Source organism: Cucumis melo, chromosome 3, assembly GCF_025177605.1.
Source record: "Cucumis melo cultivar AY chromosome 3, USDA_Cmelo_AY_1.0, whole genome shotgun sequence".
In the NCBI taxonomy this organism is placed as follows: domain Eukaryota; kingdom Viridiplantae; phylum Streptophyta; class Magnoliopsida; order Cucurbitales; family Cucurbitaceae; genus Cucumis; species Cucumis melo.
Window position 1 is genome coordinate 11008592 of NC_066859.1, and position 72089 is coordinate 11080680.

Below are 72089 nucleotides of genomic sequence, written 5' to 3' on the forward strand. Positions count from 1 at the left end.
CCAGTCTGCTGCTTTAGGTTCGTATTATAGGCTGCTGAGGATGCACAAGTAAGTTCAAGCAATACTTCTGTCTTATTATGTCCTTTCATTTGTGTCTTACTAACTTAATTATGAAATTTGTTGCAGAATCAAATGCTAAAGCTCCAATCCCAGCTTGTCCTAGAGGGTTCTCGGCCACTCTCTAGGGACGAGATATGTAAGATCGTTTTGGATAGATGACCAAGTTACTCAAAAGTCTTTGTTGGAGACACAAGCTCAAGTTCTGCAAGACGGTCAATGCTAGCAGTTATTTGACCACGTTTTCGCAAGCCAGGGAGTACAAATTACAACAAGTCCTAATTGAGGAGCAACAAGTCGAGCTTGATGAATCTAAACGATCAATTGAAGTACAGAGAATCAATTGAAGTACAGAGAAAGACATCAGAGATATGAGCTTCACAAATGGAATAAATATTGCAGAAGCTTATAGAAGAAATGAGTCGGACACAAAGGGGATCATAATCCCTTGCAATACGTATATATCTTTCCATTATTAAGTTTTTAAAATTGCATTATTCAGTGATATGCATATTTAATAGACTTACTCTTGTATCATTGTAGGTTTGGAGTTGGTGTAGAACGACGTACATGGCTTGTTAAGGGACATATGTAGTTTTTCTATTTCTATATATTTTTTTCGAACATTTGTAAACATATGAATTTTTTTTAATTTGGTATTTTATAAAAAAGGAACAATACTATTGAATAAAAAAACAATTCAGAAAAAAATTAATATATATATATATAAAAGATTTCCCGACGTAGCATAGACGTCGGGAATTGGAAACTGTTCTCGACGCACTCAAAATAGCGTTGTGAACACAGCTTCTGACATTGAGTTCGGACGACGTTGAGAAACGTCGTTTTTTGACGTCTTGACAACATCGGCAACTGTGACGTTAGGAGACATCTACTCTGACATTGTGCTGATAGCGCGTCCGGAATAAGTCTCCCGATGCATTTCTCCCAACACGCTTCCTAACGTCGCGTTTTGCATTGGGAACGAATTTTCCGATGTATTTCAAGCCTTGATGCAATTTCACCATGAATTAGCTATACTTGGCATCATTTCCCTCCAAATATTCTATACTACCTCTTAAACACAAAATACTTGTAAAATATACAATTAAGCACATTATTTAGGTGACGATCTTGAATTAAAAGGGGAAAATAGCACATTTTAGGTGTTTTTTTTTTTATAAATAATACTTTGTTTCATAGTTCAAGTTTCTCTTTTTTTTATAAATAATATTTTTAACATGGTTTCTTTCAATTAAATATACGATGAAATGGTATAAAGTACTAATAAATATAAATATTTATGTAGTCGTTAATCTATTTAAAATCATTTCTAAAAATAGAAAAAAGAATTGATTTTCCCCATCATGCCAGCACTTGTTGTAATTCTTATGCTGGTGTAAAGTCGATCATTACCATATCTTTCTATATTAATTTCCCAAGAAAGTTTCATTAATTTATGCATGGTCAATTTTTATATACATTTTTTTTCCAGTGTGTCCACTATCTTTCTTAAATTTTTCCCTTTCCAAATGCTCATTCATTGATTAGATATATACATAATCCTTCGTATTTTCGGTGATTGGCCCAAACAGGATATGTTCATCGTATTAATTAATCCCACAACATCACTTTCATTACCTATTTTACTTTTTATAATTCCGATGCTCCTTGTTTCCTTTTTGTTTATGTTTTGTTCACACTTGGTCTTCACATCGTGGTTCAAGTTGTATTGGTATAGGTTTCTCTGCGATTAATTTATTAGTTAACCAATTTAATTTAATTGTTCTACGGTGGGAACTTTAGAGAACAATCTCTTATACCTCATGTAATTATTTGTTTAAATTGTGGCTGAGCATGCTTTGTTTAGGTTACATTCCAGTTAAGATTTGTTCAAGATTCTAAGACAACTAAACCCATAGAGATTTTCTCTTTTATTTTTAAATTTATCCTAATAACTTTATCAAATGAAGAATTTTGTTTAGTTTAACTTTTCAAGTGTTTAACCATTGTTTTTCAAAAGAATCATTATAAACATTCAAAGTGTCGCTAAAAAAAGTATATCTCAACACTAACATCTGTATTTGTCAACTACAACCTTGGTGGTTTTAAAACTCTCTAATTCCTATTGTCTCTATAAAGCAAACATTTGAAGTTTTTGGAACCTAACTTTTTTTACAAAAAAAAAATTCAAAGTTTATTCAAACAATTTTTAGCAAAAGAGTTTAAATATCAAGACTTTTTCTCCAATCAATCTAAAAATAATTTGGTGTATATGACTGAACAAAAAGAAATGTAGTCATAATTTATAATTAAATGCATGTTTTCTAAGCCTTTGAATATATATAAGAGACTTTTCAAAAATATAACAAAGTATTTATACTGTACAGAACAATTTCGAAAACGGAAAAAGCTCATACATCCACAATAAAAATATCAAAAATGACATGTCAATCACGCCGTCAACAATGCAATTAATATATTTTGTACACGATCATTTAAATTTAATTATTGTTTGATACACGATCATTTAGACTTGGTCGTTTGGATTTGGATGACCAAATCTAAACGATTAATTTTTTTTTCAATTCTTTTGGTACATGATCGTTTAGATTTGGTTATACAATTTTAGATTTGACTACCCTAAATCTAAACGATTTTTTTTTATTTTTTTTACACGATCGTTTAAATTTGGCTAAACGAATTTTTTTCAAGATTCTTTTACGATCGTTTAGATTTGTTTACACGATCTTTTCAAGATTATTTTGGTACACGATCGTTTTTGTTAGGGGTTCGTTTACGATTTTTTTAACCTTTTTGTTACGCGATCGTTTATTTTTTTTTTTTTTTACACAATCATTTAGATTTGGCTACTTCAATCTTAACAATTTTTTTCAAGATTCTTTATAATCTTTTAGATTTTGTTACCCTAATCTCATCTACGTAAAAAAAGAGGAGGAAAAGAAGAAAGACGAAAGAAAGAATTCGCGTGAAAAAAAAAAGAGAAAAAAAGAAAGACAATAGAAAGAAATTAGATTTGATTACCCAAATCTAAAGAACGTAAAAAAAAAAATGATAAAAAGAAATCGCAATGAAAAAAAGAAACAATAGAAAAAAATCACAGCAAAGAGGAAAAGAAAGATAGAAGAGCAAACCTGGAATATTTAAAAAATAACTAATTTTATGAATTTTGTCACGCGAGCCATAAATATTTCATTAGTTTGTTATATTTACGAAAATTAATCGTATATATTATTTTTGTTATTATAGTTTGTATATTTGATATTTGAGAAAATGTTAAAATTAGGAATTTTTTTCATTTGAAAAACAAACGCAATAATTTATCTTCCACTTTAAATTAGTAACCCAAGTAAAAGAAAACTTTTTGATTTAACAAAATTCAACATATTTAATTTGAAGTCTTAAGTTTAATCTCAAATAATGATTTTATTTTATTTGGAAGCGAATATATTTTCAATTGTTGTAGAAGAATCTATATGTAATTTTAATTTCCAACTCACATATATATATTATTAAAATGTTTACACATAATAGCAAGAAAAAAAGTTAACGCAAAACATGTTTTACTTTTTGAAAATTCCCAAACTACCCTTTTTAGATTTGAGGTTCGTGTGTATCCTCGTGAGCAACCAGTCAAAGTGATGCGAATTTTTGAGTGGTTACTTAATAGCAGGAGTGCAGTCGGAGGGGGATTTATTAAATTAAGCTTTATTTTTAACTAAATTTTGGTTATGCTCTATTGAGTCTGCCCCATATTATAAACCCTCAGTTTTATAGTTCAATTCTAAACTTTTGCAACTATTTTCCCATCATAATTATTATTCCAATCTCAATAATTTTCTTTCTTCAAATTTCTTCTTAAATTATCCCAAATATCAAATTTTCTTAAATTGTCATAAAATACATTTTATTAAAAAAAATCAATAATTTCTTTTTTTAAATATCAAATTTCTTTCTAAATTTCAACTAAAAGGAGTTAACTTTTTTTTAAAAAAAAAAAACCAACTAAAATTTCAATGATTTCCTAAAAGGAAGATCATTTTTTAAAAAGAGGAAAAAACCTAACTAAGATAAAACCTTAACTTATTTCCTAGTCATCAACCATATTCCATGAAAAAAGTATTATTCTTTCTTTCTTTTTTTCTTTTCTTTTTATGATGCAATTTTTAAATTCACATATTTATATTACAAAAAATCATGTGAAAAAATTGTCGGTCTTTCTTTATTGATATAAATATAATGAATGTTATTGGAGCATTAGTGAAACGTCGAGATTTTTTTTTAACATTTTTAATGTGTTTATTATATAGTGTCTGGTGTCCCCCTACATAAAATTTCTGGATCTGCCACTGAGTGCCGTAGGTGCAAGGGGCACATCTCTCTCTTTTACCTCCAATTAATTAATTTTATATATTAATTATATATTTATATCCAAATGGTATCCCGTCTTTGGGTGTAGTCGTTAATGGTTTTCCTAAACTAACTATGGTTGTGTATGTCATTGAAGTTTCAAATCCCAAGTCCGTTCAAGTTTACTTCTCTTTTACCCTTATTCTCTTAACCTTCCTTTCCTTTAATTTTCATATTAGTTTTTTTAGGTTAATTTACATAAATGTAACAAATCCAAAAAAAATATTTACGATCCTGTGTAACAAAAAATTAAAGTCCAAGAAACCGGTAAAATATTTTCATAATTTTTCAGATTTGTCTTTCAGTATTGAAGACGATTTGTCACTTTTCTTTTTCCTTCTTCTTTTCGCTTTATTCATCTTCTCTTCCAAATTTCTTCATCTCCTCCTCCAAATTTTTTTTCTTCTACTATTAAATGATTTATTATTCTGTTTAAATCTCCTATTTCACCTTCACGATTTTCAGCAAGATTCTATGACGCTACTTCATCTTCCTCATATTCGAGAATATCAAAGTCGTTTAAATATCATTTTGAGTACATGATCTAACGATTGTTTACCAATCTCAATATGATTATTTACATGCTCAACACAATCGTTCAAATTTGAAACATTTTTTTTATTGTTTAAAATAAACTACATGATTTTGTTGGTATAATCTAAACGATCGCTTACTATAATTAACACGATCGTTTACCATAGTCAACACGATCATTTATGTTTGAAGTCTTTTTCCCATCGTTTAAAATGAATTTCATGATTGTGTTGGTATTATCTAACGATCGCTTACCATAGTTAACACGATCGTTTATGATGGTCAACACAATCATTTGATTTATAATTTTTAACGATCATTTACATTAAAGTATACAATTGCTTACCATAATCAATACGATTGTTTTCCATGATCAACATGATCGTTTGTCGTGGTCAACATGATAATTTAACGTAGTCAACATGATCGTTTAAATTTGAAGCCTTTTTCCCCGTCGTTAAAAAGAACTATATGGATCGTGTATCAAACTCAAACGATAGTAGATCGTTCATTTAAACTGTAGTACATGAAGCACGTGTATGGTCGATTAATCGCATGCTGATTGGGGCATTTTTTATATTTCTCACTATCGGCTCGTGAGCTTTTTCCGTTTTCATAATTGTTCAATAGAATATAAATATTTTCTTGATTTGTTGTATTTTCTAAAAAACTTTTTTTTTTAATTTTTTTAAGTAGTTTTCGAAAATGTTTAAATTATACCTACGGCTGCCATGTCCCCGAGACAACACGGAGCAGCCGACATCCTCAAAATGGTTAGTTTTAAAACAAAATTAAAAAAGAAAGTTGCTACCAATACTTTTTACGGTGTGATTGGACACAAAAATAAAGTAAACAATTTCTTAACAAATCATAAAAAATATGGTGCGCAAAAACTAGAGTTGAGTTTATGAGACATTTGTGTATGAGGAAGGTGTTAGCACCTACAACACACCCATTTAGGAAAGGTTGGCCAAATTTCAAATCTTGAATTTAAATTTTTCTTTAATTTCTTTTAAAACTAATATCTTATTTTATCCCTCATTACTCCCATGATTGAAGCAATGATCTCATAAAATATATGAAGAGCATTCCATCAATTAGACTATATTGAAGAAACTTTTTTTCACCTCAAGAAAGTGAGAAATTAATACAATTTCTCAAAATCAGTCATACAAATAGCCTTCTAATAAAGAGATATTTTTTTAAAACATTAACTAAAATCAAATTTTCTTGGGATCAAACTTTGGATTCCCAAAGATATGATCGCTCACCTAAAAAATTTTAGAAAATTGAACTCCGAAATTTCCTAGATTCCGTTGTAGAAATTTCTTTAGGAAAAATGGTAAAAGTTATTAGAAAAGATTGATTATGAAATCTCATGAAATCAAAGAGTAAATTCTGAACGCTTGGAAAGCATAAAAAATTATTTCTTTAAGGAAAATTTTCTAAATGATTTTAAAAAAAGAACTTTTTGTGAAAGATTTTAAAACTTGGAGAATTTTACATTAGAAGGATTTTAAAATAATCAAAATTTTAATTAGAAAGAGTTAAAACTTTTAAGTAGGAAACAAAATTAAGCTTAATAGGAAAATTAGATAAGTAAAAACAAGAGTAAAGAAGCATCATTATAAATTAAGCAAATATAAAATAACATATTAAGATTTTAATAAAAGCATATTGGAGATCGATCGGGGACTTTCAAATAATTGATTTCTTCACCTCAAGAATTTTATAAAATCAAACTCCCAAATTTCCTAGAATCCATCGTCGAATTTTTATTAAAAAAAAGAAGCAAATGAAACAATAACTTAAAAGCAATAAATAAATGAAGGCATAATAAGTCAAAAAAAAAACCATAAATATAAAAGCAATAAATAAAAAATAATAAAGTAAAAAAATAGTAAAAATGAATATTTAAACAATAAATAAATTAGGATATAGTGTGGTAAAAATACGTAAATATAAAAAAAGTAAATAAATAGACATAATAAAGTAAAAACAATACATAAATACAAAATCAATTGTTGAGGAAGAAATTTCGACGAACTAAATTGCTCCACATTATCACAACAAAATTATGATGAATATATTTTGATTGAATTTGGGTAGTCAAGTTTTCTTATATCCAACCCAATTCAAGTCCTTGATGGAAAAATTAGACCGAAGAAATAATGGACCCAAGTTCGTCAAACAAGTAGACCCAAGCTCGAGCTCGACAAGAAAATGGGTCCAAGTCCAAGCCACTTGAAAAATGGACCCAAGCTCAAGCCCAACAAACAAATGGGCCCAAGTCCAAGCCCAACAAGTAAACGAGGCCAAGCCCACCTAAAGCCCATGAAATTTCTAGACATTTGTCATTCATTTTGGAGATCTTTGGGTTAAAGGAAGAATTGAAACTCTAAAGAATTGAAGTTTCAAACTTCTAAAAGCACTCAAGACGTGCAAGTTCTTATTAACCTCGAGATCATCATCTTCTGAAGTATTGAAGACTTGGAAGATTAAACTTTCCTTGAATTCCAGAAGATTGAAGCTCAAATAGATTTGCAACCACAAAACTTCCTGAAGATCGAAGATAAAATATTTCTAAGTCTTAATTTGTATTTGAGAGAAAGCATTGAAGGATTAAATATTAGAGATTGTACAACACTATCTAAATTAATATATAAAGTTCAATTCCACAAATTACATTCCCCAAAAATCTCGTGAGAACATTTGGCACGCCCAGTGGGATCGTCTCTACCTTTCATCTCTTTCTCCTTTTAAAAAACATCTAAAGAAATCATGACATCTCAAGGCAACACTTCTAAAGCTCTAAGTGACATCAGCAAGCAAACAAATACTCGCAGCCGCTTAAGGGATACTCAATCATCTGAGGATATGCTATCCTTTGAGGTTGGAAAGAATATTTAGGAACAAGTGTCCAAGCCACCAAAAGATGGAATTGTAATAAAAAAATCTTGTGATTGACGAACAAACTCGTCCTCTGGATGCTCAAACAAAGAAGTGCCTCATCCAAATAAAATGTCAGTTATGGCGACTTATGTGGATACAAGTGAAGACAGAATGATAGAACTAGAAAAGAAGATCAACCTGCTCATGAAGGCTATTGAAGAAAGGAACTATGAGATTGCATCTCTCAAGAATCACATCGAGAGTCATGGCATCGAGAGTCATGGCATTGTTGAATCAAGTCACCACACACTACCAAGAATGTTGACAAAGGGAAGGTAACTATGTAAGAAAGTCAACCACAATATTCGACCTAAATTACATCGTTGTCTATTTAGCAGTTGCAAGAGATGATTGCAAACTCCATCAAAACTCAATACAATGGACCTGCTCAAACTTTCTCTTTATATTCCAAGCGAAATGTGAAGAAGATTGACAATTTGAGGATGCCATATGGATACCAGTCACCCAAATTCCAACAGTTTGATGGAAAGGGCAACCCAAAACATGTTGCTCATTTTATCGAAACATGTGAAACTACTGGTACACGAGGAAATTTGTTAATCAAACAGTTTGTCCAAACCCTCCAAGGAAACACATTCAACTGTTACATCGACCTGAAGCCTGAATCCATGGATAGTTGGAAGCAACTTGAGAGGGAATTTCTCAACCGTTTCTACAGCACCCGACGTATTGTTAGCATGATAGAGCTAATTGCCACCAAGCAGCGAAAGGTGAACCAATCATAGACTATATTAATCGCTGGAGAGCATTAAGCCTCGACTGCAAAGATAAATTAACTGAACTGTTAGCAGTTGAAATGTACACTCAAGGAATGCATTGGAGACTCTTGTACATCTTGCAAGGAATAAAAACTCCACACCTTTGAAGAGTTAGCAACCAAAGCTCACGATATGAAGCTAAGTATTGCTAATAGAAGGAACAATGATCTACTAGTTCCAAAAATTAGAAAAGAAAAGAAAGAAGTGAAGATCACCTAGAATATATCGAAAGGAGCTACCAAAAAGGATATGGTCGTCAGCACGACACCTTTAAAGTTTATCTCCGAGGAAAATAAAGTGGAAAAACGCCAAGATAAAGGCGAAAAAAGACGTCTGACGTTAAAAGAGAGACAAGAAAAAATTTACCCTTTTCCAGACTCTAACATACCTGACATGTTAGAGTAACTACTAGAAAAACAACTCATTCAACTTTCTGAATGTAAACGACCTACAAAAATGGGGAGAATAAATGATCCCAATTACTGCAAATATCATCGAGTCGTCAGTCATCCCGTTGATAGATGTTTTGTATTGAAGGAGTTGATTCTAAAGTTAGCTCTAGACAAAAAGATTGAGCTAGAGCTCGATGATATGGCACAAACAAATCATGTCGCTGTAACCATTCATCCAAGTAATCGATTGCCTGCTACAGGGAGTTTAATCCAATTTGGATCGTTGGAGCCTGTTGTTATATATTATTTACCGAAGGTCTTACAAAATACTGACATCCAAACTGTTTGCTTCAAGGAAGAAGAAAAGTAGGTAGACAATATTGATGAGGGATGGACGATGGTAACGTGTCGAAAGAAGCACAAACAAAAGTTTTCTAAAACAGAATTTCGTTTGTACCGAGAGTACAAGAGAAAGGGTAAGTCTCAAAGAAAAAAGACAAGAAAGAATGCGAGGAAGCTTCTACTAATCATTGAAGAAAGTGAGGAGCTTCATCGACCACGACAACCAATAACTCTGAAGGAGCTTCATCGTCTCATGCCATACTGTTAGTACGACTGAGGACAATGCTTTCGCCTCAAATTCAATGGAGGCTGCACCCAAGCCAGAGGAATTGCTTTCTTTAGACATAAATGATTTATTGTCACTATCGCGAGAAGTCAAGGATACAATCGAGATACTGAAAAATGATGATGTCTCGACTATTGCTGCATCACCAACAAAGGTGTGTGATTCTTGCTATATATCGATATCATTAAGTGATGAGGATTTGCTACTTAGGTCAAAGCTTCATAACATACCTTTATTTGTATCAGGATATGTTTGGGAGTTAAAGCTCAATCCAATTCTCATTGATAATGATTTCGTCGTCAACATTCTGCTAAAGTCAACTGCAAATCAATTGTGGGTATCTCAATTGAAGAGTTATCAAACAGCAAACTGGTGATTCAAGGCTTTAATCAAGGAGCATAATGGACAATAGGCACTATCCGTTTGGAGATCTCCATATGGGATTTACAGGCAAGCACAATATTTCATGTGATCGATTTGAGGACTGCTTACAAGATGTTATTAGGACGTCCATGGATACATGAAAATGGAGTAGTAACCTCCACGCTCCATCAATGTTTTAAATTTTATAAACAAGGAATTAGGAAGGTTAACGTAGATACTAAGCCATTTTCAGAGGCTGAGTCTCACTTTGCAAATGCAAAATTTTACACAAAAAGTTATATCAACTGAAGTTCTCACGGCTAAAGGCACTTATAATCACGAGCAAGGAATGATCGCTACAAAGGAATCAAATAAAAGGGATGCACTCAATGGTCAAGAAAATGATTAACCAACGACCCAAGCTAAGTCAGAAGCGCCAGAGAGTGAAAATATATCAATCCCACAAGAAAAAGTCTTAAAGCACCATGTTTTACGCTATATTCCTCTGTCTTGACATAAGAAGGGAGAATCACCATTTTCAGAATGTTCGAAAGACCTGACGGTCGGAAGCATTGAGATATTAAAGGAAAATTTCACCAACCACTTACCAAGATAGACAAAGGAGAAGCAAAGAGACTTGAGAAAAAGGGCGTAGTATTCCTTTTAGAAAGACAAATAGTAAAAGGATTCGACCCAAAGACATATAAGTTGATGGTAAAGGCGGGTTATGACTTTACAACTCGTACTAAGCTTAAAAGCATAAAAATATTCGATGAAAGGCTTAGGCTTTCCCCTACACAAAAAGAGCTTAAAAAACAAGGATATTTTATACCTAATTCAAGAGTTGGAGTTGGATATAAGTCTTCCGAACCAATTCGAATAGCTAGAAAAGTAAAAGTTTCTAATACATGTCATATTACAGTTGAAGAAAGCAAAGATTCTGAATAAGGCGACAAAGGCAGAAGTCAAAAAAGTTCAATTTTTTATCGTATTTCTTCTACTGCATGTCTTTTAGTCTTCCAGAGGTTGAGTACACCGACAACGCATGACAAAAATCAAGGTTCAACTTCTGGTTCCACTCGACTTTCTACCTTTCAAAGGCTAAACATAACTGCAAAGTAAGTGCAATCTACAAGCCCAACTTCTGTCACAAGAGAATTTGCCTTCAAAAGGTTAAGCGTGTCGGTAACAAAAGGCCAAAAGAAACCTCCCATATCCGTCTCAAGCAAACTTGGCTTACTGATAGGGGACAAGAAAATTTGCAGTGTAGTTCCATCAAGAATGAAAAAGGAGATGTTCATCTCAGTAAATACAGAGGGTTCATTGAAAGTATAGCGACATGACGTTGCTTTTACTTGACCTAAAAATAATGAACTAAAAGATGAAGTTGATGTAGTAGGTTGTGGCCATGTTACAATAGAAGAGGCATCCGACCATGAGAAATTTGAAAAAGATGTTGAAGTCGCTCTATTATCACTTGACGATGGGGATCAATCAACGATTGATAAGTTAAAAGAAGTCAATCTTGATATGATAGAAGAGCCTCGTCCAACCTTCGTAAGTGCCCAACTTTCTGATGATGTTGGAAATGGGTCTATAAGCTTACTCAAAACATATAAAGATGTTTTCGCATGGTCATACAAGAAAATGCCCAGATTCGATCCAAAGGTGTGGTTGTTCATTGTTTAGCAATCAAACTAGAGCATCGACCGATCACGCAAGTCCAACAAGGATTTCGATCCAAACTCATTTCTCAAATCGAGGAGGAGGTAAATAAGTTCATTGAAGCTAGATTTATTCGCGAAGTGAGGTACCCAACATGGATAGCTAATATTGTTCTAGTAAGGAAGAAGAATGGCCAACTACTTGTTTGTATCGATTTTCACGATGTAAATAATGTATGGCCAAGATGACTTTCCCTTGCCTATCATGAAAATCATGGTAAAAGCAACTGCAGGGCATAAAACTTTTTCATGGATGGATCATCAGGATATAATCAGATTTGAATGGCTTTAGATGATGAAGAGAAAACATCATTCCGAACTCCAAAAGGTATATACTATTATAAAGTAATGCCTTTCGGATTGAAAAATGTAGGTGCCACATACCAGCATGCATAGGATCTTTGATGATATGCTACATGAACATGTTGAATGTTATGTTAAGTAGAACATTGACGGGAGGTGAATTGAATTATTCTCCAATTGAGAAACTGTGTTTTGCCCTCTTTTTTTTTTGCAATTTATAAACTGAGACATTATATGCAAGCCTTCACTATACATTTGGTGGCAAAAGTTAATCCTGTCAAATATATCTTATCAAGGCCAGTCATTCGAGATGCCTCGCTAAATGAGCAATTATACTCCAACAATATGATATTGTATATATCCTCCAAAAAGCAATAAAGGGCAAGGCATTGGCAAATTTCCTGGTTGATCATCCAATTCCTTCAAATTGGAAATTATGTGATGACTTACCTGATAAAGAAGTATTGTTTGTTGAAAACGTGGAACTTTGGACCATGTTCTTTGATGGTGTGACACGAAAAATTGAAGCTGGTGTCGACATTGTTTTCATATCCCTCAAGAAGCATATGTTGCCATATAACTTCACACTTGGTGAGTTATGTTCAAATAATGTTGCTGAGTACCAAGCCCTAATCATTGGCTTGCAATTGGCTTCTGAATTTGAGATAAAGTACAAAAAAAATATTAGGCGATTCCAAGTTAATTATAAATCAGCTCTCCTATCAGTACGAGGTGAAACATCAAGATGTAAAGCCCTACTTTGTTTATGCTAGAAGATTGATGGATAGATTTGACGATATAATATCAAAATTAGAAAATAAGAAAGCTAATGCGCTTGCAAACTTGGCCACTACTTTAACAATCTCAGAAGATGTACTGATAAACATTTTCCTTTGATAAAAGTAGATCGTGCCCTCGATTGAAAGTCAATATGAATAAATTGATGTGATATCTATGTATGCAATTGATGAAGAAGACTAGCGTCAACCCAATATAGACAATCTGGAGCATGGAAAACTTTCCAGCAATCTTCGACATTAAGCTGAGATATGAAGAAGAGTTGCGATTTATTTATTACAATGACACACTTTATGGACGTTCATATAAAGGTCTTCTTTTGCGGTGCCTAGGAAAAGATAAATCAGTAAAGGCCTTAGAAGAAGCACATTCAGGTATCTATGGTGCTCACCAGTCTCCAACATCAGTTGAAAAGAATGGGTTACTATTGGCCCACTATGATCCACGACTTAATGCATTTTATGAAGTATTGTGAAGCTTGTCAACTCCATGCAAGTTTTATACATTAGCCACCAAAGCTTCTTTATCTAAAATAGCTTCATAGCCTTTTAAAGCTTGGGGACTTGACTTGGTTGGACCTATCATGTCTGTCATTAGTTGGTCATTCTTACATCCCTGTAGGAACTGATTACTTTCCAATTGGGTTAAAGTCGTGCCATTAAGAGAAGCAAAGAAGGAAAATATCGTAAATTCTGTTCAAACACACGTCACTTATCGATATGGTATTCCTCATCGCATCGTGACTGATAATTTGCTAACACTCTGATGGACAAGCTGTGTAAGAAGTTTAACTTTAAAAAATACAAGTCTTCTATGTATAACGCCACAGCAAATGGATTGACAAAAGCATTCAATAAAACTCTGTGCAATCTTTTGAAAAAAGTGGTCTCCAAGACGAAAAGAGATTGGTAAGAAAAAATTGGGGAAGCGTTGTGGGCCTATCGAATACCATTTATACTCCTACAGGTGTTGCACCTTATTCTTTGGTTTACAGAGTATAAGCAGTACTCCTATTAGAAAGAGAAATTTCATCCTTAAGAATGACAACTCAATAAGGGTTAAATACTGAAGACAATGCTAAATTACGCCTTCAAGAGTTAGAAGCACTTGACGAAAAAAGACTAGAAGCTCAACAAGCACTAGAATGTTATAAAGCACAAATGTCTAAGATTTTGACAAACACGTAAAGCCCCGATCATTTCAAGTTGTTGACTTGGTACTTGTGTAAGAAGACCTATCATCATGACGAAACATAAGGAGAATAAGTTCACACCTAAATGGGACGAACCCTACATCATCAAAGAAGTTTTCACGAATGGAGCATATAAAATCATCGATCAAGATAGATTACAAATTGGCCTAATCAATGAAAATTTTCTCAAAAAGTTTTATGCTTAATTTAGTTATGTAAAAAAAAATCGTTGAACTATGTTATGACTTGATCCCTATGTTATAAAAAAGGTACGTAGTAAGGTTAAAGTTCAGTCACACATAAAAAAAAATATGTTTCATTGTCAATCTCATATGATAGCAATTTAAAATAAAATTCAAGAGCAGCCACAGTAGAATAAAAAGATTGCATTATCATTCAACAAAACTCTTACATTTACAAGGATTGCAACAAAAAAAATAGGGACAAAGAGGACAAAATCAAAGCTTCCACTTGAAGTTCTTGAATTCTTCACGTGCAACCTCCATGCTCTTGTGAACCGTACATAAGGCCTCGATGGCCTCTTCAGTAATAGCATAGGTGCTTTCAAGGGTGTTAACTTTGTCCTGAAGCTAGGCAACTTCTAGTTCTTGCTTGTCTATGACCTCATTTTTCTCACAAGATAAGATTGACAGTTGTTCGAACTCAACATTTATGCTTTGAAATATGCTTTCCAGTTCTTTCTTTTCAAAAGATAACTGTGCAACTCTCTCTTGAATAACTTTGGCATCTCCTCGTAGTTAGTCCGTCAAAGTTAAGGTTTTCTTGATGGCAGATGTCTTCTCATCTAATTGACGAGTTTTATCTGTTGACAACAGCTCTGCAGAATACGAAGATTTTACATTGTTGAAACAGTCTACCTTCTTAAGGTAGCTATTCAGATACTCTTCAAGAGGAGTCAGGTCGTCTGCATGGATCTTTGCAATCCCTAAGAGAATCGTTGCTATTTCTAGCCTAAGTCTTAGGATATATTCAAAAGGAGTACACATGATCTTGTCTTGAATATCCTCTCACATACATAAGGTTGTTTTCAAAAAGAAGTTTGAAATCACCTTTTCACCAACCCACTGAGAAGGCTCAAGGTGTCCTACTATCTGTCTCTTAGAAGTGTCTAAAGACGGCTCAAAAATCTTAAAAGGAGCACGTGCCAATCTACCCTTCTATAAAGGTGTTTTAGGGCAGACATCTCTTTTGGCTTGAGGACTCTCAATGTCTTTCTGCCCACTTTTATCTTGCCTCAACAAAACTCCTCGAGAAGAGCATATGGACATAAGGACCGTTCAGTTGGTTTAGTGACTGAAGTCTTTGAGTTACCAACTTCCTCAATGGTCGAATCAACTGCATGAGGCTTTATCAAAGATTCATCACTGCCTAGCTCTATAAGTCCTTCAAAATGATAATTCAAAGGTGACTGCAGAAATAAACAATGAATAAATCACTCACAAAGAAGATGAACAAAAAAATTAAGAAAGGAAGATGTGTAAACCAGCGGTGGAACATCAGGGATTCCCATAGCAGTTCCTTCCGCTAAGAACATCACCTGATACTTTTGTTTTCTTCAAAGGTCTCTTCCAATAACTATCGCTTTTGCTATTATCGCTCTCATCTTTATGCTTCTTCACCTTCCCCTCGAGGGTAGAAGCCATCACCTCAACTAAGCGAATTTGTTTACCACCTAGGTTGCTTCTACGGTTCTTGGGTAGTTTGGATTGTAATAAAGGAGGAATGACTTTGCTCACCAAATGGTGTCTATTAACCTCAAAACAGGTCTCGTGCTTCGTGGCCCACCAATTTTTAAATTGTTGCGTCACATGTTTGCAAGGCTCTAATGAAAGGACGAGCAAGTATAACTCAGACAAAAAGTTGCACCTCGTACATATCCTCCACTGATGTAATATATTATCGAATGTGATCGCAGGTGTCATGCCTCTTATATCATTAGAGATATCCTAGTAAAAGCCAAACTATCGTTTAAATCGATACGGACTGTATGATGTTATGATCGAAAAACTTTCACAGTGGGATGACAAGTAACAGAAGCACATGCTTACAAAATAAGAAGTCTATAGAAACGATGAGTCATGGGTATTAGCCATGTGTTCATGTTTATTCTAGTTTTGAAGGCTAGCGTGCCACTGAATTCATGTACCATAATGGATCAGTTCTCATGCCTCATATTCTCCAAAATAAATAAACTCGCCTTCGTCGAAAAAGTTAGCCATATTGGGACCTCAAACTTCTATTGAAAATGGATAATACATGCCAAAATAATGGACTAACCAACCATGGACATAATAGAAAGTGAGCAAAAAGCAAACATCAACCAGCTAAAGCAATCAAATCAAAAGGAAAGGCAGAAGAAAAACAAATAAAGAACGAAAAAAAAGTGAATAATAATGTCAATGTCTATCTGTATAGTGCTTATTTTTGTTTATATTTGTATATATTTATTTATATTTTTTTATGTCTAGTGCTCTATCTTTGTCTATATTTGTTCATCTTTGTCAATGTCTATCTGTATAGTGGTTTATTTTTTCTATCTTTGTCTATATTTATCTATATTTGTCTATCTTTCTCTAGTGCTCTATCTTTGTTTATGTCTACCTGTATATTACTTTATCTTTGTCTATCTGTTAACACTAACTCTTAGTTTATAACATACTGTTTAATATATCTTTTTAGATTCAAAGTTTCTAAACTGTAGTATATAGTGATTGAAAGATTTTTGTACTTCTCTATAATTAAGTCATTTGGATGGTGTTTGACATGTGGAAAAGATTTACCATTCAGATTACCTAATTATGGAAGATGAATACAGAAATCTTATAATAACTATATACTACAGTTTAGAAACTTTGAATCTAATCAAATCAAGAATAGACCAAACAATTTAAATCGCCCTTTTGGACACTTCCTCAACATTAAAATGGTCAAAATATCAACCCAATTCCTGAATTATTTAATAAGGAAGCAACGTCATACAAAAAAGTCAAATGTTCTAGCTTTCAACCTCAATGGACATGTAGCAAAATTTGAATAGAAAGAATTATGTTGGGTCACTAGATTAAAAGAGCACAAATTCCCAAAGTTAAATCTAGGAGAGCGAGACTAGTTTGAAAAATGTCGTTTTCCCTCACAATGACTTTATAACTAGAAAAGATATATAGAGAACTTTCAAAGAACTACACAATGAAGAAGACTCATTAAAAGAAAAATTAGTCAATCTCTTTATCTTAGAAGCATTTTTAATTCCCAAACAACGCTACCACATTAATCTCCAATATTTGAACATATTGGATCATGAGCAAACCTTCGAAGACTATCCATGGGGAAGATTGTCCTACATCCTAACATATCAATTCTTCAAGAAAGCATCATATAGCAACAAGGATGCTATACACCTTCAAGGATTTCCCCTAGCATTAGTCTACTGGGTTTTTGAGACAATCTCTAAACTTTCCAATTTAGATGTGGGGTTTGGAAGGAAGCTTGAAATTCATGGCCCAACAATCTTGACATGGGAGTGTTTCGATTCAAATGACTAGAGGACTCTAAACATGAGCATTTTTTAATCTAAGGATGTAAGTAAATTAACAGCATTTTCTATCCATGTCTATCTAGATAGAAAATGATAGATGTCTATCCATGTCTATTTGGAATAGAAATCTATCGTTGGTTATCAATATTGTTGCTAGTTTTTCACTAATTATCTAACATCTTTTTACTTGTAGTTTTGTCTGACGCCACTAGATTCAACACAAGAAGAATATCAAACAATTTTGAAATATTTCAAAAAATTGGAGGCGCAAGAGAAAAAGAAAGAGAAAAGAGAAAGAGAAAGATATGGAAAAATCAAATGGTTATTAAAAGAAACCTTAGAAACCTCCCATCTCTCACCAAGTTTGGATGAATTTCTCCGAAGAGTCCAACTGAGATTTTTATTTACTATCATTATTTTTCTAATGGAAAACATAGAGGCGGAATATATTTACAAAGTATCCATGAAAGCTCTCTAAGCTTGAACACAAAGGATCGGAACAGGAAGGACCTCCAACCTAAATTGATGAGAGAATGTGTTAGTGAACTACTAAACTTCTTTCTGAACCTGCAAGATTTTATTGGATTAATCGAAGCTCTCTCAGAGATTGTGCTGCAGATTCTGTTGGACCCAAGATTGAAATCAGAAACTAAAATTATTTGGACTAACACGATGAAGGCTTTGTTGTCAGAGCTATGGTTTAAAAGGAATCGAAGAACTTTTCAAAATAAAGATTCTTCGTGGAGGGACCGTTGGGAGGCAGCAAAAATTTCAGCTTCATCGTGGTGTTCCCTTTCTAAAAAGTTTGAGAGCTCAGTTCAAGACATAAGCCTGAATAGGTCATCTTTCATTCAGATGGACGTTTAGTTATGTCTTTTGTCTCTTGTAGAATGTTCTCGTTTTTGTCTTGTATATGTTGTATTGTTTTACAGGGGCAGGATTTCTTTGTAAGAGTTTTTGCACACAGCACTTGGTCCTATAAGTTTATGTTCTTTCTATTGGGATATGATAAAGATGCTAAGAGATATCAACCAAGCTGAAATGTCTAGACGCACCTGCTAATCCTAAAATCATTATGTACTTTGTACTAATTTTCATTATATCAATGAAAATTTCGATTCCATTTAAAGAAAAACAAAACTTGCCTTTTCTTTGAATAGTTGATAAGATAATTTCATGTTTGAAATTGTAATCCAGATCCCAGATTGTATATTCCAGTCTACAAAGTTTCAAAGCTAATCACTAATTACATCCTAAATTCGTAACCTTTATACAGCAAGATGACCAGTACTAAAAATCTTAATGCTAATAGTTACTTCCATTTTATCTGATTTGGAAAAGGTCTCATCCATAATTCGTAACCTTTCACAATAGAACAAATCGTTTATGAATGCAATGTTCCATTGAGCCTAACCAATATCTTCCTCCTAGAAAAGAAAAAAGAAAAATATTCATCATCGTCAAAAAAATTGATACCTGTCAGAATGTTTACATTGCCTTTTCCAGCCACCGTGGTAATGTCAATGAAGTCTTCAAACCAAGTCTAGTAAGAAATACGGAGTACAAAAGATGAAGCAAAAACATGAAGCATCCACAGTTCAGGAATACCTTACAGAACACATAGAGGAGGAATGTTAATAAAATAAATGTTGATTGTGTTTAACCAATCATAGGTTAAAAGATTAGAATATTAACTAAATCTCGATAATCATTGTAAAACAAGTACAATCTACGTTTCAGCAGGGAATATAAAACATACCAGTGTCCCAAATATAGCATATATTGCATTCATTGATGGGATCAAGTTCACACCCCAGGCAGTAAAGATAAGGGTGAGGGAAGCATGAATATTTATAGTGATCTGCAGCCAGAAAATGGAAGGTGTTATGAGAATTCAGAGGTGATTTCTTTGACGTAGAGCAGCAGAGGTTCACAATAGCTTGTTACCAGAGATAGTATGTTCTCTCTTATCAAGAATGAAGATACTAAGACATACCCCACTGCTCCAAATGCTCGAACCTAAACACATACCCGTACTTGGTTAGTAGAATGGATAGAGAAACCTAGGATATAACATTTGTTCAGATGGGTGTTGGGAAAGATAGAAAACAGTACGATTGTGCAAAGAAAGATTGAGGTACTCCAATTTGCTCCAAGCCTGAGAAGAACAAAACAAGAATTATTATATGACCATTCTCCAATAGGAATATGAGGCCCTAAAACTTTTCTCCCCATAGTCCGTAGGTCGATGGTGAAATCTAATAGAAATTTTTTTCAAATGCAAGTAGATGTAAGCTACATTGAGATTAGAATAGTTACACCATTAATGCCTTTGGTCACTGCATCATCATCAAACTACCGAAGAAAACTTGACCAACTAGCACAGTAGCATGTACAGATTTAATAAACTTTATGAATTCGGAATGGCCTATGCCTAAATCGATGTTAATTATATTTTATGAATAGACATATGCATAGTGAATCACATACCTCCACAAGGAGCCCATTGTAAACCCCACTAAACCATGCCTAAGCTGAACAAGCAAGTGTAGAAAATGTCAGCCGAAAGTAAGTAATTGAATATTGTTCCCCTCTCATTAGGATAAGGATTAAGGAACATCAAAAGATACAAGGAAAATACCCACAACGTGATCAAGCCAAAAAAGTTTAAAAACACTCTGGAGCAAATGGTAGTAACAGAAGTTATAAAAATCAAGAAATGTCACAGTTACAAAGATCAGGTTTTCATTGTGCTAAATCTTACAATATAGAAGTCACATCATCATTCCGTTGAAGAGTTAATGGAATCCTAACATTAGGGACCAAAGTAAGTTTTTTTAAACGCTCAAGGACTAAAACGGACGTCTTTAAAAGTTTAGGGACCAAAATAGAACAAGACACAAAATTTAGGGACCAAAATAGGATTTAAACCTAGATAGTTTAAGTATCTATAATCGAAGTCGGTGGCTAGTTTTATGGAATTAGATTTGTAGAGTTTGTTGGTGATTTTATGTAGCCACTAGTCAACTAAGCTATTTTTTGAATTTAGAATTGGTATTTATAGTGCGAAGTGAATGAATAAAAATATGCAGTTCCTAGTTTCTCTCTTTCTAATAAGAACAATGATAACTATGTTCAGAGAACAAGGTTTTAAGAGTTCTTTGAGGCTTATGCCTTGAAGGTTTTCTTGAGGAAAGGCTCGATCTTTTAGCCTAGAAGCCTAATGCCTTCTTTTGATCATAAAGATGCATGTGCCTTTATAAACAAGAATTGCATCTCCATGACAACAAATTAACACATTGCCGATTGAAGCTTTTACGTCTTATAATAATGATTTGAAAAATTACTTGTTGTTTACTCTCGGATGTATCGAAGTTTTTGGAATGGTAACGTGCCATAAATTGTAGTTCTTCACCCGTTAACATTTTTCCCACCACCAAGGACTAAAAGACAGAAGAAAGAAAGTATAAAAACCTTTAGGATTGTTATTTTGAAAATGTTTCAATTGTTAGAATTTTCATTTTTCTATTTTTTAATTTTTTTGTATTTTTACATTGTTGCCTGATAATACCTGGCTATTCATTTTTAATGATTTTTATTCATGCTTATTTAATCATTAGGGAGAAAAGCCTAACACCCCCTTTTTAGCGTTTTAAAGCTGGTTTAAGAAGGCCATTAACCTGATTGTTCTTCCTTTATGCTCTACATAAGAGATTCTTCACGGTTGATAGGTTAAAAAGTAACATTTTTCATATGGGGTGTCTTTACTTCAAAAACAAGAAAATAAATCCACAGTCAGTTAAGATTCATATGGGGTGTGCCTCCTGATCCTCTTCCCTCCTCTTAGCTTCTCTATTATTAATTCTCTTGTACATTGAGTTATATTAATAAAGAAGCTTGTCGCCTTTTCAAAAAAAAAATAAAAAAGACATGCTCACCAGATATGTTAAAGCTTTCACAGGACCAGACAAAACCAGCAGCAGCAAGAACGTTGCCACCTGTCTTGATAGAAGATCAGATGCAACAGCTTACATATTTGCAATACTACAGTGAGAGGATGTACAAATACAAAACAACACAAAAGAAGTTGTTGAATACTTGAGTCCAGGAAAACTACAGACCATGGTTTTTCTCCCAGCTGATATGCCCCATCTCATAGAAGAGATTACTATTGGAAGACAGAAGAAACAGCCAAAGTAATTCTGTCCGACATCAAGTAAACACAACTCTAAATTAAAATTTGGGAAACTTAACTATCACTGAAAGAATGGAGAGATTTATGACGTACTTCATTTGCAGACATCTAAGTTAATAAAGCATAACTTCGCATAAATTTATTGAAACAAGCGAATAATTATAAGGAAGTGGTAAGTACATTATCAAATGAGAACTTACATTAAAAAAAAAAAAAAAAAAAAAAAAAAAAAAAAAAAAAAAGCTGCTGTTTTTTACCATTGCTTTTCTTTTTCATTTTATAATTTATTTTACAAAAATAAAAGAAAAAACAACACTATCATATCATATTTTAGGGGGAAAAGCTATTTTAAAAAACTATTCTTTCCAAAACATGCTGTTGTAACTTGTATTATTGTTATTTGTTATTAGTTTTAACAATTAGTTAGACTATGAATTGTGTTTGTCCCATACATACTTATGAAAACTACATACATGAATTGATGTCCACAATGCTTTTAAAATTGTTGTTTACATTTATCTGAAATTTTATATAGCTCTTCTTGTGGTTACAAAATTCATGAGACTGATTGTTCTCTCTTTAGTTAGGGGCTGGCCGTTCTTTTCTGGCTCTTCAGATTTATGTTGATGAAAATCACGATATCACCATCGCAGTCTCTTGCTTATGCTATGGTAAACACTATCCTTCAGTTACAAACCTTTACTCAAGGACTTGGGTCATTTAAAACTTTTCCTAATTTGAGGTTATTTACCTTTCTCTAAGAGGGAAGAACTGCCTGCAGTTTTACAAGACACTGGATTGGTTGCATTAGAAACCAATCTCCCTGTCATGGACCCAAAACAGAAGTATGATTATTCTTTTGGGGACTCTTGTTGGTGAGCATATTTATTTGTATTATAAGCTAGACCCAATAACAAAACACTTATATGCAGGCATTTTTCTCTTCCTTTATAGATACAATTTCCTTCCTGTCGTCTAAGTTGCCTATGCCTTGGTGTCAATAATGAGCCAAGAAATATCGAATGGTTATGCAGGGCTTGCATAATCTTTAGTTTCTTTTCCTCAAGAAAAAATCCCTTTCGAAATGGCATATGCGTCAGACATCCTGAATCATGATCATTATTTTTTTAATAAAGCAACTCTCATTGAGAAAAAAAATGAAGAAATACAAGGGCATTCAAAAAAAAAAAGACAAGCCCACCAAAACACCCCAACTAAAGAAGGAGTTCCAACTAAGTAAAATGTTACTGTGTAAATAGTTACAAAAAAGCTTCGAAACCAAAGCCCAAAGGGGATTTGCCAAGGACCAAACCTCACAAGGGTCTGTTTGCCTACCTCTACGCCCCCTAAATACCCCATAGCACAGCCACACCCTAGCAAGTTAAAAAAAAACAAAAAAAAACAAACAAAAAAACCTCTATTTGAAAGGCAGATGGAAGAACTCCTCGGTCGTCCCTTAAATGCTCCTTTGGCCAACAAAACTAACATCAAACTTCTGCATAAAAGAGCTCCACACAACCCCCACACACTAACAATCCCAGAGTAGATGATCCACGTCTTCCTCCACCTTCCAACAAAGAAAACAACAAAAAGGTCCAACAAGCGAGGTCCTCCTCCAAACAAGCCTATCGACAATGTTCACACGACCAAGCAAAACTTACCAAATAAAGCAGCTTACTTCTTTGGAACCTTAATCCTCCAAACCACATCAAAAACATATTCCCTAATGGAAGAGGTATCTCTAACGCCACCAATCATTTGGCAGTATAGTAGAAGAGGAAATAAGGGGAGTGCACGTGTTATGGGGAGTGTGGTTGCTAGAGTTGGGACCCACAATTAGTTAGTTTGTGGGAAAAGAGGTTTAAATAGTGAAAGGGAGGTTAACGAGTGGGGATGAGAGTTTTGTTAATCATTTGTCTACATCCTTGAAAGGTAGGAGAGGCAACGAGGGAGGGTAATTCTTTCTTTGTTCTTCTTTACCAATTACTTTATGTTTAGGGATTGCTAATCTATCAATCATGTGTACTTGTTATGATATTTTCCTTGAATAAGATTCATCTCCATTCCGAAGTTCTATCATATTGGTACCAAAGCATCTTAACCTGGGAAAGGAGAAGAGAATGGCACATACGTTCGATCAGGAAATTTCTAGTATGAGAGTAGAGTTGCACAAATTACTGGCTATTGAAGAAAATCTTGGTTCATTAGCAAAGAATATTGAAATGTAGGGAACACGGGCGAAGAAGCAACAGCAATTGTTGATGATGTACGTAGAAAGAGTTTTGAAAGGAAAATTGAATATGTCTAGGAAATTGGAGGAATCTTCGAGTAAGGGAAAAAAAATTGGGAGCAACGTTGAAGGAGGCGATACGACGACGAATGAAATCAAATCTGAAGGAAGCAATATTCCTAATGATCATAGCAAGTTCAAGAAGGTTGAGATGCCAATATTCAGCGGCCATTATCCAGATTCTTGGTTGTTTCAAGTGGATCGTTATTTTCAAATTCATAAGCTGACAGATACGGAGAAGATGATCGTGGTGGATGTTATTAGTTTTGACGGAACAGCTTTGGATTGGTGCCAATCGCAAGAAGAACAAGATCCTTTCAAGGATTGGCAAGATTTGAAACAGAGATTGATGATCCGTTTTAGATCGGTGAGCGAAGGATCAATCTACAGAAAATTCTTAGCAATTAGGCAAGAAATAACGGTGGAAGAATATCGGAATTTATTCGATAAATTGGTTGTGTCGCTACCACAGTTGCCAAAGGAGGTGTTGGAAGAGACGTTCATGAACGGGCCGAGTCCATGGATCAAGGCTGAGGTAGAGTGCTAGGAACCGGTTGGTCTTGCGCAAATGATAAAACTAGCCCAACGCGTAAAGAACCGTGAGATAATGAGGAGGGAAGCAGGTGTGGGCAGTCTAACAGAAGGTAATGCCCAAATACATTTACCTTTTAATAAACCTAACATTTCGCAACAAATTAGGAGAAAATTTTTTGATATGCAAGATTACGTTGAGAGGAGCGAGAACATTGGGGAATCAGCGTAAAGGTCCGGCGAAATGTGTGATGGATGCGGAATTTCAGGCTCGGAGAGATAAGAGACTATGTTTTAGGTGTGATGAACGTTATTATGCTGGACATCAGTGCAAAATTAAGGAGCAGAGAGAGTTTAGGGTTTTGGTGGTTGAGGAGAATGGCAAAGAAATCGAGATAATCGAAGGAGATGATCAGCATGAGGAAAAAGAGTTGAAAGTAGAAAAAGAATTGAAAGTACTGGAAATTGAAAGTGAATTGAAGCCAGTAGTCAAACTCTCAATTAACTTCATGGTTGGGTTGACTAATCCAGGCACAATGAAGTTGAAAGGGAGAATCAAAGAAGAATTGGTGATTATTTTAATCGATTTCAATGCAACGCACAATTTTATTTCAGAAAAGTTAGTGTCATAGTTGAAGTTACCTACAACGGAAAACTTCGAATTACGGAGTAATACCGGCTCGGGTTCAACGGTGAAGAGGAGTACGTGACGAAGTTGAGCTTGTGATTGGTGAATGGAAAATAAAGGATAGCTTCTTATCATTGGAACCAGGCAGAGTCGATGTGATTCTAGGAATTCAATGGTTACACTCCTTGGGTGTAACAGAGATGGATTGGCGAAATTTAACAATAACATTTAATCAAAATGACCGAGTGTGGTGTTGAAGGGTGACCCCAGCTTAACCAAAGCCAGAGTAACTTTGAAGAGCTTGATGAAGTCGTGGTCATCTTCAGATCAGGGATTCTTGGTTGAGTGCAGAGTGATGGAAGGGGGAATGTCATTGGCAGAGTTATACGGGGTTGACGAAGTCCTTATAGTGGTAGAATCAATACCTGCATTGTTATCAAAGATTGATAATGTATTTGAATGGCCAGAAGAACTCCGGCCAAGAAGAAGCATAGAACATCACATTTGAAGGTGGGAACTAACCCTATAAATGTTTGCCCACGATACGCCTACCATCAGAAAGAGGAGATGGAGAAACTGGTAGACAAAATGTTAGCCTCAAGAGTCATAAGGCCAAGTACGAGCCCATACTCTAGCCTAGTTTTTCTGGTGAGAAGAAGGATCGTAGTTGGAGATTCTCCGTAGACTACCGTGCTCTAAATAATGTGACAATACCCGACAAGTTTCCAATCTAGTGATCAAAGAATATTTGATGAGTTGAATGGAGCCAGCATGTTTTCGAAGATTGATCTAAAGTCCGGTTATCATCAAATGCAAATGAATCCAAGAAATGTGGAGAAAACGGCTTGTAGAACCCATGAAGGACATTATGAATTTCTGATAATGCCCTTTGGGTTGACAAATTTCAATCTTTGATGAATACTATTTTTAAGTCATACTTGAGGAGATTCGCACGGGTGTTTTTTGATGACATACTGATCTAGGGCCAGAACTTGGGGGATCATTTGAAAGAGAGTTAATGGCAGTGGGTTGTTCAAAGGTGGGCGTATCTGTTGGGGAGGAAATTCGTAGTTAAAACTGATCAATGATCATTGATATGTATGGTGGAACAAGTTATTCAACCTCGGCATCAAAAATGGATTGCTAAGTTGTTGGGTTATACTTTTGAGGTAGTTGACAAACCATGCCTAGAGAGTACGACTGCAGATGCATTTCTAGAATTCCTCCTACGATGCATTTGTGCCAATTGACAGCTCCTGCATTATTAGATTTGCTGGTAATCAAAGAGGAAGTGGAGAAAAACATAAAATTGAAGGAAATCATTGAGAAGTTACAAAATGAAGAAGATGTGGCGGATTACTCCCTGCAGCAAAGAATTTTGAAGTATAAAAATAGTGGTGATATCTAAGTCATCGACTTTTTTATCAATTATACTCCACACTTATCACAACTCAGTGTTGGGTAGACATTCAGGATATTTGAGAACTTATAAACGTTTGACAGGAGAGCTGTATTGGGAAGGTATGAAGGGGGACGTGAAGAAATATTGCGAGGAATGTGTAGTGTGCCAACATAATAAGACCTTGGCTTTATCTCCAACAGGTTTATTGGTGCCTTTGGAAATCTCGGATACGTGTGGAGAGGTATCTCAATGGATTTCATTGATTGATTACCAAAAGCAACTAGTTTTGATGTGATTTTTGTGGTGGTAGACAGACTTAGTAAATATGCTCATTTTCTGCCCTTAAAACATCTGTATACAGCGAAATCTGTGGTTGAGGTTTTCGTCAAAGAGGTAGTGCAATTACATGGGTATCCAAGATCCATAGTTTCTAATCGAGACAAGGTCTTTTTCAGTAATTTTTGGCATGAGATGTTCAGACTTTCGATTACTAAATTGAATCGAAGTTCAGCCTACCATCCGCAATCTAACAGCCAATCTGAGCTGGTGAACCAAAGTGTGGAAGCATACCTTCACTGTTTTTGTGGAGAAAGGCCGAGAGAGTGGGTTTCTTGGTTGCATTGGGAGGAATATTGGTATAATATCACTTTTCAGATTTCTATTGGCATTACTCCATTTCAGGCAGTGTGCCTCCTCCTTTGATATACTATGGTGATTCGGAACTCCTAATTCTACCCTTAACCAGCAACTCAAAGAAAGGGATGTGGCCTTAGGCGTTCTCAAGGAGCACTTGCAAATTGCATAAGAAAAGATGAAAAAGTGCACCAATAAGAAATGGCAACATGTTGAATTTTAGGTGGGGGAGTTAGTATTTTTTAAGATTTGTCCCTATCCTCAAGTGTCTTTGCGGAAGAGGAGAAATGAAAAATTATCACCAAAATTTTTCGAGTCTTATCCAGTGCTGGAAAGGATTCGCCCCATGGCGTACAAGCTAGAACTTCTCCCAGATGCTTCCATTCATTCTGTTTTCCATGTGTCACAGTAGAAAGGTGTGTTGGGACAGCATACAGAGGTACATCAGTTAGTTCTTTTATGTCAAATCATGAATGGATAGCTAAACCTAAAGAAGTGTATGGATATGGAAAGAATCCTACAACTGGAGTGTGGAAGTATTGATCAGTTGGAAGGGACTAATACCACATGCAACAATTTCCAGATTTCCACCTTGAAGACAAGATGATCTTGGAGGAATGTTGAGCCACCAATCATTTGGCAGTATAGTAGAACAGGAAATAAGGGGAGTGCATGCGTTATGGGGAATGTGGTTGCTAGAGCTGGGACCTACAGTTAGTTTGTTGGAGGGAAGAGAGGTTTAAATAGTGGAAGGGTGGTCTGCGAGTGGGGATGAGAGTTTTATTAATCATTTGTCTGCATCATTGAAAGATAGGAGAGGTAGTGAGGGAGGGTAATTCTTTCTTTGTTCTTGTTTACCAAGTACTTTTTGTTTAGGGATTGCTGATCTATCAATCCTATGTAGTTGTTCTGATATTTTCATTGAATACGATTCATCTCCACTCCTGAGTTCTATCAGTATCCAACAACAATTGAAACAAGGACTTAAACGAAAAACCTTGAGTAGGGTTTGGACTCTAAATATGAACTCCCTGGTTTGAAACTTCAAATACAAACATCCCTTCTCCATGCCTTAAAAATGTAGCTCTTAAGCAGAGAAAGAAGAGAGGCAACCTCCATCGTTTCCCTATTGGACAAATGAGGATGGAACCCAAGAGAAAAGGACACATGGTTCTTAGACTAAATCAAAAGATCCCAAAGCGGAGGGTTATTAAAAGAAGACAAGTGATAGATAAGCAAATAAATAGAACAAAGAGTATGATAGACCACCAATTATTTTATAATATAGTAGGAGAAAAAAGGGAGAAGTTACACGTGCAAAAGAGAAGGGAAGTGGAGAAGGAAGTGAAACCCACCTTGGTGGGGACCACAGTTAGTTACATGGGAGGGAGTTAAAAGGGAAAGAAGGAAGGGAAGATGGGGGTGGTTAATTTTATTCTGGAAGTGAGGGCTGCAGTTTCCTGGAGTTCAGGAATGCAGAAGTGTCAGTTTATTTCAGTCTTATACAATATGTTTTCTGTCTTTTGAAGTTGACTGTTTGTTTTGAATTCTGGTTCTAGTTTGTTTAATTTCTGTGTTGAAGTTTGTGTTTAAGTGTGTTTGAAGACTGTTAAGTGTTGAAACCTTGTTTAAGTTTGAATTGTTAATGAAAATATAGAACACACATCTGCTGTTCTATCATTTTGGTATCAGAGACAGCAAATCTGTGCAGCATTTTCACCATGGCAAAAAGCAAATTGAGGAAAAGTTGGAAACGGTTGATCAAGAGATATCAGGCATTCGGGCAGAGTTACATGGGTTACCATCTATTAGGGAAGATATTTCATCATTGGCAAAGAGCATTGAAAGGCAGGGTGTGCAGGCTGAACAGCCACAGCAGCAACAAACTTTCATGAAATATATTGAGGCAATGATCAAAGGGAAGACGACGGAAGAAGTACCAGAAGGATTGTCAAGTAAAATTCACTGCATGGTCAAGTAAAATTCACAGCATGGTTGATGTCAATGAACCGATGGGGCATGGTTGATGTCAATGAATCGATGGGGATGGAAGGAAAATCTGAGGAAAGACGCACCAAGAGGGAGGGAGATGATTCTGCAGGTGACCGAAGCAAATTTAAGAAAATTGAAATGCCAGCTTTTGTGGGAAATGATCCTGAATCGTGGTTATTTAGGGCGGAGAGATACTCAAGCTTACTAAGTCAAAGAAGATGATGGTGTCCATCATTAGTTTTGATGGAGCAGCCTTGGATTGGTATAGATCTCATGAAGATTGTAATCCGTTCGTTAATTGGGAAGATTTAAAGAGGAGACTACTTGTTCGGTTTCGATCAGGCCGTGAGGGATCAATTCTGGGAAGGTTTTTAACTATTACGGTGGAAAAATACCGGAATTTATTTGATAAGTTAGTGGCACCATTGCCTTTTCTGCAGAAAGTTGTCATAGAAGAAACATTTATGAATGGTTTGAAACCATGGATTAAGGCAGATTTGGAATGCTGGGAACCTGTTGGGCTTGCTCAAATGATGAATTCGTCCCAAAAGATTGAGAACTGAGAAGTGATAAGGGGAGAATCAAGCTTCAAACGTGCAGGGGATGGAAAAATCCAGGTTCATGCCTCTCTAAAACCTCAAATTCCTATGATTTCTAATGATAATAAGTCAGGAGGGACGGTTCCAACGTGGACGATTACACTTCAAGGAGTGGCTAAGGAACCTAATCGACAGGAAGGACCATTAAAACGACTTTTTGATACTGAATTTCAGGCCAAACGTGAGAAAGGACTCTGTTTTTGTTGGGAGGAAAAAAAATTTGCAGGCCACAGGTGTAAAGTGAAAGATCAAAAGGAACTTAGAGTATTAGTTGTTCAGGCAAATGGGGAGGAACTGGAAGTAGTGGAAGAAGAGGATTCAACAATGGAAGCCGAGATACAGAAAAATGAAGTTGGGAAGCAGAATGAACAAGTGATCGAATTATCATTAAATTCGGTGGTGGGATTAACAAACCCTGGAACAATGAAAATTAAAGCATGATTCGAGGAAGGGCAGTAGTAGTGTTGATAGACTAGAGCACAACACATAATTTTATCTCTGACAAGTTAGTAACTCAGTTGCTGTTGTCGTTGGAAGAAACATCTGATTATGGGGTTATTTTGGATTCCGGATCTATTGTGAAAGGGAAGGGAATTTGTAACCATGTGGAACTGCTGCTGGGTGACTGGAAGATTGTGGATAATTTCCTGCCATTAGAATTGGGAGGAGTGGATGTAATTCTTGGTATGCAATGGCTCATACGTTGGTAGTCACCGAAGTCGATTGGCGAAAACTTACTTTAACGTTCATACAAAATGAGAAGAAGGTTGTGTTAAGGGGAGATCTGAGTCATACGAAGGCTAGCATAAGTTTGAAGCACATGATGAAGACATGGACAGAATGTGATCAGAGGTTTCTGATTAAGTGTAGAGCTTTGGAAGGTGGAATAGCGTTTGCAAAATTGTATGGGATTGATGCAGTACCTACCATTCATGAATCTATACCAGCCGTGTTAGCTAAATATGAAGAAGTTCTTTATTGGTCTGGATAGTTGCCACCACATCGAGCCATTGAACATCATATACACCTTAAGAAGGGGACTAATCCGGTCAATGTCCGGCCTTATAGATATGCATATCAACAAAAGGAGGAGAGGGAATGATTGATTGATGAAATGATGGCACCTGATATTATTAAGCCAAGTACTAGACCATATTCAAGCCCGGTTTTGTTGGTGAAGAAAAAAGATGGAAGTTGGCAATTTTGTGTAGATTACAGTGCGCTGAATAGGGTGACCATTCCTGACAAGTTTCCTATTCCAGTAATAGAGGAATTGTTTGATGAACTTAGTGGGGCTAGTATGTTTTCGAAGATTGATCTCAAGGCGGGATATCATCAAATTAGAATGTGTAAAGAAGATGTGGAGAAAACAGTTTTTCGGACTCATGAGGGGCATTGTGAGTTCCTTGTCATGCCTTTTGGGCTCACTAATGCACCATCAACATTTCAAGCTTTGATGAATAGTATCTTTAAGCCTTACCTACGCAAGTTTGTCTTAGTCTTTTTTTTATAATATTTTAATTTACGGTAGGAGTTTGGAGGAACATCTTCAACACTTAGAATTGGTGTTAGAGGTGTTACAAGAGAATGAATTATATGCTAATACGAAAAAGTGTGAGTTTGCCAAAACGAAAGTGGAGTATCTTAGCCATATAATTTCAGGCAAGGGAGTAGAGGTTGATCCCGAGAAGATTAGATCTATCAAAGAATGGCCCGTGCCTACTAATGTCCATGAAGTTTGTGGATTTCTTGGATTGACGGGTTACTACCGAAGATTTGTAAGGAATTATGGAAGTGTGGCTGCTCCTTTGACTCAACTGTTGAAGAAAGGACCTTATGAGTGGATTGCTGCAGCTCACGAAGCTTTTGAGAAGTTAAAGGTGGCTATGATGACTGTCCCAATATTAGCACTGCCAAATTTTTCTTTGCCATTTAAAATAGAGACTGATGCTTCAGGATATGGGGTAGGTGCGTCAGACATTAGCTACGAGGGATCATGCTAAACCTGTTTATGAATAGGAATTAATGGTTGTAGTGTTGGCTGTCATTGGAGGCCTTATCTTTTGGTAGGAGGTTTGTAATGAAAACTGACCAACAATCGTTGAAGTTTTTGTTGGAACAAAGGGTTATCCAACCTCAACATCAGAGGTGGGTAGCTAAGCTCCTTGGCTACAACTTTGATGTAGTATATAAACTAGGTCTTGAGATCAAAGCAGCTGATGCCTTGTCACGTGTTTCTCCTACTGCACATCTTAATCAACTCAATGCTTCATCATTGTTGGATGTATCGATTCTTAAATCAGAGGTAGATGGGGATGAGAAGTTGAAGGAAATTGTGGCCAAGCTTGAGAAAGGAGAAGACGTTGCTGGTTTCACTATGCAAAATCGTGTGCTCAAGTATAAGGGGCGACAGGTAATTTCCAAAAATTCAATCTTATTGCCCACAATTCTTCATACTTATCATGATTCGGTATTTGGTGAGCATTCGGGATATTTGCGGACTTATAGAAGATTGATGATAGGTAGGTGAGTTGTAATGGTAAGGAATGAAGGCTGATGTACATAAGTATTGTGATGAATGTGTGACATGTCAATGCAACAAAACACTAGCCTTATCTCCTACAGGTTTACTCATGCCAAATTCCAGATACAATTTGGAGTGAGATATCTATGGATTTTATTGATGGTCTACCAAAATCTAAAGGACATGAGATCATAATGGTTGTTGTCGATAGGCTGAGTAAGTATGTTCACTTTATTGCTTTGAAACATCCTTACATTGCAAAGACCGTGGATGATGCTTTTGTTAAAGAGGTAGTTAAGTTACATGGCTATCCTCAATCTATAGTTTCTGATCCTGACAAAATCTTTTTTAGTCATTTTTGGCAAGAGATGTTTCAGCTGTCAGGTACAAAACTGAGCAGAAGTATAGCTTATCGTCCTCAATCTGATGGACAGACAGAGGTGGTCAATAGAGGAGTGGAAGCTTATTTGCGTTGTTTTTGTGGTGAGAGACCGAAGGAATGGTTGCGTTGGTCGCATTGGACCGAGTATTGGTATAATACTACACACCAACAGTCAATTGGTATCAATCCTTTTCAAGCAGTGTATGGTCGTCTTCCTCCACCGCTAATCTATTATGGAGATGAGGAAACCCCTAATTCTATGTTGGATCGACAATTGCAAGATAGAGATGTTATTTTGGGCATATGGGCATATTGAAGGAGCATTTTCGGGTTGCACAAGATAGAATGAAGAAGTATGCTGATTAGAAGCGACGACATGTCGAGTTTCAAGAAGGTGATATGGTGTTTCTTAAGCTTCGACCATATAGATAGGTTTCCGTGAGGAAGAAGCGGAATGAAAAGCTGTCACCTAAATTTTTTGGGTCATTCAAGGTGATTGCACACATAGGACCAGTTGCCTATAAACTCGAATTACCTTCTACAGCTACCATTCATCCAGTATTCCATGTCTCCCAGCTCAAGAAGGTGGTCGGCAATCATACGGATGTGCATCCACTAGTTCCTGTCTTGACAGAAAATGTGGAATGGGTGGCAATTCCTGCAAATATTTTTGGTTATCAGCAACACCCTTCTACAAAGGAATGGGAGATGCTTATTGGTTGGCAAGGACTTCCACCTCATGAAGCTACATGGGAGAATTGTGCTGATTTCGCCCAACAATTTCCTCATTTCCACCTTGAGGGCAAGGTGACTTTGGAGAGGGGGAGTAATGATAGACCACCAATTATTTTGCAATATAATAGGGGAAAAAAGGGAGAAGTTACACGTGCAAAAGAGAAGGGAAGTGGAGAAGGAAGTGGAAACCACCTTGGTGGGGACCACAGTTAGTTACATGGGAGGGAGTTAAAAGGGAAAGAAGGAAGGGAAGATGGGGGTGGTTAATTTTATTCTGGAAGTGAGGGCTGCAGTTTCCTGGAGTTCAGGAATGCAGAAGTGTCAGTTTATTTCAGTCTTATACAATTTGTTTTCTGTCTTTTGAAGTTGACTGTTTGTTTTGAATTCTGGTTCTAGTTTGTTTAATTTCTGTGTTGAAGTTTGTGTTTAAGTGTGTTTGAAGACTGTTAAGTGTTGAAACCTTGTTTAAGTCTGAATTGTTAATGAAAATATAGAACACACATCTGGATCGTTCTATCAGAGTACTATCCCCCACCCTATTGATCCTCCCGAAAAAACCGTATCTTGAATCATCATCATATTAAGACCAAAGTTTATTATTTTTATATTCATTAATTTCCCATGAATATCGCTTTTGTTGTTCATTGTCAAAGTCAGTTTGTTGCTAGACCCAAGACCATTTACATGCTGTGTTCATCATTTGCTTTTGTCTCTTAAGTGTAATCTTGTCGAAGAATACTCCTTCAAAAGCTTCTGCCTCATCTGTCAACTTTAGGCTGTGCTGTTGATTTGGATGTTCACCTCGCTCTGTGTCATTTTATGACTGGTTTCTGGCCTTTCCTAGGTGTCTAGGTGATGTTCTTGTTTTGTGAGAAGTAAAAAGATAGCTTCAGTTGGTGAACTAATGAATTGGAATGAATTGCAGTCAAATGCTCTCCAGTTTTTTGGGTTCCTTTGTCAGTGTCAAAGCTTATCTGTTAGTTTTCTCAAACTTTTTATTAATTAGTTCTCCTTTAGAGCTTGCTGATAGATTCACCAAGGTTCTTCTCACTGTAGTGAATTGTTTTTTCTTTATTACGGATGATAAGAGGCTTTTGGAATTCATTCCGATATGGAGGATGGAGTATTAGTGCTGTTATAGTATTGTTATTTGGTTATTAGTCAGTTAGCTTTAGATAACAGGTTTGCCAGTATTAATTAGAGTATGACTCGTACATACATACACATATACAAATAAATAATGTATAATGGAAGAACCATGGGAATTTTCTTCAATTTATTGAGGATAGATTTAAGAGGACCCTTAACCAAGCCCCAAGAATGTCCTGTTTTAAATAATCAACATATTTACATAAATAATAATAAATCACATTATTTAACTATTCAGATAAAATTAGTCGATAGTTATAAATTTGAAGTGGATAATCAATTTTTATTCGTTTCAAGAGCAAGAGAAGTGAAAGGAAGAAAAGACATTTCAAATTACCGTCAATGAAGAAGAACGTCTACAAATTAAACAAAATACCACATGGACTTAGGGTATCCATCTCATTGATGAAAAAAAAACCATTATCCATGAACGAATAAAAAAGTCGAAAATCATACAAACAGCAGCGTATGGAGAAAGAAATCGAATTCGTTGAAACTGAGAATTACAAACCTCAAGAGCAAGAGAATTGCTCAAGAAGTAGACCAAGCCATTAAGTGCAGCGAACATGGAGCACTCCACCATGGCCAGTGTTTTCTTATAGACAACTCCATTTTCGGACAAGTCGTCCAAATCCGACAAAGTAATGGAATTTTGGCCCTCGTAGCTATAAACTTCGACCAAAGAATTCGAAAATCTAGTGGACTTGGCACTCGATTTAGAAGCAAAGGAGGATGGAACAGAGAGGGAGACGGATTGAAAGCTGATTAATCTGAGTGTGGAAGAGATTTTAAGAAAAGAAAGATGGAGATTGCCAGTCGGTGTCGGTGTTGGTGTTGGTGTTGGTGTTGGTGGGAAAATGCATGATGGTGAAGAGGATGAATAAAGCTTCCCAGAAATCATGGGAGAAAGAACAATAGAGGAGTAAATGAAAAAGATAAAAAGGAGAAGAAAAAGGTTGAGATTGTAAGGGAATTGCACGGCCTTAGGTTCAACCACTTCCCTTGAGATCGTAGGTAATGCGTGTTTCTGTGAACCAAATTATGAGGTCGAAAGTATGTGTAAGTATGATATTGACATTTATATATCCTAGGCACATATATGTTTATGTTTAGGTTGGGCTAAATTTAAAGGTTAATAGAATTAAATATTCATGAAAAAAAAGTTACAATAATTAAATTAAAATATAAGAATTTAAATGTAAGATTTGCATAATCAAAAAAGAATTTCTTTATCAACAATATTTTCTTTTGTATAATTTGAAGGTAATTTATTGTCACCTATAGGTTTTATCCAAACTTTTTATTGTTTTTATTTAAATTTCTCTAGATAATGAAATATAAAGTTGTCAATGAGAAAACACATTTTTCAGGAAGATATATTCCAACATTAGGAACTGTCATTACAAAACATAAATGAATGAGGAATTATTTTCTCGTGAACTTAAATGGATATTCATAGTCATTTAGTGGGGCTGAAAGGTATTCTTGGAAGAAAAACTTGTTTCCGATCACTCATTGTTATTTCAGCATGTATAATATTTTTGTTAAATGATCGACATACTAATCTTGTCTCATTACATAATGCATTTGATGGATCCAAATTTCTTAATAACAACATTGTTAGAAAAAAAAAATCAAGGAAGTCTTTTACATAGTAAATAAAAATGTTACAAAAACTTTTCAACTTTCAAGTCTTTAAATTTGTATTGTTAATTAGAATTAATAAGATATTTAATTTTTAAATAATTTCTAAAATGTAAATGAAAAATTATTTGCATTATAACTCTTCACATTTCTGGGTTTGGGCAGAAACTGCCGACCAAAGTCGAAAAGAGAAGTTCGAGAACGGAAGGGGCAGCGTTTGTGGTCGACGAAGAAGCTTGAATAGAGGAGATTGGGAACGAGCGGCGATCAGACTTCGCGTGAGTACAGCGAACGAAGGGGTGTGCAGCCGTGAGGGCTAGGCTCCAACCGCGGCAGAGTTGACGGTGGAGCTGAACTGAAAATGAAAGGAAGAATAGGCGGTGGCGACGAGATCTGTGGTGTGCGGCTTGCGGTGTGGCAGACGAAGAAGTGGCGACTGGTTGGGAAGAAGAGGTAAACGAAAAGATGGGGGGAAGGGGTTGTGTGGCGCGCGGGAGAGAAGAGAAAAATAAATTTAGGTTAAAAATTAAATTTTAAAAATAAAATAAAATATAATAATAATAATAATTAATTTTAATATTTAAAATAATATAATAATAAATTTTATATTATATTATTTTATATTATATCATATTATTAAAACTTTATAACTTTTTTTTTCTTTTTCTTTTCTCCTCTAAACCTAATTAACTTTAACACCCAAAAATTTTTAAATCCTCAAAAATTAGTATAAATCGTTGAAATTACCTCAAAATTTTGGGGCGTTATATTCTTCTCTCCTTAAGGAACTTTCGTCCTCAAAAGTTCTATTCCTCGAATAACTCTGGATAGAGAGCCTTCATGTCATCTTCTCTTTCCTACGTGGCCTCTTCAACTTTGTGATTCCACCATAATATTTTAACTAAAGGGATCCCTATGTTTCCCAGCATCTTTACCTTTCTAGCCAATATCTCAACTGGTTGTTCTGTATAACTCAAATTGTCATCAATCTCTAATGGCTTGTAATCTACTACATGGGATGGATCTGACACGTATTTTCTCAATGTAAAAACATGGAATACATCATGAACTGCCGAGAGCGATGGCGGCAACGTCAAACGATACACCATAGGGCCAATTCGCTTCAGAATCTCAAACGGTCCAACAAAATGAGGACTCAACTTTCCTTTCTTTTCAAATCGTAAGACACCTTTCATAGGTGCTACTTTCAAGAACACTTTGTCTCCCACATCAAACTCAAGATCTTTTCGTCTCACATCAGCATAACTCTTTTGTCTACTACGTACGGTCTGCATACGTGCTCTAATTTTCTATATCGTTTCGTTAGTAGACTGAACTAACTCAGAACCCATCAATCTCTGCTCACCAACCTCATCCCAGTAAACAGGGGATCTACAACATTTGCCATACAGGGCCTCAAACGGTATCATGCCAATGGTAGCCTGAAAATTGTTATTATAAGCAAATTCCATCAAATGCAAGTGAGAATTCCAACTACTTGGAAATTCTAATGTGCAAGCGCGCAACATATCCTCTAAAACTTGATTCAGACGCTCAGTCTGACCATCAGTCTGTGGGTGGAAGCTGTACTAAAGTCTAACCTTGTGTCCATATCAGCCTGTAAACCCTTCCAGAACTTGGAAGTGAAACAGACATCTCTATCAGAAACAATCGACACTGGCACTCCATGCAGTCTCACTATCTCAGTCAAGTACATTCGTCTTGCCTGGATGATACAATATCTCACAATCGTAATCCTTTACTAATTCAAGCCATCTTCGCTGTCTCATATTCAACTCCTTCATAGTGAAAAAGTATTTCAAGGTTTTATGATCCGTAAAGATCTGTATCTTTTCACCATACAAGTAATGTCTCCATATCTTCAGTGCAAAAACTACTGCTGCCAACTCTAAATCATGGGTAGGGTAATTCTGCTCATGACTCTTCAACTGACGAGAAGCATAAGCGACTACCTTACCTTGCTGCATCAAAACACAACCCAAACCTTTCTTAGAAGCATCACTGTAAATTACAAAACTTCCTGAACCATGGTATAGTAAGAACTGGTGCAGTAATGAGCTTTTGTTTAAGGTTTTGAAAACTATCCTTACAGGCCTTGCTCCAAACAGATAGAGCTCCCTTCCTAGTCAACTGAGTAAGAGGAGTAGCTATACGGGAGAAGTCCTCCACAAACCGTCGGTAATAGCCTGTTAAACCCAGAAAACTACGAACTTCACTAATTGTGGAAGGTCGGGACCAACTGGTAACTGCCTCTATCTTAGCTGGATCCATAGAAACACCAGCTTTAGAAACCACATGGCCTAGAAAAGATACCTGCTTCAACTAAAACTCACATTTTGAAAACTTTGCATACAATTTATTAGCTCGAAGGGTTTCTAGAACCATGCGTAAATGCTTCTCTTGCTCTGCCTCTATCTTGGAATATGTCAAAATATCATCAATAAACACAATCACAAAAGTATCTAAGAAATCCCTAAACACTCTATTCATCAAATCCATAAACACTGTTGGGGCATTCGTCAAACCAAAGGACATCACAATAAACTCATAATGCCCATATCTGGAACGAAAGGCTGTTTCGGTATATCACTATTCTTAATCCTCAACTGATGATATCCTGACCGGAGGTCAATCTTAGAGAACACTGTAGCTCCCTATAACTGGTTAAACAGATCATCGATCCTGGGCAAAGGATATTTTTTCTTAACAGTTACCTTATTCAACTCTCTGTAATAAATACATAAGCACATCGACCCATCCTTCTTTTTAACAAACAAAACTGGTGCACTCCAAGGTGACACACTCGGTCCAATGAAGCCTTTGTCAAGCAACTCCTGTAACTACACTTTCAGCTCTTTCAACTCTGTTGAGGCCATTATGTATGGAGCTCTAGATATAGGAACAGTACCAGGTTCCAGCTCAATAGCAAAATCAATCTCTCTGTGAGGAGGTAATCCTAGAAGTTCTTCGAGAAAAACATATGGATAGTCCCTCACCACTGGTTCCGATGACAACGACACATAAACCTCTCTAGTATCTACCACACTATCCAAGATACTCAAAGTTCCCCGGTTAAGCAGTTTTCTGGCCTTCATAGCTGAGATTACCTTAGGCAACGACCTTGATCCTTCCCCTTTAGACTTAAAGTTGGCCATCAAGGAAGGTTTAAACGCTACCTCCTTACGAGAACAATCTATATTAGCATGGTTAGCAGCTAGCCAATCCATACCCAGAATTACATCAAAATCGTACATATCCAGGACTAACAACGTTACTCCTATTACATGTCCTGCTATCTCAATCAGGCATGCCTTTATCTTTTCTTTCGACAACATAATCTCCCCAGAAGGAGTAGATACTGATAAAACATAGTCTAGGGGCTCTACCTCTAAGCGTGCGTGCAACACAAATGCAGAAGAGATAAATGAATGCGACGAACCAGAATCAAACAGAACTAAGGCATAATGCCCTAACACTAGAAGCGTACCTGTCACTACGGTACCTGCTCTCTCAGCCTCAGACTTATTCATAGCAAAGACTTTACCCTGCTGTGGAGCACCTACTCCCAAATTCTATGCAATCTTGGTAAGTCTCATCAGGCATCTTTCAGTTGTATGCCCTTCTTGCTTACACTTGAAACAAGTCCTGGTCCCAAACAAACAACGACCAAGATGGTGCTTCCCACAAGTGGTACATAAAGGCCTCCATCTGGCAACTTCCCCTGCCTCAAAAGGTTTCTGCTGGAAGCGACGAAGATCTCCACCTGATCTAAAGTTTCGCTGCGGCATTAAAATAGGTTACTGCTCAGCCTTCTTTTTTTGTCTTGAAGTCGACCCTCTTCTTGCGATCTTGGACGAGTTAGCCCTCTCTTGTAAACTGAGATCCACTGTCAGGCGCAGTGCATCAGCATGGGTGGCTGGTCGAAAGGCTCGAACGAGACCCTGGATATCAAGCCTGCAAGGTATACTACCCCATAGATAAAGCTAACCGTTACCCCTCAGTCCATACTAAACTGCCTACAACAATCACATCACAATATTGTTCAAGCTAACGAATCAGTTTATAAGCTTAGTTAGTCAGACAGTTTAGGTTTAGTCAACAGTCTCATCAGTCATTATACATATATCCAATTCACACAATACTGTCTCCGTATCTAAGACTAGTCAACGAATCAAATCATCACTATGTAAATACACCTGACAATCATTTTGTCTCAGTCCAAATGCTAGCACAACTACAAGTAAACTATATTATGCATAACGTCTATATTATGCTTAACGTTCCTATTCAGTCTACAACACAGTCCATCAGCGAATACACAATCTACACATGAGGTTCCCGAACCCTTAGTCCATCAACGACATAACTCAATAATAAGCAGTCCAACAACATACTTAAACTATACATAGCATCAAGATTTTCATAATCCATCGACATTACTATTTCACTTAATAGCATGGCCCATCAATATAACTAAATTGCACAAAACATTCGGACATCCGTACTCCATCGGCAGAACAACCCATTCACATGTATATACATGTAAGCTACAACTAACAATCAAAATCTAATAAAATTAGATGTATATGGGAAGAAGTGACAATAATTAAATTGAAATATAATAATTTAACTGTAAAACTTGCATATATCAAAAAAGGATTTCTTTATAAACAATATTTTTTTGTACAATTTGAAGGTAACTTATTTTCACCTATGGGCTTGATCCAAACTTTTGTTATTTTCATGGAAATTCCTCTAGATAGTGCAACATATAAAGTTGTCCATTAGAAAACACATTTTTTAGGAAGATATGCTCCAACATTATGAATTGTTTGTCTTTGTGCTTTGCTAATTGTCATTGCAAAGCATAAATGAATGGGGAATTATTTTCTCTTGAACTTGAATGAATATCCATTGTCATTTGATGGGCTTAACGGTATTCGTGGAAGAAAGACTCGTTTTTCTCCAGATCACTCATTGCTATTTCAGCATGTATAATATTTTTGCTAAATGATCAACATATCAATCTTGTCCCATTACACAATCCATTAGATGGATCCAAGTTTCTCAATAACAATGTTGGTAGAAAAAAACAAGGAAGCCTTTTATATAGTAGAAAAAATGTTACAGTAACTTTTCAACTTTCAAGTCTTTAAATTTGTATTGTTAATTAGAATTAATAAGATATTTAATTTGTAACTAATTTCTAAAATGTAAATGAAAAATCATTTGCATTCAAACTCTTCACATCCTACATATTTTAATTCCACTAACCTTAATTATTATTTATTCAAAAAGTAGTGGAAGAGAGTATGTGTTTTATAATTATATATATTACATAAAAATAAAATTAAAAATGAATTTACCATAAAACCAAAGAGTCATTTGAAACATAAAACTAAACTCAAGGGTATAATGGAGAGAAAAAAATTTCTCTATATTGAGGCTTTTATATATACTATAGATAGTATAGATTCGAAAATTTAGAGAAAAGACGGTAGTTATAATTTTTCAAAAATGTCTTAAATTCTCGATTAATTTTAGTAATAAAATTTGACTCATTTTATGGATGGATTTGACCTTATCATTAATTTTAAATATTATGTATAAACGAAAATTGATATAATTTTTTGCCATAAATATTTTATACTATATTTATTATTGATAAATTTTCATAAATATAACAAGGCTTTCAACTAGAATAACCTAAATTACTACATGATATTACACAATGGACCTTTCTTTCTAATATATTTCATAAAAATCTTAAATGGGCTAACATTTTTCACAAAAGAATGAGCCAATTTACCTTATTACCAAAAATTCATAAATCTTGAACAATATTTTCCTTAATTATCAACAACCATATTTATTATATCAATTGTAACTTTCTTAATTATTACATATATATTTTTATTTATTAATGTAATATTTATTACCTTTTGAAGAATTTAAATATGGTATAAATTATTATCTTATATGGTAATAATATTTTTAATTATCCTACAAAATAAATATTTTCAATTTCATGCTCAATGAAAAGTTATTTTCTTATGATCATCAATTCCGGTGCCGAATTCTTCTCTGATTTCTATTACAAGAAAAAAGTGTTCTTTCTTCTTCCATTCCGATTTGCTTCTTGTGATATGGTTAGTCTTTTTTTTTTTGTATATTATTTATTCTTATGTTTTTGTAGCATATATTTTTTTCCTTAAAAAATTTATTCTTTCTTCCGTTTCGTAGCATATATTTCGGTAATGTTCCTCCTATTTTGATTTTTTACACATATGCTACTGAATAATACATTTATGTTTTGTGATTTGTTACATACATACTACTGCATATATTCAATAATACATACACAGATTTTTTTCTTATGTTCTGTAATTTTTTCTTACTCAAATTATATACTACTGCATATATTCAATAATTACAGCATGTTCCAATCATCTTATTCATAATTTTGTTTAGTAAAGTTTTTGTGAACAATATATACATTTATATACCACTGTTTAATCTACTTCTATGATGTGATTTATCAAATATATACATCTTATTCATATTTATGTTATGTGATTTGTTACATATATACTACTGCATATATTCAATAATACATAAATTGTAGTTGAATTTCATTATATATCACTGCATACACAGATGATGTTATTAGTATATACATATGTATATATACAATAATAGGTATTTAGTGACATATATAGATAAGTTTTTTTTCCTTCATGTTTCGTATCATTTTCTTTATTTTTTTTCTCGATTCAATTAGTATTTTCTTTGATTTCTTACATATATACTACTGTATAATATACGTTTATGTTATGTGATTTGTTACAAATATACTATTGCATATATTTAATAATACAGAAGTTGAAGTTATCATCCTTGCACCGAATGTAAAACGTTCAATTGGTCGACCAAAGAAGATTAGAATTTCTTCTAAACTGGAGTTCAAGAGACGCATTAAATGTGACCATTGTGGACGTGTTGGCCATAACCGAAAGAGATGCAAGTTTTCCTTATTAAATTAATTTTTCCTTCTTATCATTAAACTTTTATTTGTTGTTTCTGAATTTTATTTGAAATATTCATATTTTAGTTTTTAGTTCAATTATTTTATTTCCATATTTTTCCATAAATTTTCAGCGTACTAATCAAGGTTTCTCAATTTATTATATTTAATATACTATCTTTCATACATAATGATTATTTCAAACATAACTTATTATTTTTTACATATAATATGAATATTTGAAATAAAATACATAAACCAATTTAACAAATTGAAAACACAACCTCTCATTCATAAAATATACAATGTATTATTTCATATATACTATTCATAAATTAATTTAACATATCCTCCCCATTCAACCACTTTTTCATTGACTGAGATGAATACGTTACATTAGATTTAAATCGTATATATGTAATAATATTATGTATATGATGGATATAATACATTAGAAATGGATATATATTAAAATGGAAAATGTGATAAGGTGTTTGTGTTAATATTATGTATATAATAGTGTAATGCAAATTTTCAACTATAAAACTAAGGAAAATAATGAAAACATCATCGGTAGATATTGAATATTCAGGAAATTAGAGGATAATTAAATAATTGAGTTTGAAAGTATAATAGAAAATTATCGTATATATGTAATAATATTATGTATGTCACGAATATTAAACATTAGAATTGAAAGTAAAAGACATAATAAATAACAAATCCTTCTTAACACATTCTATACGACCTAGGTAAAAGTAAATATCAATATTGTTCATATCAATAAAACTGTTTAACTTGGATCTAAGACTAGTGTACAATTCTTTATAGCACATATGTTCATTGACTGTTATTTCAAACATACTAAAACTAACGTAATTGTTCGATTCATTGAAAAATTCATCGAAGTAGACTGCAATTTTGGCCATCCTGCCAAAAAAATTAGAAATATATGTCACTAATAATTTATATTATAATTAAGGAGAGGTATATATATAATAAATCATAAAACAACATATAATATTCTTTGGTTACTAGATGTCAATTTATATGTATTATTTTAAATAAGAAGGGGTATATATATACTAAATCACTGAACACACATATCATATTTATTGGTTACTATATGTCAATTTATATGTATTATTGTATATATGAAGGGGTATCTATAAACTAAATCACCGAATAGACATACCATATTCTTTGGCAACTATATGTAAAAATATATGCATTATTATATATATGAAGTGGTATATATCTAAAACATATATTTTGGAATATAAGGTTAAACGTTCTAGGAAAACTACGATGTAATGGAATACCGAAAAATATGAGGAATTGAGGAAGACAACTAACCGAAACTATGAGAAGAACGAAATGATGAAATAAATTGAGAATTGATGAAGAACAAAATCGGAATCGGTGATGGACGGAATGGAAATCGGTGAAGAACGAAACTAGATGTATCGGAATTGGTAAAGAACGAAACTAGATGACTGTAGATATTACTGGTGAGGAAATTGAAGAATTTGTCGGCAACAGATTAACAATCTAAATGAAATATTTAATATCAGAATTAATCAAGATCTATTCTAAAAATTATTTCCATATTAAAAGATATATTGCTTGATGATAAATGAAAATAAATTATAAAATAAATTACATAATAAATTAAAAAAATTTATTTTGCAATATTTGTGAAATATACTAGTCAAACTTGGTCTTTTTTCTAAATCTTTCATATAACATACTACTAAAATATTTACGGCTCGTCTAACAAAGCCCATAAAGTTAACCATTTTTTAAATATTTCAAGTTTGCCCTTTTGTCTTTCTTCTCTCCTTCGTTGCGACTTTTTTCTATTGTCTTTCTTTACATTAAGTACAGACAGGTGTGGTAAGCGAAGAGGAAAGCTCTGGTTGCCATTTTTGGTGATTGGAGGAAATCGTACAACTGGTTGAGTGCCTTTGTACATTATAATTCAGGAACTCGAGTTGATTGATGTTTTCTTCCATCTGATGTACTAGGGACAACCATTTTTGGAAGAGTTTTCTGGACATTTGGTCCTGCAATAGAAGGGTTCAAATATTGTAGTCCATTAATTCAGATCGATGGAACCCATTTGTATGGAAAGTATAAGGACAAAATGTTAACTGCCCTATTTATCGATGCAAATGGTCATATATTTCCTCTTGTATTTACTATTGTGGAAGGGGAAAACTTGTCCAGTTGGTACACAAACATACATTTATTTAAAATCAAAACTCTTCATAACTTACATCTTTAGTACACAAACAATTTCTCTCAATCCAATTGAAATTTAGAATATATCGTTTGTGGACTTCTCGATGCATCTATTACACCAGAATTATATTAAAATTTTGATAAAGGAAACTAATATAATATTTGCTAAACATAATTAATTTTGAAAAAAAATTGTAAACATACAAGATTTGAGTCTTTATATACTACTACTACTAATAATAAAGTGAATAATTAACGTAATAATAATAATAATAATAAGGAAAATTTTCACAGATATAACAAAATTGTAAACTATTTACGGCCCGTATAACAAGCCCATTAAGGTAAATTATTTTTTTAGATTTCCTTATTTTCCTTACTCTTTTATAACGATTTTTCAAATCTGATAGTTCTTCTTTCCAATTTTTTCATGATCGTTGTTTTCGAGTTATTTATCTTGTCTTTTATATATATTTTATCTTGATCATTCTTTCTCTTGTTCTTAATTTTGTACAACATACTTTCTCATATTCATCATCTTCCCATCATTTCTCTTCTTGTCATCTTGGACAATCAAGATCGTCTATATTGCTCTGTTAATATCGTCTCAGTGATTTTGGTTTCGGTGAGTATTCTAAATATTTCTTTTTGTTTGAACTATTTAGTTGATTATAAAATTACGTTCAGAATTATATATTTCAGCATCAAGATAGAATGTTTAGAATATGTAGGTATTAATGTAAGACATCCTGTATTTTGTTATGAAGACCGTTGAAGATTTTGATGATTGTTTACGTCGAACTAAGAATTTATATTTTAGTATGAATGTCGTTTTTTTTTTGTTGTTTGTAAGAATTTAAAGTTTTTTTCGTTTATAACTTTTAAGAATCAATGTAAGAATTGTATATTTCATTATAAATATCGATAGTTTGAAGTTTTCACGATAATTTTCATTGAATTACTTGGTCGTTTACCTCTATCAACATCATCGTAGATCTATATAGAGATAATTGTTTTGCTATATGAACACGATTGTTCATCTTTATGAACACGAAAATTTTCAATATTTTGTATGATCAGCGTCTTTAAATGATCATGTATCTAAGTGAACACTATCGTTTAGTTTATTCTATACTATGGTTTAATTTATTTTATACGATCGTCTATTGTTGTTAAATGATCGTTTAGTATTAATTATCTTTTTTGCACGATCGTTTATTTATTTTTTGCATTGTGCTTATTTTTATTGTTTAGTACATTTTATTCTCTTATTTTGTGATAGATATCTATCTAATTCTTTCTTTCACCATTAAATACTTAATTATATTTTTTTTTTCAGATTTGAATGTCTATTCCTATTGTTTTTTTTATGGAGGTTGATGAAATGGTTGCAATGTTTACAAGAATTACTCAGTGTCCAGAATTTTGGTAGATATGCGAGTCAACTTTAATTCTTTGGTTGCTTTGGCATGTGAATAAATTGAATTGGATGAATCAGTAGAATTATCTGTTTTACTTGATTTTGGTAAAACCAATGTTCAAACTATGGTGCCAATAAAGAAAGACAATGATATTGCTTGGTATTTAGCTTTTGCTAAAGATGCAACTAGTAGACATCCATTAGTTGCCCATGTAAGTGTTAATTGTTTGGGAATGTCTTCTTCATCTAGTAGTGTATGGGAGAATGTTGATAATTCATTGAATATAAGTTTTTTTTCTTACGTTTCAAATGATGAAGTTATAAGAGACATCTCTTATTATTCTGATTTAAAGGAAAAATGTTTATTTGAAAGTAAAAAAGTGATTTCAAAGTATTTTTGCATAATAGCAGCTGTAGCCACCTAATTTTATCCTACATTTTTTTATTATTCTTTAAATTATTAATTGCGGCAATGGTTAAGATATTTCCTTAATTTATTTTGTTAAAAAAAAGAAAGAGGTAAAATCTTTTTGTAATAATATGAAATCTTATGTTTTTTCTTATCTTTTTATTAAAATGGAAAATAAAGTTATTAATGAGAATATCTATTATTTAAAAAAAATTCAAATCATTTTTTGTTGACTTATCACTTTAGGAAAAAAAACAAATTAATTTATTTATACAAAATCTCTTTTGATTTATCATATTAGGAAAAACAGGATAATTTATTTTATACAAAAAATTTTAATACCATATTTGACTTATCTTTATCACTTTAGGAAAAAAGAAAAAAATTTATTTTGGACAAAATCTTTTGTAACGCCCCGAATTTTCGAGGTAAACTTTTATCGTTTTATATAATTTTTCGGGAATTTTAAATTTTGGATTAATTTCTGAAATTCTGAAATTAATATTTGTAAATTTATATAATAATAATATAATAGTAATTATATTATTATTATTATTATTTATTATAACCTTTATATATAATTTAATATTAATATTATCTTTTATTATTATTATTATTAATATTATTATTAATTAATTATTAAAAGTTAATATATATATATATAATAATATTTTATATATTATTATTATTAATTATAATTATTAAAAGTTAATATATATATATAATAATATTTTACTTATTATTATTATTTATAATTATTAAAAGTTAATATATAAATATATATATATATACAATAATAATATTTTATTTTTAAAAAAAAAACCCTAAAGGTTAGCGCGCGCCCCCCCCCTCTCTCTCTCTTTCGAACTTTTCTTCTTCTTCATCGTCTTCAGCGTTTCACAAAGCCGCCGCCGCTGTCTCTCCATCTTTCTTTTCCGCACGCGTCTCCATCTCTCCCGTCACGTTCCGTCTCCATTTCCGCCTCCAGCGTCGGCAACGTCGTCAGCTCATCGTGTTCGTCCGCCGCGGCTTTCTACCATTTCGGGTCTCCTCTCGGTTTCAAACACTCGGACGCCGCCGTGCGTCCTTCGTCCGACTGTATCCGCCGTTAAGCCGTCGCCCTCCGCCTCGTGGAAGCAGGGCCAGTCGTCGGACAGCCGCGACGCATCTCCGTCGTCGAACGCCCGAAGGTCTGTTGTTGTGGTTGCCCGATTTCAGCCGACCCGACCCGAGCTAGCCAAGCCACCATCCATACCCGAGCCAAAAACCGAGCCACGAGCCGCGGGTCGAGCCGAGTAGCGACCAAGCCGAGTTGAGCCGAGCCGCGAGCCGCGAGCTGAGCCGAGAACCAAGCCGAGTTAAGCCGAGCCGAGCCGAGTTGAGCCAAGCTGCGAGCCGCGAGCCGAGCCGAGGACCAAGCCGAGTTAAGCCGAGTCGAGCCGAGCTGTGAGCCGAGGCCAAGCCGAGCCGAGCCGAGAGTGAGCCAAGCCGAGCTGAGCCACCTAAGCCTTCCTTCCTCCACTCCGGGTCACGGTGAGTTTTCGGTAAGGATTGTTTTGATGATTTTCCATAATGTTGCTATATCCGATTCGAGTTGAATATTGGAATAAGCTTTGGTCCTATCTTTCATCCCTTGAAGGTATTAAGGAGTTGACGTTTAAGTTCTCGGATTTCCGCGGCAGGCTTGGTTGGAGATAGCTTTCTTTTCCTTGGGTAAGTCAACGGATGTTGCTTAGGACCATTTAAAATGACTTCTACTAGTATCATCGATTAAAACCTTCGTGTTTTCGTTTATGTGGATCCGTTGAGCGTGGACTCGATCGAGGGGCATAACCAAGTTTCAGGTAAGGGTTTTCCTACTACTGGACCTCGAATCGAGGCTGGAAACGTAATAATCCACAGGGGATTACACGTTAGTAACTGTACCGAATAAATGTATGTGTGATTGACTTTTAAGTATTGTTGCTATACTCTTGTCTGATGTAAAGGTAACGCGACCGCTAGTTGTAGCTTGTGTGCTATCGGGTGTAAGGAGTTGCTTGCGGATAGACCCCGATGCTGGATGTTCGGTATAGGGTGGTTATGTTAATGGGCTACGTTGTAGATTGGGATTTTATGTCGATGGACCCTGAAGTTTACGGTTAGTTACATGGTAGTCATTGGTCTGGACATTGATCATGGAGTTGGTCGGGGAAGGACGGTGAGTCCGATTTTGATTGATTAGTTGATTGGGTCTAGGGTTACCATAATGGTGTGCGAATTGGAAACGCGTATAGCAACTGAGGGTGTAGTTGTTTAAACCTATACTATTTGACTGACAAAGCCTATGGCGGAACTGTAATATGAATGCCGTTGGGGTATGACTGTTGTAGACGGTTTAGTATGGACTGAGGGGTAACGGTTAGCTTCATCTATGGGGTAGTGTGCCTTACGGATATGTGCATCCTTCGGAAGCACTAGACTGATATGTGCATTCTTCGGGAGCACTAGACTGATGTGTGCATCCTTCGGGAGCACTAGACTGATGTGTGCATCCTTCGGGAGCACTAGACTGATATGTGCATCCTTCGGGAGCACTAGACTGATATGTGCATCCTTCGGGAGCACTAGACTGATATGTGCGTTCTACAGAACCACTAGACTGTTATGTAGGGTACCCCCGAATAGGAAGTTAACTGTTGTTCTCTAACAGGCCCAGTAGTGGGTCCCTTACTGGATATGTTTATACTCACCCTTTTCTCTTCTTAAACTTTTCAGGTAAGGGCACAGCGAGGGGCAGACCGACGAGAGGCAGGAAGGACGCGTGAAGGCCATATGGACGCGTCTGGTTTTCTTATTGCTTCCGCTATGTATTTTGTCAGAATATTTGATTTGTGATTTTGAACTGATGACTTGAGTTTTTATTTGAAACTTTGTGACTGTGATTTAAAATAGGGCCCGAAACTGTTTTTTTGTAATATTTCTAACGTTTTGAGAAATCGTAACCGGTCTGTTATGAATTTTATGTTGTGTGGTCGAGTTTTGGTATTGAGTAGTGACCTCAGCTTAGTCCGGAAAGTTGGGTCATTACAGTTGGTATTAGAGCCTAAGTTTTAGGTTCTGTAGACTGACTTATAATGTGAGTCTGTGTTTTGTGTCCTTATGGCTAAAACGATCCTTGCCACTCGTCAGGTACGCTCTCATGAAAGTATATGTATAACTCTATATGCATTACCTTACCTAAGTTAAACTGCAAAGTTAATTACCATTTATGACTAAAGGGATCATTGGTGGTTGTTAGGGAAATGCCGCCAAGGAGAGGTGCACGTAGGGGTGGCCGAGGAGGCCGAGGAAGGGGAGCAGGACGCGTTCAGCCTGAGGTGCAGCATGTAGCCCAAGCCACTGACCCGGCTGCGCCAGTTACTCATGCGGATCTAGCTGCCATGGAGCAGAGGTTTAGAGATTTGATTATGCAGATGCGGGAGCAGCAACAGCCTGCCCCGCCAGCTCCGGCGCCAGCTCCAGCGCCAGCTCCAGCACCAGCTCCTGCTCCAGCTCCGGCTTCAGTACCAGTTGCGCCCCAGGTTGTGCCGGATCAGTTGTCAGCAGAGGCTAAGCACCTGAGGGATTTCAGGAAGTATAATCCCACGACATTCGATGGGTCTTTGGAGGACCCCACCAGGGCTCAGCTGTGGTTATCGTCTTTGGAGACCATATTCCGATACATGAAATGCCCTGAGGATCAGAAAGTTCAGTGTGCTGTTTTTATGTTGACTGACAGAGGTACTGCATGGTGGGAGACTACAGAGAGAATGCTAGGTGGTGATGTGAGTCAGATCACGTGGCAACAGTTTAAGGAGAGTTTCTATGCGAAATTCTTCTCTGCTAGTTTGAGAGATGCCAAGCGGCAGGAGTTCCTGAACTTAGAGCAGGGTGACATGACGGTGGAGCAGTATGATGCGGAGTTTGACATGTTATCCCGCTTCACTCCCGAGATGATAGCGACCGAGGCGGCCAGAGCTGATAAGTTTGTTAGAGGCCTCCGACTGGACATTCAGGGTTTGGTCCGAGCTTTTCGACCCGCTACTCATGCCGATGCACTGCGCCTGGCAGTGGATCTCAGTTTACAGGAGAGGGCTAACTCATCTAAGACCGCTGGTGGAGGTTCAACATCGGGACAGAAGAGGAAGGCTGAGCAGCAGCCTGTTCCAGTGCCACAGTGGAACTTCAGATCAGGTGGCGAGTTCCGCCGCTTCCAGCAGAAACCTTTTGAGGCAGGGGAAGCTGCCAGAGGGAAGCCGTTGTGTACCACTTGTGGAAAGCACCATCTGGGCCGTTGCTTATTCGGGACCAGGACTTGCTTTAAGTGTAGGCAAGAGGGTCATACAGCTGATAGATGCCCGTTGAGACTTATGGGGAACACGCAGAATCAGGGAGCAGGTGCTCCACATCAGGGTAGGGTCTTTGCTACCAATAAGACTGAGGCTGAGAGGGCAGGCACGGTGGTGACAGGTACGCTTCCAGTATTGGGGCATTACGCCTTAGTTTTGTTTGATTCGGGATCGTCACATTCTTTTATCTCTTCCGCATTTGTGTTGCATGCCCGCTTAGAGGTAGAGCCCTTACACCATGTTCTATCAGTATCTACTCCTTCCGGGGAGTGTATGTTGTCGAAGGAAAAGGTGAAAGCATGCCAGATTGAGATAGCAGGCCATGTGATTGAAGTAACGCTGTTAGTCCTGGATATGCTCGACTTTGATGTAATCCTGGGTATGGATTGGTTGGCCGCTAACCACGCCAGCATAGATTGTTCCCGTAAGGAGGTAACGTTTAACCCTCCCTCGATGTCCAGTTTTAAATTTAAGAGAGGAGGGTCAAGGTCGTTGCCTCAGGTAATCTCAGCCATCAGGGCCAGTAAACTGTCAGTCAGGGTACTTGGGGTATCTTAGCGAGCGTGGTGGATACTAGAGAGGTCGATGTATCCCTGTCATCAGAACCGGTGGTGAGGGACTATCCGGATGTCTTTCCTGAAGAACTTCCAGGGTTACCTCCGCACAGAGAGGTTGAGTTTGCCATAGAGTTGAAGCCGGGCACGGTTCCTATATCCAGAGCCCCTTACAGGATGGCCCCTGCAGAGCTAAAAGAATTAAAGGTGCAGTTACAAGAATTGCTTGATAAGGGATTCATTCGACCGAGCGTGTCACCTTGGGGTGCGCCAGTTTTATTTGTTAAGAAGAAGGATGGATCGATGCGTCTATGCATTGACTATAGAGAGTTGAACAAGGTAACCGTAAAGAACAGATATCCCTTGCCCAGGATCGACGATCTATTTGACCAGTTACAGGGAGCCACAGTGTTCTCTAAGATTGATCTTCGGTCGGGATACCATCAGCTGAGGATTAAGGATGGTGATGTACCGAAGACAGCATTTCGTTCCAGATATGGACACTACGAGTTTATTGTGATGTCTTTTGGTTTGACGAATGCTCCGGCAGTGTTTATGGACTTGATGAACAGAGTGTTTAGGGAGTTCCTAGATACTTTTGTGATCGTGTTTATCGACGATATCTTGATATACTCCAGGACGAAGGCCGAACATGAGGAGCATTTACGTATAGTTTTGCAAATACTTCGGGATAATAAGTTGTATGCAAAGTTCTCGAAATGCGAGTTTTGGCTGAAGCAGGTGTCGTTTCTAGGCCACGTGGTTTCTAAGGCTGGAGTCTCTGTGGATCCAGCTAAGATAGAGGCAGTCACCGGTTGGACCCGACCTTCCACAGTCAGTGAGGTTCGTAGCTTTCTGGGTTTAGCAGGTTATTATCGACGGTTTGTGGAGAACTTTTCTCGTATAGCTACTCCTCTTACTCAGTTGACCAGGAAGGGAGCTCCTTTTGTTTGGAGCAAGACATGTGAGGACAGTTTCCAGAACCTTAAACAGAAGCTAGTTACCGCACCGGTCCTTACTGTACCTGATGGTTCTGGCAGTTTCGTGATTTATAGTGATGCTTCCAAGAAGGGTTTGGGTTGTGTTTTGATGCAACAGGGTAAGATGGTCGCTTATGCGTCTCGTCAGTTGAAGAGTCATGAGCAGAACTACCCTACACATGATTTAGAGTTGGCAGCGGTGGTTTTTGCTTTGAAAATATGGAGGCATTACTTATATGGTGAAAAGATACAGATATTCACGGATCATAAGAGCTTGAAATACTTCTTTACTCAGAAAGAATTGAATATGAGACAGCGAAGATGGCTTGAGTTAGTGAAGGATTACGATTGTGAGATACTGTATCATCCAGGCAAGGCAAATGTGGTAGCTGATGCTCTTAGTAGAAAGGTATCACATTCAGCAGCACTTATTACCCGACAGGCCCCATTGCATCGGGATCTCGAGCGGGCTGAGATTGCAGTGTCAGTGGGGGAAGTCACTATGCAGTTAGCCCAGTTGACGGTACAACCGACTTTGAGGCAAAGGATCATTGGTGCTCAGAGTAACGATCCTTATTTGGTTGAGAAACGTGGCCTAGCAGAGGCAGGGCAAGCGGAGGGGTTCTCCATATCCTCTGATGGTGGACTTGTGTTTGAGAGACGCCTCTGTGTGCCGTCAGATTGTGCGGTTAAGACAGAATTATTATCTGAGGCTCACAGTTCCCCATTTTCCATGCACCCGGGTAGTACGAAGATGTATCAGGACCTGAAGCGGGTTTATTGGTGGCGTAACATGAAGAGGGAGGTAGCAGAATTTGTTAGTAAATGCTTGGTGTGTCAGCAGGTTAAGGCACCAAGGCAGAAACCAGCGGGTTTATTACAACCCTTGAGCATACCGGAATGGAAGTGGGAAAACGTATCCATGGATTTCATTACAGGACTGCCGAGAACTCTGAGGGGTTTTACAGTGATTTGGGTTGTGGTGGACAGGCTTACCAAATCAGCGCACTTCGTTCCGGGTAAATCCACCTATACTGCTAGTAAGTGGGCACAACTGTACATGTCGGAGATAGTGAGATTACATGGAGTGCCAGTGTCGATTGTTTCTGATAGAGATGCCCGTTTCACTTCCAAATTCTGGAAGGGTTTGCAGACTGCTATGGGCACGAGGTTAGACTTTAGTACAACTTTCCATCCACAGACTGACGGTCAGACTGAGCGTCTGAACCAAGTTTTAGAGGATATGTTGCAGGCGTGTGCATTGGAATTTCCAGGTAGCTGGGACTCCCACTTGCATTTGATGAAATTTGCTTATAATAACAGTTATCAGGCTACTATTGGCATGGCACCATTTGAGGCCTTGTACGGCAAATGTTGTAGATCCCCGGTTTGCTGGGGTGAGGTGGGTGAGCAGAGATTGATGGGTCCTGAGTTAGTTCAGTCTACTAACGAAGCGATACAGAAGATTAGATCACGCATGCATACCGCTCAGAGTAGGCAGAAGAGTTATGCAGATGTGAGGCGGAAGGATCTCGAATTTGAGGTAGGGGACAAGGTGTTCTTAAAGGTAGCACCTATGAGAGGTGTCTTACGATTTGAAAGGAGGGGAAAGCTGAGTCCCCGTTTTGTTGGGCCATTTGAGATTCTGGAGCGGATTGACCCTGTAGCTTATCGCTTGGCGTTGCCACCATCACTCTCGACAGTTCATGATGTGTTTCATGTTTCTATGTTGAGGAAGTACGTGCCAGATCCATCCCATGTAGTGGATTACGAGCCACTGGAGATTGATGAAAACTTGAGCTATGCTGAACAACCCGTTGAGGTGCTTGCTAGAGAGGTGAAAACGTTGAGGAATAAAGAAATCCCTTTGGTTAAAGTCTTATGGCGGAATCACCGGGTAGAAGAGGCTACATGGGAGCTTGAAGATGACATGAGGTCCCGTTATCCCGAACTGTTCGAGGAATAAAACTTTCGAGGACGAAAGTTCCCTAAGGAGGGAAGAATGTAACGCCCCAAATTTTCGAGGTAAACTTTTATCGTTTTATATAATTTTTCGGGAATTTTAAATTTTGGATTAATTTCTGAAATTCTGAAATTAATATTTGTAAATTTATATAATAATAATATAATAGTAATTATATTATTATTATTATTATTATTTATTATAACCTTTATATATAATTTAATATTAATATTATCTTTTATTATTATTATTATTAATATTATTATTATTATTAATTATTAAAAGTTAATATATATATATAATAATAATATTTTATATATTATTATTATTAATTATAATTATTAAAAGTTAATATATATATATATATAATAATATTTTACTTATTATTATTATTTATAATTATTAAAAGTTAATATATAAATATATATATATATATAATAATATTTTATTTAAAAAAAAAAACCCTAAAGGTTAACGCGCGCCCCCCCTCTCTCTCTCTCTTTCGAACTTTTCTTCTTCTTCATCGTCTTCAGCGTTTCACAAAGCCGCCGCCGCCGTCTCTCCATCTTTCTTTTCCGCACGCGTCTCCATCTCCCCCGTCACGTTCCGTCTCCATTTCCGCCTCCAGCGTCGGCAACGTCGTCAGCTCATCGTGTTCGTCCGCCGCGGCTTCCTACCATTTCGGGTCTCCTCTCGGTTTCAAACACTCGGACGCCGCCGTGCGTCCTTCGTCCGACCGTATCCGCCGTTAAGCCGTCGCCCTCCGCCGCGTGGAAGCAGGGCCAGTCGTCGGACAGCCGCGAAGCATCTCCGTCGTCGAACGCCCGAAGGTCTGTTGTTATGGTTGCCCGATTTCAGCCGACCCGACCCGAGCTAGTTGAGCCACCATCCATACCCGAGCCGAAAATCGAGCCACGAGCCGCGAGCCGAGCCGAGTAGCAACCAAGCCGAGTTGAGCCGAGCCGCGAGCCGCGAGCCGAGCCGAGGACCAAGCCGAGTTAAGCCGAGTCGAGCCGAGTTGAGCCGAGCTGTGAGCCGAGGCCAAGCCGAGCCGAGCCGAGAGTGAGCCAAGCCGAGCCGAGCGACCTAAGCCTTATTGGGTCCCTTATTGGGTATGTTTATACTCACCCTTTTCTCTTCTTAAACTTTTCAGGTAAGGGCACAGCGAGGGGCAGACCGACGAGAGGCAGGAAGGACGCGTGAAGGCCATATGGACGCGTCTGGTTTTCTTATTGCTTCCGCTATGTATTTTGTCAGAATATTTGATTTGTGATTTTGAACTGATGACTTGAGTTTTTATTTGAAACTTTGTGACTGTGATTTAAAATAGGGCCCGAAACTGTTTTTTTGTAATATTTCTAACGTTTTGAGAAATCGTAACCGGTCTGTTATGAATTTTATGTTGTGTGGTCGAGTTTTGGTATTGAGTAGTGACCTCAGCTTAGTCCGGAAAGTTGGGTCGTTACATCTTTCAATATCATATTTTTACTAATTTAGAAAAAAGAAAATTAATAAAATTACATAATATCTAATTTGATTTTATAATTATTAAATTTTCCTAATTTGTGGCACACCCCGGGTCTATAAATAGGGTCCTTTGTCATTTGGAAAGGGGGAGAAGAAATTGTTTTAGAGAAAGTCTTGAGAAAAAATTGTTTTAGAGAGAATCTCTACGAAAAAAAGTGTTTATAGAGAATTTGAAGAAACGCATTCCTCTGCATAAAGGTGGGTCATTAGCTTTTTCGCTTTATTGTTTTTATTTTTATCTTCATATCGTCATTTTTTTTATCCTAATTCTAATCCCATAAGGAAGAAAAAACTTAGTTGGAGGTTGCATTAGGTAGGGTTTACTCCCAATGATCCGCACCTCATACAACAAGTAATTTTCTTCGGGATTGAATCCTTATCTTTTTTCTTCTCTTTTCAAACGTAAAGAGAAAGAAAAAAAATATATAAGGAAAATTTCTTTTTTATTTTTTTATTTTTACTACCTTTTTATCATCATGCTAAAAGAAAAAAAAAAGATCTTTTAACATTTTTCTTCTCTCTAAAACAATAGAGAAAAAGAAAAGTTATAAACAAAAGAAAATTTCTATTATTATCATTTTTCTTTTTATTATTATTATTATTATTATTATTATTATTATTATTATTATTATATATATATATATATATATATATATATGTATATATATATTTTTCTCTTTTAGGGTGGCGGCAAACCTTGCCGTCACCCTCTGTTTCCTTTTTTTTTCTTTCTTTTTTTAATTTATTTATTTACTTATTTAAAGTTAATTTTATTTGTAATTTTATTAATATTATTTTATTATTATTATTATTATATATATATTTAACCTTCTGTTTTTTTTATGTTTTTTAAATGTTTTTTATATATAACTTTATTTATTTATTTAGTGTTTTTATATTTATGATTTTTTTAAAAAAAACTTTTTGCTATTTTTATTCTTATACCATTATCGTTATTTCCTTTCATAATTTTTTTTGATCTCTTTTAACTTATTATCATCCCTATGTCCTCTTTTCTTCACTTATTTATTTAATTTCTTTTTTACATATTAATTTGTTTATTATTTCATTTAGTTCTTTTTTTCATTTTTTTTCTTACTTTCTTTATCGTTATTATGTATCTTTTCTTTTCCTTTTCTTTTAATTTATTTATTATTATTATTGTTATATTTAGTATATGCATACATTGATATCCTAAATTATTTGTTTAATTTATTGTGTGGTATATTTTTTATTTCTATTTGACTTTCATTAAAACTTTCTTGAAAATTTTAAGATACTTTTAATCATAATTGTATTTAATTTTGAAATCTTTTTTTTAAAATTTTTTTTTCTCTTTAAACCATTTAGAATTTTTTTTTTGCTTTAAAATTATTTATTTTAAAACTCAAAATTAAATAGATATTTCATAAGGTTTCCTAATCTACATTTTTTTATAATAACCACGCCGATTTCGATAAAAAAACCTACGATGGAATCTAGAAATTTCTGGGAGTCCGTTATTTCTAGATTCTTGAGGTGAGGGATCAATATCTTAGGGAGTCCGAAATTTGATCCCAAGAGAAAATATATTTAATCAATGTTTAAAATAAAAAAAAAACTTTATTCGAAGACTAGCCTATGATAGAATTTGAGAAATTGTAACAATGTCTCATTCTCTTAAGGTGAGGAATTTTCCCCCAATATAGTCTAATTAATGGGTGTATCCCACTTATTTTATGGGATCATTGCTCCAAATATTGGAGTGGTGAGCAATGAAATAAGACATAGTTTTTTTTAAAAAAATAAATTTTTTTCAAGACATTAAATTTGGCCACCGTTTTCTAAAACGGGTGTTATGGGGTGCTAACACCTTCCCTATACACAAATGACTCCCGAACTCAACTCTAATTTTTTCGTAGACCAGTTTTTATTTTATTTAAAATGATTCACTTTATTTCGGTGTCCAATTACACCGTAAAAAATATTGGTGGCGACTCCTCTTTTCTTTTAAAAAAAATAAACCTTTTTAAGGATGTCGGCCGCTCCGCGTCGTCTCGGGTACGTGGCGACAGCTTGGCGACTCCTCTGGGGACATGAGGTTCCACCTTGAGAGTTTGGCCTTTTCTTTGTCTTGATCTTGTACATTTTTTTTGTTGTTTTATTTTCTTTTTAGTGTGTTGTTTATTGTTGTTTCACACACAATCATAAGCCTCCTGTCCGGGCTCTACCATATAGAATTAGAAAACGAGGATAGAGTAGTGTCGACCTTCGAGGAGCTTATGCTTCCGTGCAGGCACACGAAAAATTCTCACTCAATTTAGTCATACAATCACATGTGACGGTTGTGATCAAATTGAGGACCTTTTATCTTTTAGGACTTATATTCAGCTTCACTCATTATGATTCTCATATCATGTTAATTCGTATATTTTAGAATTTTAATTTTTTTGTCTTATTAATTATATTATTCTCACACACTAGCACAAGCCCTCTATCTGGGTTGTACCTATAGGATTAGATTCGAGGATGTAGTAGTGTTTGACCTTCGAGGAGTTGTTGCTCCCGTGCAGGCACACGAAAAATTCTCACTCAATTTGGTTGTATGATCAAGTGTGACTATACACCATTTTGAGGGCCTGTGTCAGATAGGATACTAGCATTAACTTCACTAAGTTTGTTTGAGCCCTTGCATTATCTGATGGTTTTCTTTCTCACATTTAGCATTTACATCTAGACTCATCCTAACCGAATCATTATTCTCTTTTTAAAAAGATAAAAAGCCAAAACTTGCAAAATAGCTCTAAGTTCACCTCATCAACATCCATATTGGACAAGAAGAAAATGATGGATGACATATCCTACATCCTTTCCCGCGCAAAATCCTAAACACAACCACCCAATAGGCAGCCCAGGTCAGCGATCCCACATCTACTTCAATTACGGAAAGTGGTAAGAAAATTTCAGAAGTGTAGGGTAGTAGAAAAAGACTAGAATTTCTAGAAGAAAAATTACGCGCCATTGAAGGTGCAGACATGTACTAGAGTATCGACGCAGCACAACAATGTTTGATATCAGATGTGGTAATCCCTCCCAAATTCAAGATTCCAGATTTTGAGAAGTACAATGGAACCACGTGTCCAAAAAAAGTCATCTAGTTATGTACTGTCGGAAAATGTCAGCTTACGCTCATGATGATAAATTGTTGATTCATTGCTTCCAAGACAGCTTGGTTGGCCCCGCTTCTCGATAGTACATGCAGCTGGATGGTTCACAAGAGCATAGGTGGAAGGATCTTGTCGATTCATTCTTAAAACAATATAAGTACAACATTGATATGGCACCCGATCGTTTGGATCTTCAAAGGATGGAAAAGAAATCAAAGAATTTCGCTTTGAAGCAAGCTTTTCCTCAGTACTTTCATACATTTCTTTTACATAAATATGCTTTGAGGACAATGCAAAGTTTTTAAGTTGGGAGTGGGTGCTAATTTTTTTTCCTTCGTTTAAGCATTTGCATAACTTGGGTAGATTAAAATTGACTAATTTATTTTTATTATTCTGAATGCAGGAATGGAATGAATGTTGTTTGCTTGAATGAATGCTTGCAAAAGAAAATGCATAGATGTTAACGTTTTTGCAAAGTTTCTTATGATGATTGCCTATGATACACCTCTCTCAGCAATTTTTGTTTGTATTTTAAATAGGATAAAGAACCATTTATGAAATTGAGGTTAATTTTTAAACTTTTCATCTCTTTGACTCATGAATTAGAAAAAAAAAACCCTTTGTCGAGCCATGACAAACCTAGAAGTCTTTAGAAAAGGATAGAATGCTTAAATTCGCTTGTTGTAACCTCGAAAGAACGGTCAATCATAGAACCTAATAGATTAAATCCAAGATTAGAATTAGCCAAGCCGGAGCTAAGCAAAAAGCTTGCTACCAAAAATAGAATCCCAATAAAAAAAAAGTAGCAAAATGCATACTTTTAGCAAAATACTTTTATCAAAAAAAAAAAAAAAAAAAAAGAAAAGAAAGAAAGAAAGAAAGAAAGAAAGAAAGAAAGAAAGAAAGAAAGAAAGAGTACGATTAAGTCGAACATTAGGATTTTTTCCGTGATCAGTTAGGATTTCTCGATGTTAGTGAGGTACGAATCCCTACGGAAAAAGCCTATCCTTTGCCTTAGTAAAGCCCATACAATTCTATCTTAGAATTTTCTAGCTAGTTTCAATGTTTTGACCGAGGGCCGAGTTTAAGGAGGGATCCTTCCCGCTTCAGAGTAGAGGGAAAACAAGCCTAGGGCATTTTTTAATTCTTTCGAAGCATGTCTAATGAGTCGAAATAGCAAGACTTAGATGTTTTATCTAAACATGATTTCAATAAATGAACTTTATTAAAAATCAACCTCAAATTGACTACTTGCTTCTCTTGAATATTTAATAAAAAATTACTTTGTTGAATTGTTAAGGCATGAGTAACATCCTTTGCATATTTGTTTGAAAACATAAACAAAATTTTTGCATGATTGTTTGAGTTTAATTCTTGCAAAATAATGTTGAATCCCTTGTATGATGAATGACTGAATGTTAGCACATTTTTAATTTTCTTGCTCGGGACGAACAAGTCTTAAGTTGGGGGTAACTGTTTTCCTTTGAAAGCTAAAGTGCAAAGTCTAGTCAAGGCCGGATGGTTGAAATTCAAGAAGACAAAAAAAGATTACAACGTTAACTAGAACCCTTTACCAAATCATGAGGGTCCGACCATAAATGTTGTTGACACATTTACGGAAAGATACAAGAATAAGGTGTGTGATGTGACTACTTCAATGAATACATTTTTTCAAATCCTTCGTGGAGCTAGATATTTGTCACCAAGGTTTAGCAATGATGAGGGAGAGAAGTTTGGATGCATCAGCGAGAAGCAGTGTTTATTCCACCCCGAGATAGATGACCATTTCATTGAGGATTGTTGTGAGTTCAAGAATAAGGGGCACCGAAGTTGAAGGTGACATCGATGACGTTATTGATTTTAAGGTTTCAATCTATAATCTTAAGCAGAATATCGAAGAGGGTGAATATGATATATCTCTTGAATTACTAAGATTGATAGAGCAAGAAAAAAAATACTATGTCATATCAAGAGACTTTGAAGGTTACCAATTTGGGAATACCAGAAGAAGTGAAAGAAGTGTGAATTGACACTTTAGCTCAAGAGCAGGATCTGGTGATCCTGCTTCACGAGTTCAAAATATTTTGTATGGTCCCATCGAAATATGCCTGGTTTTGATATAGAGATTGTAACACATTGATTACCACTTAAACTAGAATGTAAACCTATACGACAACAGCTTCGCAAGTTGAGCTAAAGGTATCAAATGGCCATCGATTCATTTTGGTAGCCATAGATTATTTCACGAAATGAGTAGAGGCTGCTTCATACAAAAGTGTCACGAAGCAGGCTGTTGTCAAGTTCATACGAAAGGACATTATATGTCGGTATGGTTTACCTGAGCGCATCATCATCGATAATGGAAAAAACCTGAATAATAAATTAATGGAGGAGTTATGCAATCAGTTCAAGGTTAAACACTATAATTCCACTCCTTATCTCCCTAAGATGAATGAGGCAGTGGAAGCAGCCAACAAAAATATCAAAAAGATTCTTGAGAAAATGTCGATCACTTATAGAGATTGGCATGAAATGCTGCCTTTCGCATTGCATGGATATAGAATATCAGTTTGCACGTCAACAGGGGTAACCTTTTTTTTACTGGTGTATGGTTTCGAAGCAGTTTTATCTATTGGAGTTGAGGTGTCATCCCTTGGGATAATCCAAGAGGTAGAACTAGATGAAGCTAAGTGGGCTCAAGTAAGGTTACGACAATTGAATTTCATAGAAGAAAAGAGACTAACTGCTTTATGTAGAGGACAGAGTTGTACAAAAATAAAATTGCACGAGTGTATGACAAGAAAGTTTGACACTGTCGTTTTCAAAAGGGAGTTTTAGTATTTAAAAGGATCCTACCTTTTCAAAAGGATCATAAAGGAAATAGAATCCTAATTACGAGGGACCATATATAGTAAAAAGAGCTTTCATATGGATAGAGAGGACTTGCCTAACCTGTTAAGCGTGGACTATGCATAGAGTGACGATTAGCTTTTGATTCTAGCATTATCTCATCAAGTCACTAATATTTCAAGGATATGAGCTTGTACTTGAGGTTTCAGTACTCATGAACGTTATTGGGCTATTGCGCATGTTTTGTTTTTTTTTTCTTGAGAAAAGTAAACAATGATTCAATTTCTTTTATACACATAATTAACATGTTCATGCATACATGGCTTTTTACATTGTTTGCATTGTCTACATTTCCATAGGTGGCATGATATAGATTATTGATATGATGATTTAATATATGACCTTTAGTTTGATTATTCATTCTTTTGTCATGAGGTGCTTGTTTTATCCCTAGCCCTTTGACACCATGTTACTGAGATGGTGCTTGTTTTATCCCTGGCCTCCAGTTTATTTATTCATTTGTCATGAGGCGCTTGTTTTATCCCTGGCCCTTGACACCATATTGCTGCGATGGCGCTTGTTTTATCCTTGGCCTCCAGCTTATTTATTCTTTTGTCATGAGGCGCTTGTTTTATCCCTGGCCCTTGACACCATGTCGCTGCGATGGCGCTTGTTTTATCCCTGACCTCCAGTTTATTTATTCATTTGTCATGAGGCGCTTGTTTTATCCCTGACCCTTGACACCATCTTGCTGCGATGGTGCTTGTTTTATCCCTGGCCTCCAGCTTATTTATTCTTTTGTCATGAGGCGCTTGTTTCATCCCTGGCCCTTGACACCATATTGCTGCGATGACGCTTGTTTTATCCCTGGCCTCCAGCTTATTTATTCTTTTGTCATGAGGCGCTTGTTTTATCCCTGGCCCTTGACACCATGTCGCTGCGATGGCGCTTGTTTTATCCCTGACCTCCAGTTTATTTATTCATTTGTCATGAGGCGCTTGTTTTATCCCTGACCCTTGACACCATCTTGCTGCGATGGCGCTTGTTTTATCCCTGGCCCTTGACACCATGTCGCTGCGATGGCGCTTGTTTTATCTCTGGCCTCCAGCTTATTTATTCTTTTGTCATAAGGCGCTTGTTTTATCCCTAGCCCTTGACACCATGTCGCTGCGATGGCGCTTGTTTTATCCCTGACCTCCAGTTTATTTATTCATTTGTCATGAGGCGCTTGTTTTATCCCTGACCCTTGACACCATCTTGCTGCGATGGCGCTTGTTTTATCCCTGGCCTCCAGCTTATTTATTCTTTTGTCATGAGGCGCTTGTTTTATCCCTAGCCCTTAACATCATGTTACTGAGATGACGCTTGTTTTATCCCTGGCCTCCAGTTTATTTATTTTGTTGTCATGAGGCGCTTGTTTTATCCCTGGCCCTTGACACCATGTTATTGAGATGACGCTTGTTTTATCCCTAGCCTCCAAGTTGTTTATTCTTTTGTCATGAGGCGCTTGTTTTATCTCTGGCCTCCAGCTTATTCATTCTTTTGTCATGAGGCGCTTGTTTTATCCCTGGCCCCTAACATCGTTAATTTATGTAAAATATCTTAGTTTGATGAGTTAGTGGCTACACCTTCGTCCACCTTCTAATTCTATAAGGATGCACGAAGGGGGGCATGCTGTAGCCACCTAATTTTATCCTACATTTTTTTATTATTTTTAAATTATTAATTGCGGCAATGGTTAAGATATTTCCTTAATTTATTTTGTTAAAAAAAAGAAAGAGGTAAAATCTTTTTGTAATAATATGAAATCTTATGTTTTTTCTTATCTTTTTATTAAAATGGAAAATAAAGTTATTAATGAGAATATCTATCATTTAAAAAAATTCAAATCATTTTTTGTTGACTTATCACTTTAGGAAAAAAAAAAAACAAATTAATTTATTTATACAAAATCTCTTTTGATTTATCATATTAGGAAAAACAGGATAATTTATTTTATACAAAAAATTTTAATACCATATTTGACTTATCTTTATCACTTTAGGAAAAAAGAAAAAAATTTATTTTGGACAAAATCTTTCAATATCATATTTTTACTAATTTAGAAAAAAGAAAATTAATAAAATTACATAATATCTAATTTGATTTTATACTTATTAAATTTTTCTAATTTGTGGCACACCCCGGGTCTATAAATAGGGTCCTTTGTCATTTGGAAAGGGGGAGAAGAAATTGTTTTAGAGAAAGTCTTGAGAAAAAATTGTTTTAGAGAGAATCTCTACGAAAAAAGTGTTTATAGAGAATTTGAAGAAACGCATTCCTCTGCATAAAGGTGGGTCATTAGCTTTTTCGCTTTATTGTTTTTCTTTTTATCTTCATATCGTCATTTTTTTTATCCTAATTCTAATCCCATAAGGAAGAAAAAACTTGGTTGGAGGTTGCATTAGGTAGGGTTTACTCCCAATGATCCGCACCTCATACAACAAGTAATTTTCTTCGGGATTGAATCCTTATCTTTTTTCTTCTCTTTTCAAATGTAAAGAGAAAGAAAAAAAATATATAAGGAATTTTTTTTTTTTACTACCTTTTTATCATCATGCTAAAAGAAAAAAAAAAGATCTTTTAACATTTTTCTTCTCTCTAAAACAATAGAGAAAAAGAAAAGTTATAAACAAAAGAAAATTTCTATTATTATCATTTTTCTTTTTATTATTATTATTATTATTATTATTAATATATATATATATATATATATATATATATATATATATATATATATTTCTCTTTTAGGGTGGCGGCAAACCTTGCCGTCACCCTCTGTTTCCTTTTTTTTTTCTTTCTTTTTTTAATTTATTTATTTACTTATTTAAATTTAATTTTATTTGTAATTTTAGTAATATTATTTTATTATTATTATTATTATATATATATATTTAACCTTCTTTTTTTTTTAATGTTTTTTTAATGTTTTTTATATATAACTTTATTTATTTATTTAGTGTTTTTATATTTATGATTTTTTTAAAAAAAACTTTTTGCTATTTTTATTCTTATACCATTATCGTTATTTCCTTTCATAATTTTTTTTATCTCTTTTAACTTATTATCATCCCTATGTCCTCTTTTCTTCACTTATTTATTTAATTTCTTTTTTACATATTCATTTGTTTATTATTTCATTTAGTTCTTTTTTTCATTTTTTTTCTTATTTTCTTTATCGTTATTATGTATCTTTTCTTTTCCTTTTCTTTTAATTTATTTTTTATTATTATTGTTATATTTAGTATATGCATACATTGATATCCTAAATTATTTGTTTAATTTATTGTGTGGTATATTTTTTTATTTCTATTTGACTTTCATTAAAACTTTCTTGAAAATTTTAAGATACTTTTAATCATAATTGTATTTAATTTTGAAATCTTTTTTTAAAATTTTTTTTCTCTTTAAACCATTTAGAATTTTTTTTTGCTTTAAAATTATTTATTTTAAAACTCAAAATTAAATAGATATTTCATAAGGTTTCCTAATCTACATTTTTTTTTATAATAACCACGCCGATTTCGATAAAAAAAACCTACGATGGAATCTAGAAATTTCTGGGAGTCCGTTATTTCTAGATTCTTGAGGTGAGGGATCAATATCTTAGGGAGTCGGAGATTTGATCCCAAGAGAAAATATATTTAATCAATGTTTAAAATAAAAAAAAAAACTTTATTCGAAGACTAGCCTATGATAGAATTTGAGAAATTGTAACAATGTCTCATTCTCTTAAGGTGAGGAATTTTCCCCCAATATAGTCTAATTAATGGGTGTATCCCACTTATTTTATGGGATCATTGCTCCAAATATTGGAGTGGTGAGCAATGAAATAAGACATAGTTTTTTTTAAAAAATAAATTTTTTCAAGACATTAAATTTGGCCACCGTTTTCTAAAACGGGTGTTATGGGGTGCTAACACCTTCCCCGTACACAAATGACTCCCGAACTCAACTCTAATTTTTTCGTAGACCAGTTTTTATTTTATTTAAAATGATTCACTTTATTTCGGTGTCCAATCACACCGTAAAAAAGATTGGTGGCGACTCCTCTTTTCTTTTAAAAAAAATAAACCTTTTTAAGGATGTCGGCCGCTCCGCGTCGTCTCGGGTACGTGGCGATAGCAGCGAAGACCAATTTTCAATTTAGGACTACAGTATCAAATTTGAGGTCTCTTGAATTTAGATGTCTGCAAGAAGGCTGCAAATGGTATGTTCCGACATCTCGTTATAAGAAAAGTGATTTGTGGATGCTACAAAAATACACTTCTGACCATGATTGTTCATTGAGTACTGCTCAAAGTTCTCACTTGCAAGCTTCTTCAATAGTAATTGGCAGTTGCTTGATAGATGATTTTAGATTCATGTCTATTGATTCTTTCATTCCTAAAGAGATTGTGCATAAGGCTCATACAAATCTTGGAGTTAATATAAGTTACCAAAAAGCTTAGAGGGCGAAAGAACATATGGTAAAGATATTACAGGATGACGCAGTTGAATCGTATGCATTGATTCCAAGATTCTTTGATAAATTGGTTGAATCTAACCCAGGTATGATCAATTTTGTATATCAAATTTAAATTCATTTGCAGATAGATGTGGATAGACTAATATCGCAGTCTATCTAAATAGACCAATATTAGCATTTATCACATTCTTTATGTTCGTTTTTTGTTTGGGCTGATAGAAATGTGTTTGTAATATTATAGGCACATGCATTGCTTTAGAAATAGATGATAGTGGTCATTTTAAGTTTTGCTTTATGGTTTTTGGTGCATCAATTGAAGGGTGAAAATATTGTAGACCTATTATTTTTTATGATGAGACATTTTTGAACTGTAAGTTTGGTGGCATCCTATTAACAATCTCATCACAAGATGGTAATAATCAAATATTTCCTCTTGCTTTTGCCATTGTAGATTCTGAAAATGATGTAACATAGACATGGTTTTTTTAGAAGATACGAGGTAGTTTTTCAGAGCGAGCTAATTTAGTTATTGTTTCTAATAGGCATCTTAGCATCTCTAAAGGAGTTTTAGGAGTGTTTCCTGATGTTAAGTATTGTGTGTGCACAAAACATCTTTTAAGTAACTTAAAACTCCATTTTAAGGATCCACTACTTGATAAATATTGTGTTTATGCCTACACCATTGATGCATTTGAGTACCACATGAGATGCATGGAGTCCGTGTAACGACCCAACTTTTCGGACTAAGCTGAGGTCACTACTCAATACTAAGACTCGACCACGAAACACACAAACCCATAAAGGACGGGTTACGATTCATTAAAAACGATAGAAATATTACAAAAGCAGTTCGGGCTCTATTTTAAATCACAGTCACGGGAGTTTCAAATACAATACTCTAGTCATCAAACTCAAAATCACAAAACCAAATAATCTAACAAAATACATCAGCGGAAGCATAAAGAAAACCAGACGCGTCCATATGGCCTTCACGCATCCTTCTTGCCTCTCGTCGGTCTGCCCCTCGCTGTACCCTTACCTAAAAAGTTAAAGAAGAGAAAGGGTGAGTATAAAATATACCCAGTAAGGGACCCACTACTGGCCCGTCAGGGAACAACAGTTAACTTCCTATTTAGGGGTACCCTACGTAAACAGTCTAGTGGTTTCGTAGAACGCACACATCAGTCCCGTGATCCCAAAGGATGCACGTATCAGTCTAGTGATCCCGAAGGATACACCTATCAGTCTAGTGATCCCGAGGGATGCACATATCAGTCTAGTGATCCCGAAGGATGCACATATCAGTCTAGTGATCCCGAAGGATGCACGTAATAGTCTAGTGATCCCGAAGGATACACCTATCCGTACGGTACACTACCCCATAGATGAAGCTAACCGTTACCCCTCAGTCCATACTAAACCGTCTACAACAGTCATACTCCGACAACATTCATATTTCAAATTCGCCATAGGCTTCGCCAGTCAGATAGTATAGGTTTAAACAACTACATCCTCAGTTGCTATATGCGTTTCCAATTCACACACCATTATGATATCCCTAGATCCAGTCAACTAGTCAATCAGAATCGGACTCATAGTCCTTCCACGACAAAACTCCATGATTAATATCCAGACAATAGACTAACACATACCTAACCGTAAGACTTTAAAGTCCATCGACATACAATTCCAGTCCACAACGTAGCCCATTAACATAACTACAATATACAGAACATCTGGGCATCGGTGTCTATCCGTAAACAACTCCTTACACCCGATGGCACACAAGCTACAACTAGCGGTCACGTTACCTTTACATCAGACAAGAGCATAACAGCGATACTTAAAAGTCAAACATACATCCATTTATTCAGTACAGTTACTAACGTGTAATCCCCTGTGGATTACTACGTTTCAAGCCTCGATCCAAGGTCCAGTAGTAGGAAATCCCTTACCTGATACTTGGTTATGCCCCTCGATCGAGTCCACGCTCAACGGATCTACCTAAACGAAATCAAAAAGGTTTAAACGATGACACTAGTAAAAGTCACCTTTTAAATCATTCGAAACAACAAACGTCGGCTTACCCGAGTAAAGGGAGCTATCCCCAAATGAACTTGCCGTGGGACCCGAGAACTTGAGCGTCAAATCCCTAATACCTTCAAGGAACGAAGGATAGGACCCAGTCTTACTCCAATATTTAAACTCGAAACGGTTATAGCAACATTGGGTAAATTACCAAAATGATCCTTACCAAAGACTTACCGTGACCCGAAGTGGAGGGAGAAAAATATGGCTTAGGTGGCTCGGCTCGGCTTGGCTCACCTTCGGCTCGGCTCGGCTCGGCTCACCCTTGGCTCGCGACTTACGGTTCACGGCTCAACTCGGCTTGACTCGACTCGCGACTCGGCTCGATCTTCGGCTTGACTCGGCTCGTGGCTCGGCTCAGTCTTCGGCTCGTGGCGCGGCTTGGGTCGACTTGGATTCACGGGTCGGGTTGGTTTGGATGAGGGTTCTCGGGTCGACTTGCAAGATAGGAGATCCACGACCGTTGGAGGTTCGGCGTCGGCTGCTTGGCGAACGACGCGGCAGAAGGCGGCTGGACGTCGGCAGACACGGTCGGACGAAGGACGCACGGCGGCGTCCGGTTACGTGAGATGGAGAGGGAGATCGGAAATGGACGGGGCCGCAGCGGACGAACGTTGAAGCTGAAAAAAATTTTCCGACGACGGAGACGGAGACGGAGACAGAGACAGAGACAGAGGTGGAGAGAAATGGATGGAGAGATGGCTGTGTTGGTCGGTTGAAGAACGCAGGAAGAAGAAAGAAGAAGAAGAAGGAGAAAAACAAAAGCGGCGGCTGTCGGGCGAAGGACGGAGGAAGAAGAAGAAGATGAAGTCGGGGGGGGGGGGGGCGCGGTTAGGGTTCTTTTTTTTTTAAAAAAATTATTATATATATATATATATATTAAATAATAATAATAATTAATAATAATAATAATAATAATAATAATAATATTAAATAATGAATATAATATTAAATAATAATAATAATATCAAATAGTAATAATAATATTAATATTAAATAATAATAATAATATTAATATTAAATAATAATATTAATATTAATATTAAATAATAATAATAATATTAATATTGAATAATAACAATAATAAATAATAATAATAATAATAATATAATTAATATTATATTATTATTATATCAATTTACAAAATTTTAATTTTAAAGAAATTCATATCCCTAAATTTCTTTCTCTACCCTATTCGAAGGAAACCGAGAATTTACACCAAAATTTTAAAATTCCGAAAAAAAAGCACACAAAATGATAAAATTTACCTCAAAAATTCGGGACGTTACAGTCCGTTTGTCCAAATATAAGAGATTTATGTTAGTAGCGTTGGTTTTGAGAAGTGGTCTCAGACATATTCACATAGACGAAGGTATAAAATGATGACATCAAATTGTGCATAAAGTGTAAATTCAGTGTTTAAAGATCTTAGAGAACTACCTGTGGCTATGATGCTTAGTTCAATTAGGGATGTATTGCAAAAATGGTTTTATGAACGAAGTAAAGTTTCTTCTACAATGAAGAGTCGTTTGACTTCTTGGGCTGAGAACATTTTGCGTTTAGAACATGAAAAGTCGAGAAGATTATTGGTAAGATTTTGTAAAGACCCAACTTTCCGGACTAAGCTGTGGTCACTACTTACTGTTAAGACTCGACAGTAAAACATAGAAACTCATAAAAGACATGTTTACGATTCATTAAAAATATTCAAAACATAGCAAAAGCAGTTTCGGGCACTATTTTAGATCACTTTCCAAAAGTTCCAAAACATAATCCATGAAGTCATCAAAACAAAACAGCAAAATAGTTGTTCTGACCATGAATCCATTTTATAATTAAGAAGACAGAAATAACAAATACGTTCAGCGAAAGCATAAAAAACTAGATATGTGCATATGGCGTTCACGTATTCTTCTTGCTTCTTGCCGATCTGTCCCTCGCGTTACCCTTACCTGAAAAAGTTGAAGGAAAAAGTGTGAGTATAAAAATATACCTAGTAAGGGACCCACTACTGGGCCCGTTAGGGTAATAACACAGTTAGCTTCCTATTAAGGGGTACCCTACATAAACAGTCTAGTGGTTCTGTAGAACATACATCAATCAGTCTAGCGGTCCCGAAGGATACACATATCAGTTTAGTGACCCTGATAGATGCACCTATCAGTTTAGTGATCTCGAAGGATGCACTTATCAGTTTAGTGATCCCGGAGGATGCACTTATCAGTCTAGTGATCCCAGAGGATACACATATCAGTCTAGGAATCCTGAAGGATGCCATGCCTGCAAGGTACACTACCCCATAGATAAAGCTAACTGTTATCCCTCAGTCCATACTAAACCGTATACAACAGTCACATCACAATATCGTTCAAGCTAATGACTCAGTTTATAAGCTTAGTCAGTCAGAGAGTTTAGGTTTAGTCAACAATCTCATCAATCGCTATACATATATCCAATCCACACGATACTGTCACCTTATCTAAGCCTAGTTGCCGAATCAATCATCGCTATGTAAATACACCTAACAATCATTTCGTCTCAGTCCAAACACTAGCACAACTACAAGTAAACTA

At 35.5% G+C, this 72089-nt stretch overlaps 1 protein-coding gene across 15 annotated transcripts; it reads right to left on the reverse strand.

Annotated features, from left to right (window-relative positions):
* Positions 1–683: 683 nt before the first annotated feature.
* On the reverse strand, positions 684–35818 carry LOC103488678 (uncharacterized). Of its 15 annotated transcripts, none has more exons than XM_051082979.1 (9): positions 35281–35809; positions 21808–21911; positions 21648–21711; positions 20200–20243; positions 19825–19867; positions 19657–19728; positions 19469–19570; positions 19186–19252; positions 684–1066 (listed from the first exon to the last, which is right to left on the reverse strand). In XM_051082979.1, exons 1-9 carry the CDS (start codon positions 35668–35670, stop codon positions 939–941), a joined length of 1014 nt encoding a protein of 337 aa, XP_050938936.1. In that variant the 5' UTR covers positions 35671–35809; the 3' UTR covers positions 684–938. The 15 variants fall into 15 exon arrangements, with proteins under 15 accessions (XP_050938936.1, XP_050938938.1, XP_050938944.1 ...); XM_051082981.1 differs by lacking the exon at positions 684–1066 and adding an exon at positions 7475–7581; XM_051082987.1 differs by lacking the exon at positions 684–1066 and adding an exon at positions 8236–8754.
* Between the last annotated feature and the right edge of the window lie 36271 nt (positions 35819–72089).

Excerpts from the sequence above, each read along its gene's own strand:
- LOC103488678 (XM_017044644.2), bottom strand. The coding sequence starts at position 35,670 with ATGATTTCTGGGAAGCTTTATTCATCCTCTTCACCATCATGCATTTTC. Across the intron at positions 21,912-35,280 it reads GCAATTCTCTTGCTCTTGAG|AATTACTTTGGCTGTTTCTT; the intron begins GTTTGTAATTCT and ends GATGTCGGACAG. Across the intron at positions 20,244-21,647 it reads TGAAAGCTTTAACATATCTG|CTTAGGCATGGTTTAGTGGG; the intron begins GTGAGCATGTCT and ends TTGCTTGTTCAG.